This window comes from Mchenga conophoros, linkage group LG4 (genome assembly GCF_057382185.1).
Source record: "Mchenga conophoros isolate Kocher_MC1m ecotype Shallow Benthic linkage group LG4, M_conophoros_male_GT1.1, whole genome shotgun sequence".
NCBI classification, from domain to species: Eukaryota; Metazoa; Chordata; class Actinopteri; order Cichliformes; family Cichlidae; genus Mchenga; species Mchenga conophoros.
The window spans coordinates 24,163,078-24,234,128 of NC_140529.1; the positions used below are offsets into that span (position 1 = coordinate 24,163,078).

General features: G+C 42.3%; 2 protein-coding genes across 2 annotated transcripts; one reads left to right on the forward strand and one right to left on the reverse strand.

The window, feature by feature from the left end:
* Positions 1–17,531: 17,531 nt before the first annotated feature.
* Positions 17,532–38,487, reverse strand: gpr139 (G protein-coupled receptor 139). Its single transcript, XM_085272627.1, has 2 exons — positions 37,993–38,487; positions 17,532–20,280 (listed from the first exon to the last, which is right to left on the reverse strand). Exons 1-2 carry the CDS (start codon positions 38,135–38,137, stop codon positions 19,268–19,270), a joined length of 1,158 nt encoding a protein of 385 aa, XP_085128753.1. The 5' UTR covers positions 38,138–38,487; the 3' UTR covers positions 17,532–19,267.
* Positions 38,488–47,476: 8,989 nt separating this feature from the next.
* Positions 47,477–54,078, forward strand: proza (protein Z, vitamin K-dependent plasma glycoprotein a). The gene is made up of 9 exons (XM_085271161.1): positions 47,477–47,636; positions 48,806–48,940; positions 49,239–49,378; positions 49,498–49,522; positions 49,605–49,718; positions 49,812–49,943; positions 51,404–51,519; positions 51,630–51,747; positions 53,121–54,078. The coding sequence occupies exons 2-9, from the start codon at positions 48,862–48,864 to the stop codon at positions 53,651–53,653; spliced, it is 1,257 nt and encodes a 418-aa protein (XP_085127287.1). The 5' UTR covers positions 47,477–47,636; positions 48,806–48,861; the 3' UTR covers positions 53,654–54,078.
* Positions 54,079–71,051: the final 16,973 nt, after the last annotated feature.

A 71,051-nucleotide genomic window follows, 5' to 3' on the forward strand; every position in this document is an offset into this window, starting at 1 on the left:
AGCTTTACTGTCAGTGACTGGACTCGCTCATTAAACCTAACTTGATTGTTTTGAAGCAAAGGGAGGGATTTGTGCATCAGTGAAGGATTTGGACAGGAAAAAGAGATGATTTTCTCCTGTGTTTTTTTTGGAGGTTATAGCAGTGCTCCACATGGTGGAACATCCTCTAATCAAACTGCAGGGCAGTGGTCTGTCAGTGTTTAAACAGATCCTTTATGATGCAAACAAATTTGTCAGGTGCATGTGCATAATATCTCGCTTGCACAAATGCGCAGAGAAAAAAACGACAACGCGCGTCTGCTGTAAGTGTCAACTTCACAGGTGACCTTTTGTTTCTGTTAGCTGTTTGGACTTGCAGGTTGTTTGATGCTCTAAACCACCCTGAATTAAGCACTACTCCAACATCAAGGTGGCGTGGTTAGCTAGATGAAAGCAAAGGGCTTGCACGGTGGGTAATACATTCAACAGGCGCATATTCACAGCTAGAAGTGAAGCAGCTGGGGAGAAGGAGTAGGCACGATGAAAGTGGATTAGCATGGATTCATCATTCTCTATCACAGAAAAGGCATGAGTGCTTCATGAATCTACTCTGTATTTCCTCGCAGAAGGGCTCAGCAGTTTATTGGTTGCTATAAACACAAAGGAGCATAAAAGTGTCCAATTACTTGTCTTAGCATTTAATGGTAAACATTTTTATACCGCCTTGAAATTTAAATGCATTAAATGCATTGGTTTAAATGCATTTAATTGATTATTTATTCTGACTCACTTCATTAAAAAAAAACAGAAGCTGGTTGGCATGTGTGGAACTGATCTGTAAGTCTTTGGTGAACCCCACCTCCCATTTTTCTGGTTTAAGTAAGTAGATTAAAACCACTGAGAGCTTTATGTGTCATGGCCTGGGTCTACGGACCCAGGACTCATGTATTTTAGTTATGTTCGTGTGGTGTTTTGGCTTTCTCTCCTTTTTTCCTCCTGGTGTCTCCGTGTGAGCTTCCAGACGTTTTGGTTCGCTGTGGAGACTGCAAACCCGGAAGTGTTCCTGCACTAGAGACAGCCACACCTGCCGCTCGTCCTCCTCTGCCAGCTACAACGGATTACGCCCGTCAAGGGAGCAGTATTTAAGACTGTAGCTGAGCTGAGGCTGACGCTGGATCCTTGAGTCAGAACTCGTCAGTACAGCCGTGGACTTGATATAAACCTTCGAGAAAGTAGATTCCCTGCTAACCTGTTTGTGTTACCAGGAATCTGGAGCGGTGCGTGTTTTGGAAGTCACGGTATGGGTGTTTTTGGAGTCGCCACTGTTTCACCTTTCACGAACATCTGCACTGTGTGGGATTCAGGGAGAATCGCCACGGGACCACAGTGCCGGGATTTTGTATATAGTTGTGTGTTTTCCACCCCTGTCAATAAATCCACTGTCCTTCACTAAGAGTCTCGCGTTTGGGCCCTAATTTCTCTGCAACTCCACGGTCTGCCATCGCAGCCCGTGACAGAATGTGGCTTTAGGGCACATTTCTCCAAAGAATTAAATATTCATGACTAAATTAACAACAGTGAAAGTTAACTTTAGGGAAACAAAACTTCTTTAAAGGCCCCCTGTGGAGTTTTTTTTAATAGCAGTAACTCTATAGACTGGTGATGTTCTGCTGACTTGGTCTCATTAAAAAAAGGCAGCATTTTAAAATTTCTAAATAGTGAAGAACTCCCACGGCCACTATTTTCTGATTCATAGGACACACAAAAAGAAATCACAACATTTTGCTGCAAAAGAGCGTCAAATTTCATTTAAAAAAAAAAACCTCACTGAACTGGCTTTAGATATGATTTTGAAAATAAAACATTTAATCCAGTGAATTCACTGAAAAGTCTTTTTTCATAACTACAGGCATAACTGACAATAACTTTGGAGAAGTCTTACTGTCCCACCTACTACTGTTTGTTACCGTGTCTTCTAAAGTCTCTCTCAACTGTGTCTCCATGCTCACGAAGTGTAAAGTATTGAAGCCACAATAGCACTACAACATTATACATCTATAGAGTCTATGTGAGCATCATGTTCTGTATGCCCGTGCAGAGATTAGCTGCCCACACACCCAGTGTTGTGTGTTGCCAGGTTGTGTCATAGATGGTTCTAAATTATATAGTGTTGATTGCGCTTCATAGTCATAGTTCAAGCACAAAGAACAAGGATTTATTTATATTTGTCAGGCTGCTGGAAACTTGATCCAACATTTAGAGTTTAGTTTGCATTCATGATTCCTTTTGCTGCATTTTGAAGATGCTTAAAGTTCAAGTTTTTATTCCTGTTTATGTCTCTGAGTTTATTTGTAATTTCTGGTTTATGTTCTCTTGTTTATTGGGTTCCCTTTGTGCCTTTGCCTTCGTCTATCTGTCCCTCGCTCCTTCTCTGTTCGCTTGCTCCCTCGCTCTCCGGGTCCTAGTCACGTCCTTGTGTTTTGTCTCCCTATTCTGTTCCTCTCCTTGTCTTTCATTCCATGTCTCCCCTGTCTGTCATATGCATCCATGTCGGTTTCTTCCCCGAACCCCAGTGTGAAGCCCGTTTGTCTCTGTCTGCATCTCATTGTGTTTCCTGTTTTATTTTGACAGTCTCTTGTCCTGTATTCAGTTTTGCTTCCCCTGTCTCGTTATATCTATTCGTCTCAGCTGTGTCTCTATTTTGACCCTTGTGTACGTATATATTGTGTCAGTTATCCATTATGCCTTGTCAGGTCGTCTGTTAATCCTCCTTTGTGTCTTCAAGTTGTTCCAGGTTACTGTTCAAGAGTTAGTTTTCCCAGTTTATGATTCATGATTAGTGTCACGGCTGCCGAGGCGAGCCGTGTGGAGTTGGAAAAAGGACCCAAGAGCAAGCAGTGTATGAAAAGATTAGTGGAGTTTATTTACAAGGTGTCAGTGGCAGGAACAGAAAACGAATAATGAGACAAACTAACGGAAACCTAAACTGGGAAAACTAAAGAGCAACTAGAAATCCACAGGACACGGGGTGAAAGGCAGAGAGACGCAGACTGACGGAGGATACAAAAACGCAGAGAGACACAGATGAATGCAGAAAAGCGCGGACTTACATGGAGTAATACAGACGAACAGGCAGGAGAACACACAGGGCTTAAATACACACACCAGTAATCAGGGGATAAGAGACAGGAGGGCAACACAGCTGGGAGAAATCAGAGCTGACGGGACAGGGGAAATGTAAACTGAACACACTCACATCAGACATGAACCTTCAGAATAAAACAGGAAATTAACAGACAGAGAACCAGACAGGACACTGAACTTGACAGGCAGACTCATGAGCAGACACAATAACACCATGGACAGACAGAGGGAACACAGAGAAGTGGGAGCAGGCAGGCAAAGAACAGAAACCTAACAAATGGCAAAATAACAACAGAATACACACTCGGAATGAACAAAAGCATAAGGAAACACAAAACACTGAGTCCTCAGACTCAGGACCATGACAATTAGTTTTTGGTCTAGTTGGTTTTCTCATTCGTTTACATTTTTGTAAAATTATTTTTCTTTGTCAGCTAATGGTAAATATTTGGACGATAATACTGATTATGATAACGTTTTGAATTCTTCAACCAGGAGGGAGTAGAGAAAAGGATATGAAAGAATAAAAGCCAGCACACAGTCATGAAAAGGTTTGTTTTAATCGGGTCCAGTTTGTCTCGTTAAACGCTCTTTTTATTTTTGTTCCTGGTCTCTGCTTGCCTTTCTATAAAAGTTCCCACTAGTACAGAGCACACCTTATCGTGACTGTGTGGGTGTGTTTTGATCAGATTTGTTTGACCTGGAAGTGTATTTGTCAAAACACGGAGATTCAAATGCTGCAAAATCCAGATTACCAGATGAGCACAGCTGGATCGGCACAAACGTGCATAAATTTCTCACGTGAAACAGCTACAGCTGATAAGTTTTGCGTTCAGGCGTCTCATAAGATGACTGATGCAAAAAAAATGTTTTTTAGGGCCTTTCAGGTTGGAAAAATTACCTTATTTCCTCCAGTCTGTACCATATATTCTGTAACACCTTCTTCAATACATTTCCCGGAACAATTCAGCTGATTTGCTCCAGTCACTTTGTTCTCTGAATACAAACCTTTTTAAAGCTTCATCATCCCACTATATAATTTTACCACAATCAAGACATGATTTGCCACCTCCTGCAGTCAAAAAGACTCACAGGTGTGTGACACTCCTGTGACTGTAAACTACTACTGATGTCCCTAATCGTGCTCATCTGTGTGACGAACCTCGTCAGATGAGTCACAAGACGGAGTGCTGTTGTTTGTCTTTGTGTTTCATTTAACTCTGTGCGAAGGCAGGTCCAAACACACACTTACAGCAGTTATTGCTCAGTAAGGAGGATGAGTTGAGTATTTTAGAGAGCGCCTGGAGCAGTGACAGACGCCTACATCACAGACAGATATAATAACAATATAATGCAATCCAATTTGATGTCCCTCTGAAGAAAATATCAGAAACACCCACGTTTGTGCTGTAACACCTGTGTGTTAGGAGGAAATGCAATGCAGCCCTGTACAACGTTATTAAAACCTCAACACTGAGTTTGTTTAGTACTGGTTTTTGCAAGGATGACTGTGCTGAACTGTTACTGCTGTTATGCAGACTCCTCCGCTGACCTCTCTAAATACACCTTATATTACCATAAAGGTTTGATTTAAACCTTTAAAAAGCTTTTCATGGTGCGTACTGCCTAAGTGATCATGCTTAGAGCGTTAATAGGCACTGAAAAGCTTATCTGAAGAAGCACAAACTGAAGAGGGCTTCATCAGGGTGATATGGAAAAGTACAATGTGGCACGAACTCAAAAATATTTTGCTCAGCAAATAAATGATATTCGCAAATTTTATTTGTATTATTAAATTAGGTTAGAGAGCTTATTAGTGATTGCTTTCTGCTCTGAATTTACATTGTAAAAGTTCCCTTTAAATGTTGTAGTGTGTAGATTTTTCACTCTAATGTGAAACGATTTCTCTAACTCTGGAGGGTTTGAGGCCATTTAGAAAATTTAAGCAGGTAAAATGCTGACTGCACTCACCGGCCAACTGCTTGTTAATGTAGATATCTAATGAGCCAATCAGAAGGCAGCAACTCATGGCATTTAGGCATGTAGACGCGGTCAAGATGACCGGCAAAAGGTCAAACTGAGCATTAGAATGGGGAAGAAAAGGGATTCAACTGACTTTGAATGTGGTGCCAGAAATTAATGCCAGTGGAGCTGGTTGGAGTATTGTTTGAAACTGCTGATCTACTGAGATTTTCGGTTTACAGAGAACGGTCCAGAAAAGAGAAGATATCCAGTGAGCAGCATTCTCTGGATGAAAATGCCTTGGTGATGCCAGAGGTCAAACTTTTTTGATAGGAAGGCAACAGTAACTCAAATGGCCACTTGTTACATCAAAGCTGTGCAGAAGAACATCTCTGAATACACAGGACACCAGATCTTGAAGCAAATGAGCTTCAGCAGCAGAAGACCACATCGGGTGCCGCTCCTGTCACCTAAGAACAAGAAACCGTGACTAGAATACACACAAAAGCAACAAAACTGGAAAATACAAGATTGGAAAAACATCGTCTGGTTTGATAAAACTTGATTTTTGCTGCAACATTCGGATGGTAGCATCAGAATTTGGCGTCAGAGTGGTATGTAGCAGCTTTTCTGCGTCTTGCTTAGTACAAACTGAGCATTGCTGAGACACCACAGCCTACCTGAGTATTGTTGCTGACCATGTCATAGAGCTGAAAACACCCCAAACTGCTTTCTTAAACATGGCAGTGAGTTCACTGTACTTGAATGGCCTCCACAGTCACCACATGTGAATCTAGGAGAACCCGTTTGGGCTGTTTTGGAACAGGAGATTCACATAATAGATGTGAAGCTGACAAATCTGCAGCAACTGTGATGCTGTCATTTCATTATGGAGCAAAATCTTAGAGGAATGTTTCCAGGACCTTCTTTAATCTGTGCAATGAAGAATTAAGGCAACCCTGAAAGCAAAAGAAGGGGTAACCCAGTGTACCTACTGTAGCACAGTGTAGCTGTTAACCAGATAGGTGTATTATATATATAGCACAGTGTGTAATGGACACAGTATACCAAATTAAAATAAATAAATTAAAAAGGTAATTAATTACAAAAGAGATTTTATTCTAATATAAAAACAAAACAAATCTATGACTATAAACACTTTTACTGCCGTGACATTCATGGTCTATTTCCTTATACTGTTTAGAGGCATTTGCAATAGATTTTCCACATAGGTAAAATACAGTAAAAGTAGAATTTCCCGAAAAGCAAGTTTCAAGTGAAATAATCATGAACACAGTTGAAGATTTGCCCACCATTACTCTGCTTTGAAGTACACTTGAGTGCACTAAGATTTTAATATGGGATATATTTTCACTGGGTTAAAAGTCAAGCCTCTGAAGCATCAGTGCAGCATTTACTTTTTAAATGCTGCAAAAACATAACCTATGATCAACAGCATATATGGTTTTCCATCAAACATTTGAACAGGCGCTTTAAATTATGTTTTTACAGCTGCCGGCTTGGGTCTGCACTCCATCTTCATCCTCCTTGATCTCAGAGCTTCGTGTGGCACCATCAATCACATCCAATTACATTTAAAGTCTCACAGATTTTCAGGAAGCCTCGCTCCTAAGTGGTCCTATGTCTCACATCTATGCCGTGAGCTTTACGTCAATGTGGGCGGCTTAAGAAAAACAATTGGATTTCTTGAAATCTCAAACCTCTGTAAATCAAAGTTCCCCCTAACTACAGCCCAGAAACATCATCTCTGTAAAATCAAAACAGATCAAAGAATTTTCATCCTATATTTACAAGATATTTCTTTTAATGACTGAAATGTTTCTTTGAAGCCTGAACTTTTCATTGCTGACTAATATCATTAACACTGCTCTACTCTGTTCACATGTCCCAGAGAGCCAGCACGCACAAAACCCGTTGACTGACTGAAGCAGCTAAGTGGAATTTAGCCATCAAACTGTAAATGATAAAATTAGAAGTTTGACAGCCCCTGATTACAAGTATTTGCTGCTTGAAATGAGAAGAAATTGCATGAAAGTTTTCACAGTATTATGTGAACTTGAATGACAGACAGACAAGGAAATTGGATAAAATAATGTGCCAGGGTTTGATTTAATTTTTCTCAATTTGTCTTCACTCAGGCTGAAATTTTGAATGAAATCCCTTCAATGTATGTGAGATGCATTCTCTGAAACAACCACAGAAACTGTTGTAATGTTAAAATCAGCCTTTCGTGTGGTTTTTGGATGATGTCTAATCTCTGTCTTGGATATATAGATGAACATATACACTTGATTAGATACAGATTGCTAATCTGGGTTGCACCAGTACTGCATTACTTTTAACAAAAGTAATGAGATTTCTTCTTTGACTGAGAATTCAATTCAATTCAATTTTATTTATATAGCGCCAAATCACAACAAAAGTCGCCTCAAGGCGCTTCATAGATACAGAGAAAAACCCAACAATCATATGACCCCCTATGAGCAAGCACTTTGGCGACAGTGGGAAGGAAAAACTCCCTTTTAACAGGAAGAAACCTCCGGCAGAACCAGGCTCAGGGAGGGGCGGCCATCTGCTGCGACCGGTTAGGGTGAGAGAAGGAAGACAGGATAAAAGACATGCTGTGGAAGAGAGACAGAGGTTAATAACAGATATGATTCAATGCAGAGAGGTCTGTTAATACATAGTGAGTGAGAAAGGTGACTGGAAAGGAAAAACTCAATGCATCATGGGAATCCCCCGGCAGCCTAAGTCTATTGCAGCATAACTAAGGGAGGATTCAGGGTCACCTGGTCCAGCCCTAACTATATGCTTTAGCAAAAAGGAAAGTTTTAAGCCTAATCTTGAAAGTAGAGATAGTGTCTGTCTCCCGAATCCAAACTGGAAGCTGGTTCCACAGAAGAGGGGCCTGAAAACTGAAGGCTCTCCCTCCCATTCTACTTTTAAATACTCTAGGAACAACAAGTAGGCCTGCAGAGCGAGAGCGAAGTGCTCTAATAGGGTGATATGGTACTACAAGGTCATTAAGATAAGATGGGGCCTGATTATTTAAGGCACATTATTTATTTATGTGAGGAGCAGGATTTTGAATTCAATTCTGGATTTAACAGGAAGCCAATGAAGGGAAACCAAAACAGGAGAAATATGCTCTCTCTTTCTAATCTCTGTCAGTACTCTTGCTGCAGCATTTTGGATTAGCTGAAGACTTTTCGGCGAGTTTTTAGGACATTCTGATAATAATGAATTACAGTAGTCCAGCCTGGAAGTAATGAATGCATGAACTAGTTTTTCAGCGTCACTCTGAGACAGGATATTTCTAATTTTAGAGATGTTGCGCAAATGGAAGAACGCGGTCTTACATATTTGTTTAATATGTGCGTTGAAGGACATATCCTGGTCAAAAATGACTCCAAGGTTCCTCACAGCGTTACTGGAGGCCAAGGTAATGCCATCCAGAGTAAGAATCTGGTTAGATACCATTTTTCTAAGCTTTTCAGGGCCGAGTACAATAACCTCAGTTTTATCTGAATTAAGAAGCAGAAAGTTAGCGGCCATCCAGGTCTTTATGTCTTTAAGACATTCCTGCAGTTTAACTAATTGGTGTGTGTTATCTGGCTTCATGGACAGATAGAGCTGGGTGTCATCTTCATAGCAGTGAAAATGTATGCTATGTCTTCTAATGATGCTGCCTAAGGGAAGCATGTATAATGTAAACAGAATTGGTCCTAGCACTGAACCCTGTGGAACTCCATAATTAACCTCAGTGTGTGAAGAGGACTCTCCATTTACATGCACAAACTGGAGTCTATTAGATAGATATGATACAAACCACTGCAGCACAGTACCTGTAATACCTACAGCATGTTCTAATCGCTCTAATAGGATATTATTGTCGACAGCATCGAACGCTGCACTAAGGTCTAGCAGGACAAGCACAGAGATGAGTCCACTGTCAGAGGCCATAAGAAGATCATTTGTAACCTTCACTAAAGCTGTTTCTGTGCTGTGATGAGCTCTGAAACCTGACTGGAACTCTTCAAATAAACCATTCCTCTGCAGATGATCTGTTAGCTGTTTGACAACTACTCTTTCAAGGATTTTTGATATGAAAGGAAGGTTGGAGATTGGCCTATAATTAGCTAAGACTGCTGGGTCTAGAGATTGGCTTTTTGAGTAAAGGTTTAACTACAGCTAGCTTGAAGGCCTGTGGTACATAGCCAATTATTAGAGATAGGTTGATCATATTTAAGATCGAAGAATTAATTAATGGCAGGACTTCTTTGAGCAGTTTTGTAGGAATGGGGTCTAAAAGACACGTTGATGGCTTGGAGGAAGTAATTATTGAAGTTAACTCAGAAAGATCAATTGGACAAAAAGAGTCTAACTTAACATCGATGGTACTAAGAGTAGCTGTAGATAATGTTACATCTGTGGGATGATTATTGGTAATTTTTTCTCTAATGATAAAAATTTTATTTGTGAAGAAGTTCATGACGTCATTACTAGTTAACGTTAAAGGGATTGTTGGCTTAAAAGAGCTCTGACTTTTTGTCACCCTGGCTACAGAGCTGAAGAGAAACCTGGGGTTGTTCTTATTTTCTTCAATCAGTGATGAATAGTAAGATGTTCTGGCTTTGCGGAGGGCTTTCTTATAAAGCAGCAAACTATTTCTCCAGGCTAAATGATGATCCTCTAAATTTGTGACATGCCATTTCCTCTCCAGATTACGAGTCATCTGCTTTAGGGTACGTGTTTAAAAATTATACCACGGAGTCAATGTGTGCACAAATACAAGCTTCAAATAAATAGGGACAAGATGTCGTTCATTTCTAATGATTGTTGCTTACAGCGTTCACAAAATGCGATTTGATGCACTGGACATGATTTTAATTCATTATCAAGGAAAATGAGAAAGAGCAAAAATAGCAACTTCATAATTATTTGTCATTCAATGGATATTAGCCTCATATTAATGTATTCTTTTTTAATATTATTGTTGTTGTTAATACCAAGGATACAACTGAATGCCCACGTGAGCACACGCAGCCACAATCGGCAGCATCCGACAGGCTCATCCATCCCATGTGAATACACAGACTCTGTGTTTTTTCCTCGTCCTTCCATGTTTCCCTCCTTATTTCCTCATTTTTGAAGCATAAGCTTCACATGGGTAAGAGTGGACAGCACATTTATCAAAAAGACAGACTTTATCTTAGTGTGCAGATGAAAAGCGCAGTCCCCTCAGATCGTAAAATTCAATCCCGTGTGGATTTATTGAGAGACCACTCGCAGGTTGTTTCCATGAAACAAACGCGCCGTTTCTTTTGTGCAACTGCTTTTAATGTGACTGTTATGCAGGGAATGTGAAATGTGAGCATTATTTTTCTAATTGGCTTTTCGTGAGCTCTGTGAATTGATGATTGGTAGACTGTGAATATGAGCAAGTCAGAGATTGGTTTACTGCCTGTGGATCGAACCAGGGGGAGTTTGGAAGATGACACAATTGTGTTGCTTTGTCTTCAGTCAGAGGTGATTATGGTCTGATAAAATAACATCTTCTCCTGCTCCGTTTCTCACTTATACTGACGCTGACAGGAACAAAGTGTTGGATGACTCAGGGCAGCTGTCAGAAGACTTTAATTGGGCACGCACACACTCACACTCACTCACACAGCATCATCATCACTCCAGAGGGCATGACACTGACTCACAATCACTGTCTAGAGGTTTACACCCTTAGAATGTACTGATTTACATTATGAGGACTGGCTTTCCATTCCATCAATAACATATATCTGCACACGCACACACACACGCACACACACACAAATCCCTCCTCTCGCTGTATGAGCTTGTGAGCAACCCCCTGGACTGCTTCCGATGAGCTTCTGCTTTGTTAGTGCACTGTAAGTAGCAACATGATAACATCTACCCAGCTCTGCAGTATTTTCTAAATGCTTTAAACCACACTGATTGTAGTTCCCATAATTTTAATGGTACACAGCTGGATTTGAAACTCTAGATTTATGCACCGTTGCACAAACCGGGGAGAAATGCTGTCCTGAATCAGTGTTACACGCTGGCTCTACCACCACAGTAAGTGATAAATGGGCTAAAATAAGCAGTGCAAAGTGTTTCATATGGAAATGGGAAAAATGTGAACTGCTGTTTTAAACGTCAGTAACTTCTGTTCATCTGTTGCAGCAGAAATCGAGACTCATCAGCCCAGACAACTTTTTTGTAGCCTCAGTTTCTTCAGCACCATGGACCTCATCTGCTTCAAGGTTTGACATGTTGTGTGACCACCTCTGCCATCAACAAGGCATTTTCACCTCTGCCTCCGGCCATTCTTTGTAAGCCCTAGAGATGGTTCTGTGGGAAAATCCCATTAGAGCAGCAATTTCTGGTACTCAGTGCAGCCCACCTGGTACCAACCAATTGAACAGCTGTACCTAATAAAGTAATAAGTAAGTAATAAACCAATGGGTGTACATTCTAGCAACTATTTAAAAAGAATAGCTCTACTTAAAAGGTACTTATTTTGCTTTCCTTATTTCCTCATATATTCTCTTACACTGGCCTCAGCAACCCAGTAGGCAACAAAATGGCCAAAATCTGAAATATTAACCTCAAAATTTGTATTACTAGTTGCTGTGCAGTAAGTCAGACTCTAGAGTGCTCTAAAGGCTTCAGACAGTTTTTATAGTCTGGATCTTTATGATGCCTATTAGTTTAAAACATTTCCCTAGTTTTGCATGTTCAGCTAGAACGACTAAAAAGTCTATTAGAAAGTCAGCGTTAGTCATATTAGATATTTTGTTCTGATAAATCACTAAAAAGACTAAAAACACATATCCAGAAGAAGTATTTTATTAACACAGTTTCTTAACTGTATTTATTTTGAGTATCTTAATTTAGAGTTTTAATTTGAATAGTAATGATAGTAATGGATCCTTTTTGGGTTTCAGCTTAAAATTAGTAAAAAATAACATGATTATGTGATTACCTAAAAAAATAATAATGGGCATTTATCAATAAAAAAAACATCTGATCTTTCAAGACTTCTACAGTTTCTGCATTAGTGCAGTTAAGCCTTTTGTGTTTCTGTTATGGATGTACATCTGTGTAGTAACATCCTTGGTGTTAACTAATGTATGATTTTATTAGTAGACAAAAAAAAAGACACACTTCACCTTCAGCTCTGTGTCTCAACACTTAGACATACTGCTCTTTATTTATTTAATCAAAAATATGTGCCAATACTTTTCTGCATACTTTCTCACAGCACAGTAATACATAGTCCTTATACAGTCAATACATTCATTAAGAGGAGGAAAAAAGTGGATTTATGCAAGCCTATAATCACTCCAATACAATCAAAAAACACTGATTTGAAATACTGCCACGGAGGAGGGTAAAAGACTGCTCGAAAAAGTCATTGTGTAGAAAATCGCTATCAGAAAAATACCAACAAAAAATGCCAGAAGCGTCATGAGTACATTAATACATCATTAGAATAGTGTGCTGCATTTAATGACTGAGTATAAATACATATTCGATCTTATACATTACAAGTCCTATGGCACAAACACTTTTAAAGCTCCTTTCTGTCTAATATAAACTTTATTTACACACACATTTGTGCACACACAATTGTGCAAACACACACGCGCGCACACGCACACACACACACGCTGCAGAGCTGAGCAGGTAGAGAGAGACAGAGAGGAAATGGAGCAGAGAAAGATGCGTGAAAGAGAAAATACAATTTTCCCCTCTGATTGATTTATGTTTAGTTATCTTTTTAATATCTGGCTGCAGAAAATATAGATCCCGGGCACTTTCTTTTTTCTCCCCCTCATAATAGGGAATATTTCTTGGCACTGACCACCCTCACACACCAACACCTTCTCCCAGCAGCCTCACGTGGGGGAATATGGGACACCTGCATGTGACGCCCCCCCCCCCCCCCCCAACAAACACACACACACATCCATCCCTCCGTTTTGATTTCGCAGCATGTCTGCCTCTCTCCCTGGAGGCCGTGACAATGAGCCGCTGGTTGTCGCATAAAATGTCACATTAACATTGGCGAAACACTGAATGGGGTTAACACGCCAAATGAATGTCATGGCAACACTGATCTGGGTTGAGCTCCGTACACTGATGCTGAGGCAAATTTTTTGAAATTGCACTTTCCTAGTGATCGCATGTTGGCCATTAGGCAACGCTGATTAGAACCGAGGCACATATTTCATGGCGTTTACATTCGATCAAGTCTGACATCCTGCTGCTGAGCGTGGCTTTCAGTATCCACTGGTTTCGGCTCAAGGCCCCTAAATTTCCTGGTGAAAAAGATGGAGCGATACGCTGTGCACGAGGCATAAAAGGCTCCAAGGTAATCAGTTAACAATTAATGAGGACACCTGAGAAATTAACTTTGAGCAAGTCCTTTTGCAAGCAAAGAGGGATGAGTAGGAGGAGTAAAGGAGGTGAGGAGCAGATGGCTACTCGCTCATTTGTTTGTTTTTCTGTTTGTTTGCATTCAGGGGGAAAAAAATCAATTTGTGTGGGAAAAAAAGAAATTGGAAACGAGAATGGACGGGCAATGTACCGAGAAGGCGGGAGGGTTGGAAGTTGGGAAATTGGGTTTACTCTGGTAAAAGAAATCTTTGATGACAAAAGAAATTGGAAAGACTTGTATTGTATAAGCCCATAGCTGGAATTTGTACAACTGCAGCACTTGAAAATGTTTTTAGCACAAAAGAAATGGAGGTTTTGGACACAGTTTTATCTCTCTGTGAGGAGTTCAGCCAGTTCACTGGTGGAATGAGGATTTCTTAATAAATGAGTTGGACTAAACTCATTATCTCTCATTTCCTCATCACCTATAGACACTCCAGGGCCCTATGATAGTTCAGAAATTTGATTTGGTTTATCTGTGACATCATCAATTCTTGTGAAAACATACCCTCCCTTTCATGTAAAATGTAACCAAATGCATACCAAAGCCCAGTTTGGTGCCACCTGGGGTAAGTGGGCCCAGCAGATGTGCAAGTTAATATTCGTCAGCTATAAATGGGTGGATATGCTCATTTTAACATAATATGTACTGTTATATTGTGTTGGAAATGTGTAAGCTTATTTGACTATCAAAAAACAAATGTTACATTACTTCAAAGTCTATTTGCCAGAATGATGGTAAGTTTTATTTGATGGGAAAATATCCTCTTATGCCACTTTTATTGTCTCACCAAAGAAAGTTCAAGACTGATTTAATCATAAATGCACTATAAATGCACATTTTTTAAAATAATTTTCAGAATGGGCATAGGAAAATTATATAAAAAACATTTATATATTTTTTTTAATGTTTACAAGTGCACTCCAACACCAGCTATAACACAACATTTAAAAACTATTTAATTCCCAACTCATTGCATAGTAATACTTGGCCATCATCACTTTTTTTAGTATCATTTCCAACATGCATGGAACAGCTAAGGAATACCGTGTTGTATTAATGAAGATGGTAAATAGACTGGTTCACATGTGGCACTCTTATACTTCACAAGTAGAGTAGCTCTTCTTTTTTTCTATGTCTAAGTGCTTTTGTCTAACATTCACACTAAGATGAACACATCAGGGACGAATTGGAGTGCAAAGATACATTGGCATGCAGACTGGAGCATGGCTTGCCCCACTAAACTTCTTGATTAGTAAATGACCTGCTCTGAATCTTGAGTTACCCAGATGAAAGAGTCTGTGTTAAGATTTACAATGGGTGGTAGGTGGCATAATTTAGTTAGGTGGTCCATAAGGCCTCAGTGACACCTAGAGATCCTCTGGCAACCTTTGGCTGCTAGGGAAAAACATGCGTTCCCTGAATGGTTGGTAAGCGGTTGCTGGCCTTTGCAAGGTGAAATCGGTTATCAAAAGGATGATGCACCAAACACCTCTTTGTGATTCCTTTGGTCAATAGCAGGTTGCTGCAGCTGTCTGAAGTTTGCATGGAAGATGCAAACACTTGCTAACTACTAGCCGAACTTTAGTGAAACTTGGAAAAAATGCAACTCAAACTGAATTTCACCACTGCTGGGATAGCAGCAGTTAGCCAGCAGTTGGTGTCATCCATAGCTAGCTAACTACAGGCAACTGTAGGGTGACCAACTGTCCTCTTTTCCACGGACATGTACCCTTTTCATGTTCTGTCCGGTGCGTCCGGGGGGATTTTCGAGATGGATGAAAATGCCTGGGTTTTCCTATTGGCCTACAGAGGACGCATATGTGTGACGTCATCCCCGAGCTGCTGCTTTGTGAGTGATTGTTCTGGGCTTACAGATGGGACAGATGATGTTTAAAAGATGTCAAAGCGAAAATGAATCCTTTCAGACGAACTGCAAAAGAAATTTTCCTCATCCCGGTACTGGTAATTTTTCTTATACAGACGAGGCATCATTACTGTAGCATTATTTAATTCCAGAGGTTTTTAAGTTATTTTTTTTGCACTTGTTGGCTTCTAAAAGCCATAACACAGAGAAGGCATCATTTAAATATGTTAAATATGTTTCTTTAAGCAAACAGTATTATTAAAGTTCTTCATGACTGGGCCAAGTGTCCTCTTTTTTGGAAATCAAAATATGGTCACCCTAAGCAATTGAAACAATCTGTTAGCGACCAAAGCAATCTTATATACCTCTCTGTGACCAGTTTCACCTAGCGACTGCCAGCAACCACTGGTTAACTATGGAATACACATTTTTCCCTAGTAACTCACTGACTCATCCCTAGGGCTGTCTGACAGGGGTTTAGCTATTGATTTCACAGACTTTTTTCTGGCGACTAGTAGTTGCTGGGGGGAGGGGGTCACAGATTAGTCTCAAACTCTTCTTCTGCATCATTCAAAATACCAGCAGAGCAAATTTGCCTGCTGTCTCTCTGTGTCAGTTTCAGTCATTTAGGAGCCTATTGACGATCATAAGACATCCCAGCACGTATGCAAATCATGACACCTAGGAGTCTGGGCAAAACATTTGTATGTAATGAGTTGGGAATGAAAACAGGCTGTTTAAACATTTGCCTTATTTATGTCAATTATCAGGGTACAAAGAAGAAGGGAAAATGATCTGCAATACATATATATATATATATACATATATATATATATATACATATATATATACATATATAACATATATATATTAGGGGTGCAACGATACTCGTATCAATATTGAACCGTTCGATACAGTGCTTTCGGTTCGGTACGCATATGTATCGAACAATACAAAATTTTTAATTTATTTTATCAACTTTTCTTCTGACGATGCTGTCTGTGTTGAGAGCTCACTGGATCTGCGTTCGACTACTCCGCCTAGGCTGCACTGTCAAGCGCAGATCCACTGAGCGCAGCGCAAGCTAGCAAGACAGAAGCTAAGCTCGTTGCAACATGGCAAATTGAACCTCCCCCATCCTCATTCAGATCTGGCCTTTGGAACTATTTTGGTCTTCATGTGACGTATGACCCTGAAGGTAAGCTCGTCATGGACAAAAGTAAAACAGTATGTCGGATGTGCCAAGCAATGCTCAATTACATTGGTGGGAACTAGTGCGTTAGCGCAGTTTGCTCGTTAACGTGTTGACGCCGTCCAGCCCCACGCAAGGGGCGATCCGCGGTAGCTCGTTAACGGAGATTTGCCGTGTTGTGGCGTCAATGTCAATGTCAGCTTGCGTGCTTGTTGTTTTTGTCTGCTTCCACTTGTCTTTGCACTAGGGTGATGTTGGTGTAAATGTGCAGTCATATTTGTTGTGTTCCCACTAGTGCTGTAAGCGTTAATCTGAAATGACATTAACGCCATAACGCGGCAAATCTCCGTTAATGAGTTACCGTGGATCGCCCCGTGCGTGGGGCTGGACGGCGTCAACACGTTAACGAGCAAACTGCGCTGACGCACTAGTTCCCACCAATGTAATTGAGCATTGCTTAGCACATCCGACATACTGTTTTACTTTTGTCCATGGCGCTTACCATCAGGGTCATGCTTCACATGAAAACCAAGATAGTTCCAAACGCCAGATCTGAATGAGGGCAGGGGAGGTTCAATTTCGGGTAGCGTTGAGGCAGCTGCCATGTTGCAACGAGCTTAGCTTCTGTCTTGCGCTGCGCTCAGTGGATCTGCACTCGACAGTGCAGCCTAGGCGGAGTAGTCGAACGCAGATTCACTGAGCGCTCAACACAGACAGCATCATCAGAAGAAAAGTTGATAAAATAAATAAAAAATTTTGTATTGTTCGATACATATGCATACCGAACCGAAAGCACTGTATCGAACGGTTCAATATCGATACGAGTATTGTTGCACTCCTAATATATATATATATATATATATATATATATATATATATATACACTTAATCACTGTGTTTTAGGATTGTTAGTCAGTTTTTGCTCTCATGGCTTCTAAAGTGCAAGCAAAGAAACGACATGCAGGCAGTCACGCCCTCAAGTGTCTCAGACAGTGTCGAACAAGAGTTTGGAGGGCACGACTTTATCAGCTATGACAGACACACCTCACATTCATCAGATTTAAAGCCTTACAGAAAGAAAGACGTGAGGTGTGTCATCCCAGGTATTAACAGAAATCTGCCCTTTGGCACAGCTCCATTCTCACTAGATTGATGAACACTTCTAATGCCCCAAGGTGTCTGCAGAATGGATGTGCATTGATCTCAGTGCACTCTGTCTGTGGGCAATACAGTACAGGGTTTGTGTGTGTGTGTGTGTGTGTATATGTGTGTGTGTTCTCATTTATGGTTTGTTACCAGGCAATACTGAGACAGAGTTGATGTACGTGACTATATTTCTGTATAAAATGTTACAGAAGTGCCATTGCCCAGCAGCAGAAAGAGCAGAGCAGAGCTGTGTCACCTTGGGCTTGAGACCAAATTCACTGCTGCATCATGGGAGCAAAAAAACAAAAAAACTTTGGACGGAGGGCAAAACCCCCCCAAACAAACAAATGGAGCAGCTTTTTCTGTCCTCTCTATCTTTCTCTCTTTCTCAGTCTCTTACAAAGATAAAGGGTTAAAGAGATGTTCAGCTACATTCATTATATTCTTCCGGTTAATGGCTAACAGTAAGTCACCAAGGACCATTAATAGTTAAAGAGGACTATCTACTTACAGCAGAAATTTCCTCATCCTAATACTGGAGAAGGGATTACTACATAAAATGACACCTTGGCACCACACCAACTCCAAGTCATATTTTTTTTAATCTTTTTTTTTGTTTTTTTTGCAAAGCTACAATAACAGTCATATCTACCATCACATAAATAGTTTACCAACAATAAGCAGAGTGCCTATTCAGCCTACAGCAGTCTGCAAGCTTGGACGTTGGATGACTCGATCTTCCACAGCGAGTGTCGACTTGGAGGTGACCTGCACTGCTAGGGTGAACTCAGCACACGCAAGGAAAAGTCTGGGAGGGCTGCTCGTTTTATGAAAGCCCTACTTAACATGCCGTGGAGACTCTTCTGCGTGTTAAACTGGAAATGACAGCGCTGTTTTACATTGCTTGAGAAAGAGCGTGAGGATCATGTGGCAGTGGGCACACTGTCAGTGGCTCTGCCTGAGTGAATCACCCCTTGAGGTGAGATGTTTAGTGCCCACACTCTTACTGAAACTTTGCCTTTTGGAAATGACTCCCAGCAGCAAAAGACACAGCTGTTCGAAGCTCTTCATCGGCAGCGTGCAGCACGGCCCGCAGTAACTTTGATGCCCCACAGAGGACTTGTTTTTATAGTTTTGTCAGTTTATATGTTACAAATGGTGGCTCATACTGAGTGCTAGATGGTCGTGATGTCTTTTTATCAGTCTACAGCCATCAGTTACTTACAGTAGATTTATTTTTTTGCATGAAGGAAACCATCAACACCTATTCAGTGCTGGTCGCTGCTTTGTGAATACTTTTTTGAACATCAGAAGCCTTGCTGGTTGTTTTTCCACCTTGCTTTGCTCAAAGGTAGTTGAACCATTTGCTCAATAGGTGTTTTGACATTTTCAAGCCTTAAAAGATACAGGCAAAGCTGGTCACCATCGAGACAAGCCTGAATACACCCGCTGCCCCACCCCTCCAGTGATTGAGGGTAGGGGAGCTAAGAGCTCAAGACGAAATGCAGATGGGCTTCCCATTTTTGTCATACTGGTACACCAGCATCTTGATGCAGTGGGAGTTGGCTGGTGAGATCCAGGGACTGCTTGTGATGGAGAAGTTGTGGCTGGCGTAGAATGGCGGCGGCTGCTTCCGGCAGTGGACCAAGGCTCGCAGCACATTGGCCGCCATGCTCCGGAAACGCTTGCTGATGAAGCAGTAGAGGAAGAAGTTGATCCCGGTGTTGAGCAGTGCTAGCATGTTTGCCAGATCCGTGAGTACATGGAGCAGACGGCTGGCAGTTTGTGATGCCGGGGGAGACGAGTAGAAGTGGTAGAGGATCACGAGGGTGCGCGGTGCCCACAGAACAGCAAAAATGGAGGTGATGGCGAGGAGGATGGCGGTGGTCTTGCCGGTTGAATAACCACGCAGACGGAAACAGCTACGGCGTCTGCGCAGCTTACGCACAATGACGGCATTAAGGGAAAAGAAGACCGTGCAGGGTAGGAGGTACACGGTGGCACAGTGGGCCCACACAAGGACGTGCTGGGCCACCGTTCTTTTGTCGCCCTCTTCTCCTCCTCCTTCTCCTTCTCTTCCGCCCCCTCCTCGATCACTACTACCCAGTCCAGGAAGGCTGTGCCAAAACTCAGGCCACCAGTAGTAGGGAGCTGCAGAGACCAAGCATCCAACGTAGACGGCGAATATCACTCTGCGTGTGCGGGCTGGGTAGGAGACCGTGTGGTAGCGCAGAGGGTGACAAACAGCGATGTAACGATCAATGGTAAGAGGCACGGTGATCCAGATGGAGGTGTGGATGGAGGAAAACTCCAGCACCTGAACTGCGTTATTTAATGACGGAGGCAGCGGCGCTGCCAAAATAAAATCCTCCAATATAAAGTCAACAAAAACAATGAGGAACAGAACGAGGATGTCGGCGGCTGCCAGAGCCAGGAGATAATTGTAGGAGGACTTCTGACGACGCAGCACCAGCTGGGACAGGATTACCACAGTCAGGATGTTAGCTAGGAGGAGGTGGGAGGGGGATGCGGACAGGTGATTGAAAGAAGATAGAGGAAATAGGGAAATGATGAGGAAGGAAAAAGTATGATGAGATCGGGAAAAGGTATGGGCATGGATTAGGGCAGGGAGAAAACAGAGAAATTGAGTGTTAGTGAGCAGATAATTGAAAGCGCTAGCAATAAACAAGACAGCAACAGAGAGGGAGTTGATAGTGATATGTCGGTCGCGAATGAAATGGCTCTTAGAGCCAGATCTTTGACGTGAACAACACGAGACCTGGCTCCTTATCGCGAGCCGTGGTTTTTTTTTCTTTCTCGCACCCTCTCTCGCACTTTTTTCCGCTTTGTGCTTTGCACTGGGAAGAGGGGGGAGGGGCGATAGTTACACTCGCAGTAGCACAGCAACAGAGCGGGAGGGAGAGACAGAGAAAGACAGCCAGGGACAACATCACATTAGAATGGTATAGTAATCATCCACAACTATTTTCAGTTCCAGATGATAAAGGATTCAGAAAGTTTATTCATGCAGGTCCATATGACAGAGATTATGCATGTTCTTTTTGTTTTCATATTTTAATTTATTTAATTGTGTTGTGGTTTGCAGTGTTTTGTGTGGTTTCACTTTAAATTGGTTTAAAAGGAAAAAGCTGAAAATTTAAATAGTTAAAAGTTAAAATGTGAATAATCGGGTTTGTATTATATGATTTATTTATTACATTTTATGTGGAGTGAATAAATAAAAGTATATTTACGGTGACCCCTAGAGACAAAGCACGTACAAACTTCAAAACACGTAAAAACTCCAAAACACGTACAAAAGACAACAGAAGTGCTCCAGGATGCTAGGCGCAGTGTTGAGCTTTTGTTACCTAGTGAATATATATGAGTGCTTGTGTATAAATACACAAACAATACACATATGCTTTCAGTTGTGTAATTTAAGTGATCTAGGTAGCTCTGTTTTGGAAGTTCAGTTAAAGCTAGAAATGTGTTTTGGAGTTTGTACGTGCTTTGTCTCTAGGGGCCACCGCATATATTTACATATAAACATATATAAATAAAACCACTTTTCGGAGCCGAAAGAGCCGGCTCTTTTTAGTGAGCCGAGCCGAAAGAGTCGGTTCTCTAAAAAGAGCTGGAAATCCCATCACTAGGAGTTGATAGCAATAGAGATACTGCAGACAGGTAGGTGCTAACACAAGCTCAACACAAAAAGCAGACACCAAAATTAGGAGGCTAGAAAATTTAAACTGAGCAAAAAAGAAAGCACATCAACAGCACCACCTAAAAGCAGGTGTAAAAGCATGCCGAGTGAACTCTGTGCCCTGTGACATTTTCTTGCAGTTTCAGTCCACAGTATACAAAAATATTCAATTCTGTCATTATTCCCAGACAGTGTTTTCCATGTTCAAACAGCTCCTATTCTGTAAACCTTCTCTAGTTTATTGATCCCCTTCATCTACACCTGCTGTGTGATTCCAGCAGCACCTGCCTGTGCCTTTGGCCAAATTGTTATCTGCAATAAAGAGCGAACCCACAACAAAAACAGGAGGGCAGCGTGCAGCATCGCAGCCTTGGCAATTTGCTGAGTTCACTACTATGTGCCATCCTGCTGCCGGCAATTTCGGTCCTAAAACAAAGCACAAGGGCACCCCATCTCTCCATTTGCCTCTGTTTTCGATTTTTATTCCATGTGCCCAGCAAGCTCCATAATAACTTCTCATCCAGCCTGCCAAGTTTCTCTCCCAGCTGATTTATTACGCATTTGTTTTACAGGTAAATACCCAAGATGGAGTGCAAAAAGGCCTGAATGTGATTTAGCTCACGACTGCATTTAGTCTGACTGCTGTGCATCTGAGAGGCACCAGCACAGCTTTCTGGCTCTCACGTGGACCTGCACATCCCATTTCTCCAATCAGTGCAAATTGCACATTGCTCCCAAGATAGTCCCATCACGTCAGCAAGGTTTATAGGCCTCACTCAAACCCTTCCCAAACTTCGAGGGCACAGCACACAAAATGCATGCTTGGCTTACTCTGTAATATGAATGGAAGTAAAGACTGAGACAAAGACTAAAATCAGTGAAATGAATCATCAGCATTGCTGGTACATTTTAAAATTGAAAACATTTCATCACCGCGAGTGCGAGGAAGGAGGGTACTTAATTTGACAGTTCAGTACACATCGTTTAATTGATTAACTGCTCATTCCTGTTTGTCTAATAAAATCTAATTGGGGACCTATGCTTCCACTTATTTTTTGTTACTTCTGTGAGGTGGCCTCCATGTGCTGGTGTAGCGGGTGCAGTGCCTAGCCTCAAAGGTATTGATCAAAGCTGAATTCAAATGAGACCTTCTGGGATGCTACGTGTCTGTAGATCTGACATGGTCCCTGGGTCTTGGAGGAGTATTCTTGGATCCTTTTGTTTTGAGCATAATTCATACTCAGATTTTATCCTGTGTTACTTTTGAAAATTAGGCTTTCTGTGTTGTTTATATCTGTATTTTATGTCTTACTAACAAAAAACCTGCCCTACGGATGGTTTTTGGCAAGTCTGTGGAACTTTTTCACGTCATTTATATATGAAAAGACATGTTGTTCTTGAATGAATAATCTTTGCAAGCTATATCTTCACTGTATAAGAAAAAGCAATTACAATTACAGGCCCTATTAGCATTACTGTTTGATAAACATTTACAGATATGAATGAGAACACATGATACTTGACTAAAAATTGCTTAGCAAATTGTACAACATGCATGTAATGTAGATGTAATGGCACAGCTCATTTTGAGATCAGCTACTACACGTAATCATACGTCTATAATTAATCTCTTCATCCTGGTATTCTATGGCAAATGCCAATGGGGCTCCATGGCAGTGAGTACAGGGCCCTCAGCCCACTCATGTAGTCGGTTTCTGATTGCTTGGTTAGCCTACTGGTGTGGTGGGAGACACAGCAAACCTGGCAACGGAATTTATTGATGTGCCGTCCTGGTGGAGTTGGACTACCTGCATAAGCTCTGTAGGGACCAGGTATCGCCTCATGCAACCAGCAGTGACACTAACCCTAGCCAAATGCAAAACTATTGAAAGAACAGTCAGAAAAGATGACAAGGGAGAAAAAATGGGAGCAGCCTCCGCTTATTTGTGTTTTTTCATTCCTGTTGTTTCATTGTTGCCCCTCTACTGCACCCGTTGGTAATTTAATTAGCACCAACGCATCTGAAACGAATCCACTCTGCTAGTTGACTGACTAGGCAGATATTACAGAAGGTTAACAGAATTGATGCTATACTGTGATTTAAGTGTCCCTTAATTTTTTTGTGCAGTGTATTTCACCATCAACACAGCCTATTATGACACTGATCAATAGTGCCACAGATTAGATACAGGACTGGGAGGAGATCCCCCTAAGACCCAACCCAGCATCACCTCAGAGACATGCCCAGATGTTGTGCATATAGATAGATGGGTGGCTAATCCAACCCTCAAAGGGATGAGGATTATGACTTTCACTGTTACGCCTACACAATGTATGTCAGTAAAAAGTTTTAGCTTGAATACTTTGTTCATCACGATACAATGTGAGCTTTAGGTTTTCTCTTGCTTTTTCTTTTAGGCATCAAATAGTGTAATTTTTTGTGATCTGTAGACTTACTTCAACAAATCTGACTTAAACTCAATGCAAAACAAATTTGTGATATTCTTGAGGTCTTCTCAACTGGCTCAATGCATTTCTCTTGAAATATTTACTGTTTATTTCTACACATTTTTCAGTATTAGTTTGCTAACAGTTATCTTCTGCTTGCTTAATTGGTGCATTGCTACCTGTGGTTGTTGTTGTTTTTAAATACACCAGTGCCACCAACTACACACTAGAAGAATAGATTGCAAGCATCAGTAGGGCTGCTTATCAACTAAATGGGTTTCTAAGTGAAAAATGGACTTTCTCCTAAAAACTGTGCTGCATAATGCTCAGGATACCTTTAATGGACTCTGGCTATCAACTTTCATAACCAAGGTTATCTATCTTCCTGAAACGCTGATGCTGACATTTTGAAAATAAACGTTATTTTTCCCTGAAAGCGATGATCCGTGAATTCTGTTTGCTACCACTTTATTTGAAGGTGTGTCACCCTGAGCCATGGGATGAGTCTTTTTTGATGTTTATGGTCGATGTCAGTGAGTGTTTTTAGGTCATTTATGTTATTTTAAACTAATACCAAAATGGTTTGAGACATCAATGTTATGATAACATGACATTACCAAAGATTAGGTTACTGTACAACCGGGGTTTCATGCCTTGTTCAACCTGCACCGCTGTAGCTGAGGTCAAAGAAAACATTCAAGGCACTTCAAGTAAAGTCTTACCTTCTGTTCTGATAATATTCAGTGAAGGCAGCCATTTATTTAATGCATTTGAACCTTTTTTTGTCCTCACAGGAACGTAAGTGCAGTGTGAAATTCAGAGACACGTTTTGAGTCACTTGTTTCCAGTTTATCCAGAGATTTCTATTTCATGCTCTATTAGTTCAATAACCTAACTAACGATAAAATACACACAACATTGCATGTGTGCTTTGCTGTTGCTGCATAACCCTCTTTAAGTCAAACCTGCCGGAGACACGTAAACATTACACTTTACACAACAGCTTCACAGACATCAAAGCACTCAGTGGCAGTCACAGTCCACACAGTGTGTCTGTGTGTGTGTATGTTCTGTGATCCTTGTGCCTCCCTCTGCAGTAAAAGATCTGGGATTGGATTAAATATGGCAGCTTGAAGTCTGGTACATCACACTTCACAGCCTCTGCCACTGTCAACTGATTAGAAATTACAAAGCCAGCTCTGGATAACGACTAAAGTTGTGCGGAGGATGTGCAGCAGACGACACAAACGCACATAGAAATGCATGTGCGGCTCCACAAATGTGCATAAAAAACACACAGATCGTTAGGGAAGCACCAATTCATTAACGATCTATCAATAACCACAAATGAGACGTCAAAGCTGCTCACAACACCCAACAACTTAACAAATATCAGTCACATCACAATTGCACAGCTCACTATCCTCTCCATAGCTGAGTTGCTTTCGTCTTAAATCTTGTCTGACTGTGTCATCGATTCTTTGAGTTTAAAGCTGCTTGTTGTTGTTTTTGATTTTAATTTTGGTAGATTACAGATTACACAACTCAAATCAAACAGTAAGAGATGTGGTACTTAATCGTTTGTGCTATGAGGTGTATAATAACCCCAAATGAGAGACAGTATAGCGATTTTGTGTCATGTGAAGGTGTTTTAATCTTTTCCCTTTGATTTGACAAAACTTTAATAACAAAAAAACCCTTGATTTTCTTTTTATTTGACTGTTGGCAGTTGATTTGGGTAACAGGGGTCAAGTTTGGTTGGTTGCTCCCAGTTACTGAGCACATTGTCGTTGCTGTTTGCAGGACATTAAGTCAAAGTCAGCGCATTGATTTTTAGACCAAAAAAACATTTGGATCTTGGTAATCGGCTAACTGAGTTACTGTCTGAAGGAAAAATGTCATGTCCTTCTTCTGGCTTCTTAAACGTATGGCTTTGCTATATTTTTTTGTCATTCATAGCATTTTGAATACATGTGGGTTGGGATTATTGATCAGATAAATTTTACTTTAGGTTAACAAGCCAACAATGCTCAGGGTCTAGGAGATGTCACTGGGGTCATACTGACATAAAAGTATACTTAGTGACACCATGATTTTATTTATATGTAGGCTAATTGCTTTTTGTTTTGCTTCCTTACTCAGTGTATCATTGTCTTTTGTACTTGTCTAGTCACATGACTCTTAAGTACTTTTACTTTATTATTACGGTCATCACATCATCTTTTTTCCAACTCAGAAATGGCTTTATTTGGATGAGAGGACATTAGTAATCTGCATCCATAACTGTATGAGGACTCAAAATTTCACTCACTGGGCTGTACTATACAGCAAGCTATACCTCAACTGACAACAGCTAACGGCTTAAGATGACCGCATTGGTAGCACTGTTAACCATCGCTGTGAGTCCATCGCCATTACAGTGGTTCTGAGGGCTTGCCAGACAGTATTTTCCTTAGTGATAAGCCTCATGACTCAGACAAAACCTCCATATCTGAGCTGATATAGGAATTGAAAACATGGGAATTGGAAGCAAAGAAATCATTGAGTTGTTTTCAAAGTTTTCACCAGAAATTAATTATTTTTCAAGCTATATAATCTGGTAATTTCTGAGCTTTTGCGCTAATACAGTATAATAATGGATTGGATTTATATAGCGCTTTTCAAGGCACCCAAAGCGCTTTACAATACCACTATTCATTCACTCTCACATTCATACACTGGTGGAGGCAGCTACAGTTGTAGCCACAGCTGCCCTGGGGCAGACTGACAGAAGGGAGGCTGCCATATCGCGCCATCGGCCCCTCTGGCCAACACCAGCAGGGTAAAGTGTCTTGCCCAGGGACACAACGACCAGGACAGAGAGCCCAGGGATCGAACCGGCGACCTTCCGGTTACAGATGCGATTCCCAACCCCCTGAGCCACGGTCGCCCAGGGGGCAGAAAAAATCCACTCCTGTCTTCAACCTACCACTACTGCAAGGTTACAAAAATTGAGAGTTGCATGACCCTGAAAAAACAACACTGAAGTCTGGCTTGTGCTCTTGTGCTGCCATTCGTGAAGGTGACAACAGTGTGAATAATGAACTCTTTAGTCACAGCCCCCTGTCACTCCAAACAGCCACACCTGTAGTAATGTATAATGTTAATCCTGCAATTTAACCAGACAGCAGCTGGTGAGTGTTTTTAATCAGTGTGTTCCATGCAAACTATGGGGAACATCAGGAATCTGCTACCGAGCAAAGCAATCACAAGGATGTTTTCATGAAGCAGTCAAGGAATGCACGATTTTTCCTTAGCGACTGGTGGTTGCCAGGGAGTCACTGACCAATCTGTAGACCTGTGTAACTGGGGCTTAAGCAATCCATTTCCTGGGTACTGTCATCAGTCACTGGGAAATGATTGGTCTTTTTTTCCCACTTGTTGCTATCAGACCTAGAGGAAATGTGGACCAGCAGCAAGTGGCACACAGGCTAGAGAGCACTGCGTAGCTAATTATAAAAAACTGGATTAATAGAGAGGACACCAAAGTTAGCGTCTTGCTCATTTATTTCTGGGCTACCATTCATTCACTCAACCTATACACACAGTACAAGTCACATTAAACCAAGCATTCTTCAAATAGTTACAGAATGCAAACTTTAAAAAGCAAAAAACGCAATAATTCAAAATAATTTTACTTATTCAAATACTCATAACTCAAAAAAAACACAAAACCCGGCTGAAGGATAACTTACAGCATAACTCAAATAGCTCATTTAATGTTCACACAACATTCCCACAACATTCGCGCCATATACGCTATTACTCTTGAACGTATTGTTACCAGAGCGTAAATACAACATGGCGGCAGACGACTGCGAATGCCATGCTCATCAAATCACAGGCTTTCCCCTTAACTCATGTACTCCCTACTGTCTGGTTAACACTAGAACAAACTCTACAACACATTTTCTGAATTTGCAGATTGCTTCTATCACAACGCACACCTGTATGACTGGGGCCTTATCTACCTGACCATATACCGTCACCATGATTGTCATGCAATCAAATAAATGAATGAGATAGCATGATGTGGTTAGCGATCATGTGTCTGTAAAACCTCTATAGACACCAAAACAGTTTTTTTCTTTTACTGTGAAACCTTGGAGTCATTTTTGACCAGGACATGTCCTTCAACGCACATATTAAACAAATATGTAAGACTGCTTTCTTCCATTTGTGCAACATCTCTAAAATTAGAAATATCCTGTCTCAGAGTGACGCTGAAAAACTAGTTCATGCATTCATTACTTCCAGGCTGGACTACTGTAATTCATTATTATCAGGATGTCCTAAAAACTCGCTGAAAAGTCTTCAGCTAATCCAAAATGCTGCAGCAAGAGTACTGACAGGGACTAGAAAGAGAGAGCATATTTCTCCTGTTTTGGCTTCCCTTCATTGGCTTCCTGTTAAATCCAGAATTGAATTCAAAATCCTGCTCCTCACATACAAGGTCTTAAATAATCAGGCCCCATCTTATCTTAATGACCTTGTAGTACCATATCACCCTATTAGAGCACTTCGCTCTCCCACTGCAGGCCTACTTGTTGTTCCTAGAGTATTTAAAAGTAGAATGGGAGGGAGAGCCTTCAGTTTTCAGGCCCCTCTTCTGTGGAACCAGCTTCCAGTTTGGATTCGGGAGACAGACACTATCTCTACTTTTAAGATTAGGCTTAAAACTTTCCTTTTTGCTAAAGCATATAGTTAGGGCTGGACCAGGTGACCTTGAATCCTCCCTTAGTTATGTTGCAATAGACGTAGGCTGCCGGGGATTCCCATGATCAATCAATCAATCAAAGCTTTATTCGTCACATGCAGGTTGCCCTGCAGTGAAATGGGACCCCCCCCCCCGACCTTACACATATAGCACAAACATTACATGGGGATACAGGTCGGAGATTGGTAGAATCAGAGAAAAAAAACATTGAAATGTACACTACAGTGGGGAAAGTACAAGAGGAAAAAAAGAGACCCCTACTCATGCTGTGCTTCCATGGTAGGACAGCATGAGAACAGGAAACACAAAAAACTCCTCTGCACAAAGAGCACATAAATGTCCACAGCACAACATTATGAAGACATGACAAGCTACAGGGGTGGGTGGGGGGTGAGGAGTAATCCGAAGCGAACACAGCATTGATGCTGGTTGTACTGATGCATTGAGTTTTTCCTTTCCAGTCACCTTTCTCACTCACTATGTGTTAATAGACCTCTCTGCATTGAATCATATCTGTTATTAACCTCTGTCTCTCTTCCACAGCATGTCTTTTATCCTGTTTTCCTTCTCTCACCCCAACCGGTCGCAGGAGATGGCCCCGCCCCTCCCTGAGCCTGGTTCTGCCGGAGGTTTCTTCCTGTTAAAAGGGAGTTTGTCTTTCCCACTGTCGCCAAAGTGCTTGCTCATAGGGGGTCATATGATTGTTGGGTTTTCTCTGTATCTACTGTACTATATAAAGCGCCTTGAGGCGACTTTTGTTGTGATTTGGCGCTATATAAATAAAATTGAATTGAAATTGAATTGAAATATAAATACTCTATTTTCACTTCGGTGAAGCTGGACATTTTGATTGGTGTTTATGGGGACTGGTTCGCTCTTAGAGCCTCAAGCGGTGATTTAAGGAACTGCAGTTTTTGGTACATGCAGCTTTCTTCATTTTTCAACACTATAGCCTCTTTTCTACTACTCGACTTGACTTGATGGGTATTTTAGGGTATTATACAGGTATTTTGGTAAACATAGCTTCTATTCTACGTGTTTGGGGAACATGAACAGCATTTTGGATCACTGAAAACTAAGTTTTTGAAAGAATTCCAGCCATGGTAATAATTTACATGCGTTTATATGTGAACAGGGAAAACCGAGATTTTGTTCTGCAACGTCTAAAGTGTCACACTGTGTGCCATACTATTGTTTGCGGCTTTCGATTGGCCGATATTTCTTCACAGTTTGGGTTCTATGTTTCTGTTGACAGCACCAGAGATATTGTAAATAAATTTTAAAAATCCCTATTTTATAAATAAATAAATATATGCTCATTTCACATTATTATTTTTTTAAACTAATTTGGGATTTTCTTTTATTATTGTAGGGTCTCACAAAATAAAGCACCTTAAGGCAACTGTTGTGATTTGGCCCTATATAAATGGACAGTGTTGGGGGAGTAACAGAATATATGTATTTAAAAAACTAATTATGAGTAACTGTATCCATCACAGTTACTGTTTAAATAGGTGATAATTAGAATACAGTTACTTTGTTGAAATAAATGGATTACACGGCGGTCTTTTCCTGTTTCATATGTCTCTCTCTAATTTTGGTAATTCCACGCTGGTGGAAACCCAAACAAAACACACAATAAGAGGCTTTAATGTAAGCGTCCTGTTGGTGGCGTCAGTTACACAATAGACCTGAAGCCACCACAACAGAGCCAGCAGTGCACGGGCAGGAATGCATTTCTTACTTGGAAATTCTGACACCACTTCACATTTAAAGAAGAAAAGGATGGGCGAAATCTGACTGTGCAATGCAAACTCTGTTGCCGCAACTAAGCTGCTCTCAGCATCAAAAGACTCCACCTCCAACCTAAAGAAGCATCTGCTTGTAAGTTCTTTAAAAAAAAACAAAAAAAACTAACGTTAGCCTACTGCAACTAACTTGTTTTAGTTGTGGTAGCTACCTGGGTTATGTGCCACTTCAGTATCTCGATGTACTATTGCTGTGTGATTTATTACTATTACTGAAGGCTACTCGCCACCAACCTAACATTGTTAGCTGGTGCTAGCTGGGGTTAGTTCATAGACAGCAGACTGTTAGACTTGATGGATAGCATTAACAACGTGCTAGCTGCAGATAATCATGTGCACTTCTGAAAGCAGACAGAAAGAAAACATATTACTGATACAGAATTAGTTTTCTATACGAGATCACTGCAAAAAGTGCAGCCTTACCGAATGTCCACCCTACTCTTACTCATTTTATATTGAGATTTAAAAATCTAGTTGGTATTGGTATGGCGAGTAAGCTTCAGTCATAGTAATAAATCACACAGCAATTGTACATTCATGTAGTTGTAAAAAGCGTGACAATATATTAAGTAATCCAAAGTATTCAGAATACTTTGCTCACATTAAGTAACTTAACAGAATACGTTACAAGTATTCTGTACTCTGTAGTGGAATAGATTTTAAAAGTAACCTTCCCAACACTGTAAATAGATTTGAGTAGAATAGTGGGGTTAGTTTAAGTGTGAATATGAGTGTCATTGGTTGTCTGTCTGTGATAAGGAAAAGCAGAAGAGGATGGATGAATTAGTTTGTCTTATCACTGCATTTTTATGGGAAAAGTTTATTGCTAACTTTGTGCTGTCTTCCAGATGGAGATCCATTACAAATCAAACACATAATAGACGTCACCTTCAATCCATTGCCTCACGTTCTCTATTGTACCTCTGCCCATCCGTTTTCCTCTCTGTGTACATACTGCTGAACAGAGGGGGAGTGACATAAAATGGAAACAGTGAGGTGTTGACTGTCACAGGCTGGGTATTATTCTGTTTGGGCTCCCCAGCGAGGCAGGGCACTCTACAAACAAACAAAGGGGATCTGTTGAGAGCTTGACATTTCCATTTAGCCTGAGCCGCCCTGCACTGGGTTGCCTATTCATTTCAATTGACTCCTGCTCTTTCCGTCGTCTCTGGAGCGGGGGTAGATCTGCTCGGCATTCAGGTGGTATGGGGTGGCACATGCGGGGCTCGTCTCAGCAGGAACAGGGGAAGCCGAGGTGCAGAGAGGTACGCCGTGCGCGCACAGAAAGGCACATGCGACAGAAAAACATTCACCATCCTTTCCTTTTTTTTTCTTTGTGGGAGAAAAAAATAAGCATCTCCATCCAAGAGGAAATTAGAATAACCTGTTGGACGGATAATCGGCTGTTCTGTGTCTGTCTACTTTTGATTGTGTGTGTTTGCACGGGTGATTACTTTGGTGATCTGTGTGCCTTTATGCATGTCTCAGCTCCCCCCGCTGTGCCCCTAATATAACGAGGGACAGGGCCATTGACGTTATTTAGCGGGAAAAGGGAAGGCAGAGTGTGCTCCCTGAGGTGTGTAACGAGGCTGACTCATCCCACCACTAAAGGGACGTGTTCAGCCGGGCTGTCGACAAATGACACAGCACAGTTTAACCCCTCACAACAGCAAGTATAACATAGAGACAGAGAGACTGACATGTTCTTATACAACTGTCATCAAGTTTTCTCACGGGCCCCATGTAAAGCAGAAACAATATTGTAAAACGGAAATTATGATCTAAAAAAAGAGAAGCATTGCATCATTGCAATTAGGGAATTTTTCTCCCCTTTATAATCTTGGAGGAAATCAAGGTCAAGCTTTAATGGCTTTTCCGGAGGCTAATAAGAATAGGGTGAAGTGTGATCTGAGGAAGGTGGCAGGTGAGTGAGCAGGGACAGAGACAGACAGACAGAGAGGTATCGAGGACGGGCGGCAGGAGGAAAGGAAGCGAGGCGAGAGACGGAGAGTGGGTGAATATCAAAAGCTTGCTTCAAAGGTCACAGCACTTTGTTCCTGATGACCAGCATTTCCCTTTTGTCTATCTCTAAGTGTCAGACTGGACATGAAGGGTGGCGATTCCTTAATTTCTCCAAACCAAAAAACAGGGGTGCGTCCCCACTACAAAGCAGTGAAAAGCAAACAGGGAAGATAAAAAATGATGGTTTTCTTTTTTACAAAGCATTCATTTGCATTCAGTATGGGACTTAAATGCAGTGACAGTCAACCTGATTCCTGATGTGTGAGGTGAGTGCTAACAGAGGATTTCAGAAGAAGCCCAAAGGAGAAATAAATTCAATAACATAAAGCTAACAATGAGAAAAATCAGAGAAGGGGAGACGGAGATGTGTACGGAAACTGAATATTTAAGTTTAATGGGCATATTAAGAGAAAATAAGCCCTCTCCCTATGTGCTGCTAATGGTATTGATGTGATTGCAGTGCTTTGCTGCCTGCTCACCTTAACAGCCATTCATTTTACAGACAGGCCACAGTGAGTCAAGGTTTGGGCACGACTGTCCTCACATCAAAGCTAAGGCTGCCGCCGGTGATAAGGTGCAGGTATTGTGCACTGAATGACAAAGACCTGCTATTAATTTTTTAAGGATTAGTCAACTAAATCAGCAATTGTAATGTTCACCTAAGGAAAATGTAGCACGTGTAATTGAGTGTGATGTGTGAAAAGAAAGAAAAGGAGCACATTTGATAATAGATGTGAGGAGGGAAGAAGGGGAAACAGATAGAAGATCAGGAATGTTAATCATTAAAAGTCATCTAATTAGCCATAGATTTATATGTTACTGCTGTCCAAAGAATCCAAACGACTTACACATACCGAGTTTGCTGTATTCTCTGCAGCCGTGACAGCATTTTGCTGCCTACTGGTCAAATAAAGTCAGTTCTTGTCACAGCACATCTCTGATTTATTGCCTCAAGCAACACCTCCCTCCTCTCTAGCCTCCTCTGTTCTCCCGTGCCATCTCTGGCCCATCTCTCCCATAACAAGCTCTCACTCTCCCCCTATCTTTCTCTGCTTTCGTAAATCAGTACTTGAAATCTGCTCATGCTTCAGGATATACCCTCACATCCATTTCCTTTGCATGCCCCACCTATTTTAAAAAAACATCTTTAGAGTGATTGGATTTTTATCAACAAGTTACCAACCCACTACAGACGTCCCGCTGCTGGTGCATATTGACAGATCAATAGCTCAAACTGAAAATCGATGGGGGTCCGTCTCTTCATTATCCTAAACAGCGGCTGACACTGGCCCCGTACACTGCAACATGGAGGCAGGGGTTGTTAGTGCTGAACCTTCCCAACCTTTCCCCCCCTGCGTGGATGCAAGAGTGTGAGTGGGAGGAGACACCTGAACACAGTCACACTTGTGAGGAGCTTTGAGGAGCGGCGAGGTACCATGCAGAAATGTGAGCACACATATGTTTGTGCACAGGGAGTCAGGGAGGAATCCCATGGGAGCTTTACAGCAAGCGACTGAAAACAACACATGTGATTCTCTTTTCCCACAATGTTGAAAGTAAAGCATCAAAAAGAGCATCATTTTCTGGTCTCCCACTGAAACGGCTGAAGTGCTTTTTCTTTTTACTGAGATAACAGTCTCAGTCTTCCCAAGGTCAAAAATGTGCTACATTCTTTGACAGTGTGCAGACTTGGAGTTGAATTGCTCTACCAGAACATTTATTCAGCTACTGAACATCACAACCATTTTAAGATGCTTTACTCAAGCGTGCAAAGGAGACCTGCTGTGCTAATTTCCAACTCTATATTTTTAAGTGGCATGGCGCAAGTCGCAATTCAGAATAATCTTTACATGTCTTGTGCAGACACTTTGTTCTTATCCTGACTTTCTTCTAATTCCTTCTTACTGTAGGATTCATGCTTCAGCAGGAAATCTATGGCATAGCTCCATGGTGACTGCAAACCTCTCTGAAACCTTATGCTGTAACCTATGGCATAACCTTATGACCACCTCCTGTGCATTTACTTTTTCACTGCAGTTTTTTAAAATGTATCCGTTAGAGAATAACAATCACCATCTCCATATAAGGAATAATAATCTAATATAATGAGCATAAGGGCTCAAAAATGTCAGCACATACCTGGAGAGAGATTTCTGTCAAAACCCAAGACGAAAAAAAAAAAAGCCTCAGTAATTTATTTGCTTCTGTCGGCGATGACCACACAGTAATAAATACATAATGCACCAGAACAAACATAAATGCTGGCAACGATATCGGCCACTTGTTAAAAGTTGGTGCTGGTATTGGATTGATACTTTGGTTTTGTTTTCTAATTTCAGTATTCAGCCCGATGAACTTAAATAAAAATATATTGTAAATGAAAATGGGGGGGGGGGGGGGGGATATGATTTTTGCGTCATGTCTCTTACTTTTATAGCTTAAAGCACATTTAAATAACAGAAGTTGGCCTAGAGTGCTTTATAGACAGGCACGTTTATATTCTGACACTCCCAAAAAATAGATTCAAAATACATGAAAAGCTGTGTTTTGTTGTGTTAACTATACACTGTATAAAGTAAAGATCATAGTGATTTAGTGTTTTTTTTAAACGTGTGTTCAATTTGCAAACTGCAAATAATGATTCATCTCATAAGTCGGGACACACTGATCTGCCTGATCTGCTATTACGGATACTGATATCAGTAATGGTATCAGCAATACTGTCCCTGTTTTTACTTGGTATCTGCTCGATACCAAAACTTGCACAGCACTAAGACTTACATAGGTTACATCGTAGGCTCTGCACCGATTCGCCGGAGAAGTCTAAATCAGGCCTTATTGGCTACCAAAATATTTGAAAACCAAGAACACTTACTGTTACATAGATACGCAGATGCTGTGCTGTGTTGTAGACTGTCTTGTATGGAGTATAATGGGCCGATGTGTAGAATAGCTTTATCTCAACGGGGACAGTGTATCATGAGTTCACTGGATTGTGCGTTACTCCATTATTCAAGCCCAAACACTGTGCTTGTTTTGGTAAAATTATCTTTTATGACTAATTAAATGAAGTTTTAATTGTTAATTATTGGAGGCAATAGAGTTTAATTTAATCTCCTTAGCGGCTTTGTGCCCTGCTGCATTATCTCGGGGCGCAGACATTTCATTAACGCGTTTTGCGTGTTTAATTCAGATGCAGAAGTCTTCAGGCTACGCAAAATGGCTTCTGTTTGCAGAAAGGGCTGATGAATCACCAGGGGAAGTAGGATTTAAAATGTGTAGGTACAGGTCAGTAAACAGCTCCATAAACAACAAATTGTGTTTGAGAAATGTTGGACTGTGTTGGCCCAGACATTAGGGGGACCCTCTCTCGAGGACCCGCTTGTCACACAGCATTGTTCATTAGCTGATGGCTTCCCACTCCACAATTTTTGTCTCACCGGCGAACGCTCTGAGACATGCTGTACTTCACCTCTATAATTCCATCATGTCAAAGGAAGAGCCAGAGAAACGATGCCTTCATTGTACTGCTTGCTATGCCACCACACGTCTGCTCTGTCTCAAGCAGTGTGCTGTAGTGAGTGGAGAACGAAAGAGAGCGGGTTAGCGATTAATTAAAAATGTGGCAATTCGTTTCAGCTCTGTCGTCTGTAGCACCCCGAGTCGGGGCTCAGAGGTGCTACTTCAGCCAGCTCGGCTGTTATTAATCTCTCCCTCTCTATTAGTGCTCTGATCTTTCTCTCCTAACTCCACTTTTCTTCTTCTTCTGGGTGTCCGCATCTTCCATTTTTTTGACTCGCTCCCAATTCATCTCCTTTTCTTATCGCCTTCTTCCCGCCTTGCTGTGACCCCTGTCTGCCCGCCGCACTGCAGGTCAAAGTCTGTCTGCACGGATGCGATGCTGCCTCGCTAAAACCTCATTTCAGTTAACTAATGAATCACTGGCTGACGATCAAATTAACAGCCTCCTTTCCTTCCTATGTGTCTAATATGTGTGGTTCTGCGGGTCACGCTGCTACTACTCACACATGCTGCGCTCATGAAACATTCATGATTCAGCTTGAGTGGAACGAGCTGTGTCATAATGATTGAATAAGTCGAACCTGCTGCCGCAAAGTATCAGCCCGCTGCACTCAACTCAGCCATTAATTCAGACGACTATTGTAGGATTGCCTTACACTCTCAGGTTATTGTTACTCAGTGATTAAACAACCAGCTTCAATCCAATTTGTAAAGACGACTCAGCAGCAGAATCAAATACAATTTCGGCAGAAAACGACAGCTAAGTAAATTGCTTGCTCTGCCATCCAGGGGAAACAATTAAGCGAGGTTTGATCAGAAAGAACGACTTTTACTTTTACAAGACAGCAAATCTCTGGAGCGACTGCAGTCTTGGCACGCGAGAGCTTTTCACTTTGCAATGCAGATCTGTTTTGAACCAGCACAGCTTAGCTTGTTGATAACATCTCACTCCCTTTATCAAGGAAAGAGGTTCGGCGATAAAGAAGATGTGTTAATCGCGAGGATTAGCATGAATAAGGCATCAGAAGTCAGTGCTGCTGTTCACCAAAGTGAGTCCACGTCATGTCAGAACTCCCAATAAATCAGATCATAAAATTGAGGTTAATTAGTGTAACCTCCAAATTATGTTTTACACTCTTTAATCCCAGATTGAGTTCAGTTTTTGGGTAAAAGCAGACAGTCCACTGGGTCTTCACCTAATCTCTTATTAGGCTTCAGCACTTTTCCTCTTTCATCTGACCTCCAGGTTTTCTGTCTGTGTCTCAGGCTGTCTCTGTTACACACACACACACCTCACTTTGCCTCCCTGTGTGAGACTAGGTCAGTGCTCATAGATCACGCATTGGGATGGAGACAGTAAATGGGTCTGACAGTGTCTGTGAATGGACTAATCATTCAATGGTATAGACACGACAAGGCAGTGTCATTAATTCAGGTCATAGAGAAGAGACATGTAACACACACATACACACTCATCCCAGAGGTTAACCCATGAGTCCCACAATTTGTCATGCAAACATACATATGCCAGCTCCAGATTAATAAAAAAGATGTCATCTCTTAGTTTGAGATCAAATGTCTGGGAAATATTGGAAGAGAGTAATTTCACTTATCAGTATGTCGCTCCCTATTATCCCTGAATCTTTCCAAGTAAGAGGCAAAAGCATAAGAAACTCCAAATGGACACAAGCACAGACACATACATGCTTAGTGCATGTGCACCCACAAGTGTTGGCCACAAGGTCAGGCTGATGAATCAACAGTATGTGTGCATGAAGTGACACTCGGGAGCAGCTGTGCACGACACACTCACTTAGTCCTGCAGGTAAGTGCACAACAAATCAAGATGCAACACTGCACGCCACCAAAGCCAGACTGTCATCAAAAAACGTGAGCAAATTAACACAGAATAAGGCATGCAGGTGAAAGAATACACTCATGTGCACGTCTCTTACCTGGTAGGCCAAGACAGAGCAGGACACTATAATAGATGACGGGTAGTGGTCCGAGAGGGCATCCCTGGGCAGCTTCAGAGGGATTCTGCCCTGTGCTCCAGGTGCTCCCGTTTGGGGGAAAAACAGGGAAGTGGCTGTGCTCCATGGCCTCTTCCTGGTCCTCTTCCTCAGCTGAGCTCAGTGTCAAGAAGCGTGCTGGCCACGAGATCGAACCGCCTGGAAGCCGGTTTTGGGGAGAGGGTGCTCTGTCCTTGGGTGCCAATCAGCATGGGTGTGTGTACGTGTGCGTTTGGCAAGACCGCAAGGTTGAGTGAGTGAGTGAGAAGGAGGGAGGAATGGGAAGAGATGGAGGAGAGCGAGATAGGCAGCAGACGGGGGAGATGCGAGGGATGATATGTGTTAGTAGGTGACGGAAAAAGGAAGGTGGCGAGAGGAGCTGAGAGGGAGGCGTGAAGAGGTGAGTGTGAAGGTAGAAGTGGAGAGGGGAGGATGCTGCCTGAGTGTGTGAGCGAGGGGAATGAGAGCGAGTCGGGAGCGCAGCGGGGAGGAGGAGAGAGGGAGGGCAAAGAAGAGGGAAAGAGAAAGGGCAGAAAGAGAGGGAGGGAGAGACGGAGACTGAGAGTGGAGGCAGCAAGCGGGATGAGGATGAGGGGAGGATGCTTAAGGAGAGAAATAGGGGTTTGAGGGCAGAGAACATAAAGAGATCATAAAACTGATGGGGAGCCAGATGTGATAGACGAGAAAAGATAAATGGGGGGTTAAGTCAACTGTGGAAAAGGACATAGTGCATTTGCCCTTGTCATTGTGTTTGTTTTCTGTCAGTGTGTCTCTTCATTGCTTGGTGGCTTTCTGATTGCATATCGAGTTAGGGGACAGATCACAAGCTGGGTCCATTAGTCTTTAAAATGTCTTTACATCCACAAGCCAATTTGCACATCCTGGATGTCACACAGAGTATAATTACATATGACCAGACTTGTGTGTGCATGTAGGTGTGTGTGTGTGGTGGGAAATGGGGGTTGGGATTGGCTGCACAGTCTAATTCTAATGCAGTGTGAACAGTTTGAATCTCCAGCTAAAATGTGCTAATGAACTCTAGGCTGACTCTTAAAAACTCAAGTATTCCACCTTAAGACAGATTCCAATTTCTGGTTCATCAGTTGGTGTGACAGCAGGTCTGCAGCTGCCTGTTATTTTCATTTTCTATTAATCTGTCAGTTATTACAAATGATCCTCTGGTTGTTTGGTGTGTAAAATGATGTGTTTATTCCTCAGACTTCTCAGATATAGTAGACTGTTTTCTCCATCCCACTGATTGCGATGTAGCTGAAACTCTTTGCTACAATATTACAGATAAGTGTTGGACCATTTAATAAATTGCTCTTGAGTTTCAGAAAGAGAGCAGTAATGAGTAATTTCATGTAAGCTGTTCTAGGCTTAAAAAAAAGAAAAGAAACCACTGTAACGACCTGTAACTATTTTTCAAATGTTGCCAAGCATGGCAGAATCACGAAAGAGGAGCCTTTGAAATGCTGAGATTAAAAAGACACGGGATTGTTGTGCTCTGTTTTTGACACATCAAATTTGTCAGAGTTGAGAATTTCAGGAGGTTAAAAAGCTGGGTTGTTAGTTTACCCTCTGATCTGCCACGCTGAAAAGGCAGAAGTAATTTTCTAAGTTATTATCAATAGTTGTTGGAGTTTTTCTAATTGCACCAGTACAAAAAGATTTGTTTAAAATTTTTAAAGCGTCTCTCATTTCCATTCAGTCCGCATTCTGCCGTTCTGCAACCGTTATTGACTTACGTTTTATTCAGGTGGAAATTTTAAACAATAGCCTCGATCTTAGGAACGCTAAAGTTCTTCGTTTAATAAAAGAAAAGAAAAAAAGACTCACAATGACCCATAATCATTCTAATGGAACAGAAAGGAGAAAACAAACAGCTCTTTAGATTCAGTGAACAATATCAGCAAATATATATTTAATTTTTTCTTCTATCAACACTTGTTAACAGAAAGCCCAGTGACTAATTTTTTCACTTTAATTTTTAACATGTACTCTACTTAGGTACGAGTTTGAGGCCATTTACGGTACATTTCTATGATAGATTTATTTGCAGATCAAGATTTTCATACAAAATTCACTCATTAGTTGTGTCTTGCTAGTAGCAGCTTTGACCCTACTTTGCCTTTAGGACTGCTTTAAGTCTTCATAACATAGATTCAGCGAGGTGCTGGAATCATTCCTCAGCGATTTTAGCCCATGTTCACATGATAGGATCACACAGTTGCTACAGTTTTGTCAGGACCACATCCACCACATCCCAAAAGGTGCTTTGTTGGACTGAGATCCGGTGACTGTGGAGCTCATTTGAATATAGTGGACTCATTATTTTGTTCAAGAAATGTGAAATTTGAGATCATTGGGGCTTATTACATGGTATGCTCTGTTGGTGGGAGTAGCCATGAGAAGATGGGTGCAGCGACCGTGTGGCGACCGTGGCTCAGGGGGTTGGGAATCGCATCTGTAACCGGAAGGTCGCCGGTTCGATCCCTGGGCTCTCTGTCCTGGTCGTTGTGTCCCTGGGCAAGACACTTTACCCTACTTGCCTACTGGTGTTGGCCAGAGGGGCCGATGGCGCGATATGGCAGCCTCGCTTCTGTCAGTCTGCCCCAGGGCATCTGTGGCTACAACTGTAGCTTGCCTCCACCAGTGTATGAATGTGAGAGTGAATGAATAGTGGTATTGTAAAGTGCTTTGGGTGCCTTGAAAAGCGCTATATAAATCCAATCCATTATTAGTGTGGCCATAAAGGGAGGGACATGGTCAGCAGCAATACTCAGGTAGGCTGTGGGGTTTAAATGATTCCCAGTTGGTACTAAGAGGCCCAAAGTGCACCAAGAAAACATCCCCAACACCATTGCACCACCAGCAAAATGAACTGTTGATACACAGCAGGATGGGTCCATGATTTCATGTCGTTTCTGCCGCGTACAGCAGGAATGAAGACTCATCAGACCAGACTCATCAGACCAGGCAACATTTTCTAATCTTCAGTCGTCCAGTTTTGTTTAGCTAACAGGAGTGACACCCTTTGTGGTCATCTGCTGCTGTAGCTGATCAGCCACATCAGAGATGCTCTTCTGCACACCTTAGTTAGAATGAGTTTAGTTTGAGCCACTGTTGGGTTCATTGAACAGTATAATCATTCTCCTCTGACCTGTGACATAAACTAAGCATTTTTTACCCTGAGAACTGTGGCTCACCAGATACAGTATGTTCTCTTTCGCTGACTATTCTCTGTAAACCCTAGAGATGGCTGTGTGGGAAAATCCCAGTAGATCAGCAGTTTCTGTCTGGCAACAACAAGCGTGCTACATTCAAAGTCATTTAAATCACCTTTTTCCACCTTTGTGATGCTCACTTTGAACTTCAGCAGAACATGATTGAGAGAATATGATTAGCTTTCCAGTGAAGCAGCCTAACACTTTATTCCAATATCACAACAAAGTTCTCCTCCAAAATGAGAATGTATTTGAATTAACACCTCTGTAAAGCAGCTTGAACAAAAACTAAACATTCTAACTTTTATTAGACTGGGTTGTGACTCCTTATGAATAAGGGAAGAGCTGAGAGAAGTCGCTTTTTTATTAGTTTTACCCAGATGTTCCTAATAAACTGCCAACTGAGTGCAAGCAGAAGATTTACAATTACACCCGAGGGTCTTTTTTCCCCTCAGATCTCACCACCCACTGCTATATCTATCATTTCTGTGTCATTTGCCACGTTATTTCTCAGTGCATGAACCATACAAAACGTGAGCTATGAGATGGTGTCAGTGTAGCGATTACATAGCATACAGATGCATACGTATTATGATTACACTACAGGCTTTTTTAGGCTTTCAAGAGAAGCTACACGTGCAGAAAGCAGGCATCAAAAAGGTTTTGGCATGATTACAGTGAAACATCATGTCCATTTAGGGAGCTGTCAGTTGTGCCTCTGCTCTTTCTGCCCATCTTCAGCTCAATCTGGGCCTACGCTGCCTCTTTCTCAGTTCTGAAGCCAGAGAGCCGCATCCTGCTCATCTCTGCTGTCTGAGCACCATACTTTAGATCATTTATAAAGTAGGACATGCGTCTGCAATAAGAAGGTGAGGGCAGATTAGATTACACAGTCTCACACAAAGAAAGAGAAGAAGAGAGAGATTTTTGTGGCAGAAAATGAACCACTTGTCGAAGGGAAGGAATCACAGCATCATCTTTATACCCGCTAGGAGCTTCATTTATGGCATTATGAGCATTTTCTACCCAGATGGGCACTAGTGTAAAGGAAAGCAAGAATTGAGCGCTAAAGTGTCCAGTAATGGCTCACCCGTATTTGCTAAAAGCCACTTGAAAAGTGGAACAAAGGTGAGCGAGAGTAGAAGAGAAAAGAAAGGAATAATCATGTGCTTTTAATTATTTTCTGCAACACGTGAACAAATGAGCTGCAAGGGATGCAGGGAGGGGAGCTCCACGATTGAGTGTTAAATAAAATATAGCCAGATGACGTGAATTAATCACAGAGAGATGTGGGGGGAAACGGAAGATATCCTTCAAGAGTAGGTAGCATAGCTGTGAAAAACCCCCACAGGGTTAGAGCTGGCCTGCTTTCCAGTACTTAATACAACATCATCATTGGTCCTTGTCACGCAAACTCGATTACATGTAATCTTGTGGTGCTTTGATCCAGGCGGGATTGTGTTGTGCATGTGGGTTGTTGTTTGCAGTTAGATTTAATATAGGACATCAGATACTGTCCTGTGTACGTGTGAGGGTATTTTTTGATGTGTAATGCAGTGATATTTTTCAAAACCAAACCAGGACAGACGACGGCTGTTATACACGTTAGTTATGGAACGCGGTTGAACTTCAGCCCGACCCCATTATGCCCTGCGGTGACGCATGTGGATGAGTTCAGTGGTAGGATAGGTTTGTGCAGGTCGTTACAGGGCACGTGTGTTATTAACTCATTACATCATCATTACACGCAGTGTTTCAGGACCCCATGCTGCCAGGTCATCACCGAAACGAGCACCGGATGCACAAAAGAAAAAAAACAAACGCAGGTTGTTGCTAAAGAAATGGTTGGTGATTTGTGTTCAGTGCAAACGCCACAGAAATAAAAATACTAATTCAAGTGCTGTGCTGATGTTAACAGCTATCTTATTTGTTTTATTCTTTGCAACAAGCCTAAATTTTCAGAAAAGGTGCCAATGATCCGGCTCAGAGGCTTAAAGAGTGTCTACTGGTTTATAAATGGTGTGAGGCCAGGCCAGTTCAGGTGTGCCTTTTGGTTTTCTGTTAACAATACATGAAATACCAGATACTTAAATGTGCAACTGCAAAGAAAGTATCGTGCAGTATTATTGGCATTTGATTGCTTTTTCTGTGGAGCATCTGTCATCTGTTGTGAGAAGCTGGCTAATGTTAAGTACAGTGCCAAACAAGCTAAGAAAACATCCCTACAGAGACAGTTTTGTCCTACTTCAAAAGAGCACCAGCTCTGAACCAGAAGCTCTAAGACTGTGTGTCTCATAGTGATATGCTGACATACACTATATGGTGCATAAATGGTGAATAAGACCAATCATTCATCCATGGGAACAAGCTTCCATACCATTGCAAATATTTAAGGAAGAATATGTAATTTGTTGTGCTCATCTCAGGTTGCATTTACCTAATTTTAAGATCTAGATATTTTTCATTATGTCCTGATATGTAAACACTTAGAAATGACAGAGGGTGTACTTTCATTTTACCATGACTGTACATTATAGAGACAAAAGTATTGGGCCACGCCATTTAATATTGGAATTCAGGTGTTTTCAGTCCCGTTATGTGTGTAAAATCATGCACCTAGCCGTGCAGTCTGCCTTTATAAACGTGTGTGAAAGAAGGGGTCGGTCTAAGACCTCACTGAATTTGAAGGTGATACTGAAATGAGATGCTACCATTTCCTCAAGTCAGTTTGTTTAATTTCTTCCCTGCAGGTATTCCACCATCGGTGGTAAGTGGTGTTATTGCAAAGTGGAAATGTTTAAGAGTCCCAGCAACTCCGCCACAAAGTGCCTGATCACATAAAGTTACAGAGCGGGGTCGTGCAGTTCGTATACGTCACCAGCCATCAACTGAGAGCTCCAAACCTCCTCTGACATTAACAAAATCTGAGCATGGGGAGCTACATGGCATTAGTTCCTATGGCTGAGCAGCTCCTGTAGCTGTAATGTGTAGGTGTCCCAATGCTTTTTTCTGAATATCACCCATCTACAGCTGTTTGTATAATACGTATGTATAAATGACATGAAAAATAATAATTTGCCATCTTGGGCTAAATGGAAATATTCAAGGCTACATGCAGACTTTGTGAGGCTAAACTTTAACTTATCCAGTGCTAAATCTGCATGCTATTGTACCCGATGCTTATTAGCAGGCACTGCTTAAAGTTAAAATCTGACATGTATGGTTGGACAGACTGAAAGAAAAGTCTGAGGATCGATAAATTCAGAAGCATCCTTTCTCTGGTCTAACGAACTGACGAGGGAGGAGATCCAGGTTTTAGTGTTACTTTTTTAATATTGTAAACAACCATGCTTTGTAACCAGGTTTGAACAGCAGGTGTAAACATGTCTGGGGAAGCCTATTTAGAATAATATGTTAAGTCATTTGAGTCTGGATCAAAGTGGTGGAACAGCAGGCAAATCGACATGTTGCTAGCACAGCTTTAAAGCAAAGAAGGGAAGCCAGAAAGCGAGAGAGGGAGAGACTCCAGACAGGGAGTCCGGTGGACTTAACAACCAGGCTGTTAAATTCATCACAAAGTTGTCAAGTATCAGGTGACATTAATTATAGATGCCTTGTGCGATGAGCCGTTTGTTTAGTGTGCCTGTAAAATTGGGCCATAGATGTGAAGAGGAGTGGGTCAGCGAGGTTACACGTGAGCGCTGTGCCACCCTTTCTTTCCTGCTACCCTCCAATTTAGAGTCAGCACTCAAAAATAATAAGAGGAGTGGGAAAGAATTGGGAGCAAGAGCGAAAGAGAGTGGGAGGGTGAGAGACAACACAAGAGTGGGGATGCTGAATAAAACATAACAGAAGGAAAGAGATGGATGGATGACTGAGCAAGTTTTCCTCTACTCCTCTTTCTAAGCCAGCGCATACAGCACTGAGCACACCTGCATGCTCGCACGTAACACACCAGTAACACATCTGGTGTACGCTGCACATCCCATGTGCGCTCATACAGTGTGTATACTATGCATGCGTGTCTTTAGCAATTTCACCGGACACCGGACACCAGACACGCCAGGGAAATTATCAGAATCATTTGCACATCTAGCTGCAGCTCGGCACGCCCGAGCAGGCTCTGCGTTCGCTCTCGCCACCCCTGGGTGAGTCTCCCTGGTCTAAGTGGTCCAGCTTCTGCCCCTGCCCAGCACCAGGGACCAGCTGGTCTGACCAGGCTCTTATAATACTTCTGTTATTAGACTTGGGAAATGGAGACATTTAACACTGCTGCAGCTGAGACTAAAGCCCCACGGCCCTGTCTGTAAATTACACTGCTCTCACAAACAATTGCATTGAAATAAGGCCACTGAGGAAGGATTTTGGCTCTGTAAAATGTAGCCTTGATGACCTAGTTTCAGCAACTACCACCACTGCCTGTGTGCGTGAGTGTGTTTGATCATCTTCACCAACTATCGCTAATCACAAAGTTTACCATTAAATATGCAACAGCTCTAAACGCAGGCTCATAACTCTTCGTGAATTAAAGGAATGCCTTTCAAGTCATTCTGCCGTTGTAATTTGCTGCAGCGATGAAGCATAAAAGATTGGGTTTAATTGTGTGCTTTACCTAAAAAAATATTCTCAGCCTCTTTGAAATCGGCTCCTCAACAGTTTCTGTCTGATCCTCCTGATCAGACCCTTCTGTAGCGCCCCAATCTCGACCAGGGCTGTTTGATGTTGTCTGAGCTGATGTGTGTTTGTTTGCAGTTGGACTTCTCCTATTGATCACAGCAGATTGGACCCAGTTATGTTTGCTCAAGTGTGCAGACATTAGAGGACCTCCTCATTCTGATCACACCGCTGAGAGAAATATGGGCCGTAACAGCAGTAATGATGGGAAAACTCTCCCTTTTGTTTTTAGTCAGTATCAAAGGGATTCTGCAATAGCTCTCAGGTTTCCTTTATACTTTCCGTTTAGCATGGATATAAGCTGACAGCAGTTCAATCAAAGAAACATCACAGAACAAAGACTTACATATCTACAAATTCCTATAAATAATTCAGTAACACATATGTTTTAATTAGTTATATGTATTAGAAATACTAAACTCCTCTATTCTATCACTTTGGTTTGAAGCAAGTGATTTACTTTTTTGCTTCACATCCTGCTGAGGAGTCAATCAGGAAAAGGCGTGCACAAGGCATCCTTTTCAGACGTCTGAAACACCTCAACTTGCTGCTTTCAATATGGAGGAGCAGCGGCTGTACCCCGAGTCCCTCTCGATCAGCTGACCTCCTCCTATCTCTAAGGGAGAACCCAGCCACCCTTCAAAGGAAACTCATCTTGGCCACATATATCCACAACCTCATTCTATCGGTCACTACCCAGAGCTCGTGTCTATAGAAGAGGGTCATAGGAATGTAGCTTGACTACAACAGATCTGCCCCAATCCACCTGTCAATCTTACCCCTCACACTCACTTATTAAATAATATTCCCAAAATATCAGCCAAGCACAAAAAAGAAAGAGCAAATCTGTCTTGTTATTTAGCTTCTGGTATCAGTCACTCAAAAAGCAAACAAAAAAAGAAAAACATCCATTGTGTGGTTCTTTTGATTGACAGATGGCCCTGCTAGGCTTCAGCTCCACTACTTTGAGTCATTCAAAATGGACCTCATCAGAGTGTGTATGTGTGCTGCTGTTGGTGTCTTCTCAAGCATTTCTATTGGATCCTTTGATTACTATCATTGCCTGATGTCAGGTGGAGACTGTCTAAGACACAGACGCTCCACTTCACTTTTGCAGTTCTTTGTTGTCTTAACTTCACCACTCGACGTTGCTGTTTAGGTAGTCGAGGCCCAAAGATTATGTCACTCATAATATCTTGATGGCAGTGAAACGTGTCTGAAATAAAGCCTTTAAAGAAAAATTCTTGGTATTTCTTATATTCTGTTCAGTATCTCATTTATTAACAGGCTTTTAAGTTCATCGGCACTATTCACTCTCACTTTGTCTTTCTTCTCCTTTATTTTATTTTATTTTTTTTAAACTTCAGGCCTGTATTGTCATCTTAGTCGCCTGTGCTTCTGGTGTAGTTTTTGATGGTTTTATTCTTCAACTTCATTGCTATCTATCCGCACACCCAGGCTCTGTCTTGTCTCACAGCACCCTCTGGTGGTTGTTTTCAGTCATCGGACTCGGTACAAGCTGTAAACAGTGAGGGAGTCAGGGAAGGAGTGGGCAGGCGCGGATGTAATCAGGACTCGTTATTTTGGATCGACAGGCCCGATCCGTCTGCGAGGCCGCTGCGTGTCTCAGAACAACCGAGGCGAAGGAGCATCAGCCGGGCCGGCTCCTCCATTCAGTCCGGGGCGGTAAGTACGGAGCAGCACTGCTGCTGTGGTTGTTGTTAATGTTCGTAGAATTTCTCCTTCAGGCCTGCTGAGACACCCCGCCATGAAAACAGTGACTCTGCTACAGTGTAGCATCATGTAGGTGCCCAGCATCCTGTTTACTAAAAGGCGTGGATGCTGCTTTATATCGGTATTTGTTGCAATACCAACCATGTACCTCTAGAAAGAAGCATAAAAAGCCAAGACTGTACTAATAGAGCCATTAACGTGCTACCGAAAGCATATTGTTGTTTATGTTGGGCAGAGGCAGATGTTTGTTTATAAGTGCATTTTATGGGTTGGGCCCACGTTTGTCTCCAGAGCTGCTTTTTCTTCGTGTCATAGATTCAACATGTTGACATGATAGCATCACGCATTTGCTGCACATTTGTCAAATGCACATACATGATGTGAGTCGCCTCTTCCACCACATCCCAAAGGTGCTCTATTGGATTGAGATTATTGTGGAGGCCATCAGAGTACAGTGAGTACGTACTCATTGTCATGTTCAAGAAACCAGTTTGAGGTGATCAGAGCTTCGTGACGTGGTTTGTTATCCTGCTGGAAGCAGCCATCAGTAGATGGGCACCCCGTGCCATCTACCCCGTGGACATAAAGGGATGAGAAGCAACAATACTTAAGTAGACTGTGGTGTTTAAATGATGCTGGGTTTGTACTTGTGGGCCCAAGGTATGCCTATAAAATATTTCTAACACCATGGCACGACCAGCAGTAGCTGTAAGCTTTGATACAAAGCAGGAGGGATCCATGCTTTCATGTTGTTTCTGGCAAATTCTCACACAACCGTCTAAATGTCGCAGAAGAATCCAGACTCAACATCTCTAACCAGTTTCTCTAGCAGGTTGGTAGTGCTGTTGTATGCTCGCTTCAGAGAGCTCCCCAAATGAAGTGCTTAACTTTATAAAGAACCAGTGAGCCAGCTGCGGCCACTACTGCGCAATAACTGAGTGAACTACAGCTTCATAACACCCAGGCAGCGATTTTCATTCTTTCTAACTGACTGCGGCCTTCTAAAACATTAAACAGTGCCTACTTCTTTCTCTTCTGCATGTCCTTCTACTGCTTAATGTCTTTTCCCAGAAATCCTCATGCATCAAAAACTCTGCTTGTCTCTGTGTCTTTCTGTACAGCGGTCCCTGCATCACTGACACATTGCCTCAGAGCTGGGATACACTTCAGTGACACCATGCACTTCGTGACCACACCTGCTGCGGTGCTGTGTCTGCTGGCTGGGGCATCGGTGGCCATTCACGCCCCTGAGACAGGTAAGGAGGGCAGCATGGAGCCAGGGGACTCCACAGGGCTCAACAGCGGTCAGTTGTAATAAAAAGCAAAGATTTAAAGGTCAGGTTTGTGAGAGCAGACAGCAAATAACATGTCAGAGGGATTCAGTGCTAAGAAAGTCAGGTCAGTCGTTTTATGGAGCAGACGTCTTGGCGCTGGGTCAGTGAGATGCTGCTTATTTGGCTTATATTAAGTTAATGGTTAATGATCTGTTTAGTACTTCTAAGCTATATTGAGTCTTTGATGCTATGATATCTGAGACCTTATGTGTCCCCTCAGTTTTTTTGGACAAGGAGCAGGCAACCTCCTTAATCTCCCGTCAGAAGAGAAATACACCTTCCACTCTGGAGCAGGCTTGCATGGAGAAGGTGTGCAGCTACGAGGAGGCCAGAAAGTTCTTCCAAGACACATACCGCACGGTGAGCCCACTGTTAATCCCCTCCTCATTTCCTCAAACCTCCTTTGCGCCTCTGTTTGTAAAGAGAAAGCCACTGTGCAGCTCCAGATGTTTACTTGTGCCGTGTTATTTCTTCTCCAGGATATCTTCTGGTCAGTCTACGTTGGTAAGTGCATTATTAAAAGGATTGTCCATTACTGCCTATGCATTAGCACTGCATTACAGCTTATTAACTTCTCCGTGTTCAGATGGAGATCAGTGCGCAGAGAAGCCCTGCAAGAATGGAGCCATGTGTTCAGACAGCGTTGGAGGCTTTGATTGTGTCTGTAAGTCGGGTTTCACTGGAGCCCTCTGCGAGAAAGGTGAGAAGGAGACGGCAGGATTTCGCACGTGAACATCATTTTTGATTTGCTTTTCAAGTTCTGCAAGCTTTCCACTTTGTTTTCACAATGCAGACGAGACTCTGTGCACTCTGGAAAAGGACCAGGGCTGCTCTCAGTTCTGTAAACCAGGCTACATATCCTACGAATGCTCCTGCGCCCGTGGGTGGAAGCTCAACACAGACAAGAAACAGTGTGTGCCTCAAGGTACGTCTGTCATGTATTGAAATTACTTTTTTCTGCATGTTCTTTGTTCGAGTTTGAAAAAAAAAATCCGTGTTTTATGCCTGTGTCTATTATTTACTGAATAACATGGCAGATTACTAGTTGCCAGTGATTGTGGGTGGTGGAAAACCTTTGGCAGTACATCAAAACAATACATAAAGGTTATCCATCCATCTTCTGCCACTTATGTGGGTCTGCAATAAAAGCAGTCTAAGCATAAATGCACAGACCCACTCAGTGAGCCACCTCCTCCAGCTCTTCAAAGATCACTAAGGCCAGCTGAGATATATATAATAGCACCACAGTAGATATACTAAGGACTCCTCGATGTGGAGTGGTAGTGGCTCCACTCTGTGGCCCTCCTGAATGACAGAGCTCCTCTTGCTGTCTCTAAGGGAGAACCCAGCCACCCTGCCGAGGAATCTCTTTTCCATTCTTTGCATCCAAAATCTCATTCTTTCTGTGACTACAAAGATTTTGTGGCCGTGTGTGAGGGCGAGAATGTAAATCAATCAACACTTAACTGTGACACTTGGCTCTCTCTTCAGATATACTCATTTTACTTTCACTGCTGAAACTGCACCAATGCATCTGTCAGTCTCCCCGCTCCACCCTTATGAACAAGACCCTGACATATTTGAACTCCCTCTCTCAGGTACCAGTTTTTCCCTGACCTGAAGTGGGAATCGTGGCCTCAGACTAGGAGGTGCTATCTGTCATTTTTGCTGCTTCACACTTGGCTGCTAACTGCCCCAGTGTGAGATGCATGTCACCTACTAATGAAGCCAGAAGAGAGGTGATGCTGAGGCCACCAAAGGGCAAGTGGTGGAGGCCACCCTCCACCACTTGGCTGTGTTTAGAAATTCTGTGACCATTTTTACACTGCATAAAAATGAGGTCACACCAGGGTACCGCAGTCGATTTAGCATCTCTGCTTAATCTGACAATCTGTCTTTGGGTTGTGGGAAGAGGCTGGAATACTGGGGAAAACCCACAGGGACAGTGAAAATATGCCAGCTTCACACAGCCTCCAACCAACCAGCATTGTTGCCTCAAAGCAAAATTGCTGTTATTAGGTACTATGGAGGACCCCTACACCTCCATAGTGCCTCATGAAGAGCTGAATTTATTACAGCACAAGGGTTTGAAGTGAAAATGGCGTTTAGAGCAGGAAAAAACAGTTTTCTCTTAGAGGGCATAGACAAGAGACCCATCTGTCCATGTTTGTTTACTTTTTCAGTCATTTTTCTAACATTGTATCGCTTACATGATGCTGTCAAAGATATAATCAAGACACCCATCCAGCCAGCTCAGATGAAAAGAGGATTTCTGATATTTCCCCACAGACTGCTTTTGACTACAAAAACTATTGCTAGATATGCCCGTCGTACTTCAAAAATAATGTAGTCAAAGAAATAATCATAATCATCTCCTTCTGTCAGTCGAGTACCCCTGCGGTAAGGCGGTCCGTCTACAACAGTTGCAAGGCAAATTGTCCAGAATCAGCACCAGCAACCCTGAAGGAATTGCCTGTTTGTCATCAGAATGTCCGTGGCAGGTAGGAGGACACTTGTTAACATAAAGACACAATGATTTCAGTGTGTGGGTGTGCGTTTCTCAAAGGTATGAAAAAGAGATGCAGGGTCTTAACTGTCGTGCTGTTTGCAGGCTGTTCTGGTGAGTTCAGAGTCTGCAGGTTTCTGTAGCGGAGTCATACTGAAGGAGAACTTTGTCCTGACTACAGCTCAGTGTGCCAAAAAATACTCATCCTTCCAGGTGGTTGTTGGTGAGTAAACAAAGATTATACAAACACTGCAAGTAGGTAGTGATTGATATGTATTGTACATTTTATAATACACAATTAGTTTTCCATTGCCCCCCAAAAATGTAATCTAAAATAATAATAAAAAATGTACATAATATGTATACAAAATGTTTAAGTATAGATTCAAAAGGGGGGTGTTTGCATTTGTAATGATTTCCATCCTGTATGAAGGAAATCCATAACATATCCTCCTGAGAACCAGCCAATTAGTTTATGTCCTCTGTAATGGACATTTGTTTTCTGTCTTTATATCTTCAGACTCATTTAAGCTATCCTACTAAATCCTGATGTGATCTTATCTTATCTTATCTTATCTTATCTTATCTTATCTTATCTTATCTTATCTTATCTTATCTTATCTTATCTGATGTGTTAAATAGAGGACATCTTGGGCTTTCCATTGATATCTAATGTGTTTGGGTGACCTCTTTCAGCTCCAAAGAGGAAGGACATCACAAAAAAATTAAATCCAACGATTAATTTTCCCCTCGGTTCTCAGGAGGATAAATAATAACAGTACCATAGATGTTACTGTGTGTGGAGGGACCTATCCAAGCTTTCCTTTCAGATTCAGAACAAATTTGTCTCTTTTTTGGTTTATGTTACATGTCCACCTGTGATGATATATTATAATTTTTTAATGGCATGAAAACACATACATGTCAGCACATTGTATAGAAGCCAGCATGTGCCTTAAAATATAAATATTTAAGTGAAAAGTCTTTTCAGTCAGCAGACGCAGCACAGTTTAGGTTTATAACTGAAGAAAGCACAAGACTTCTGGAAACAGACTAATAAGATAAAGGTGGAGATAACTGGCCAGAATGCACAGCATTGTGTTTGGTGAAAACCAAACACAGCATATCAGCACAAACACTCACAGTAAAAACTGTAAAAACTGTTTTATTATCAAAGACCGACATTTATTTAGCTCACATTGTCTTCTCAGAACAAATAGCATTTACCTAAATAAACACAAATCCACAAATTGAAAAATTCTACCATTTTATAATCGTTGTTAAATAAAATTACAGAATAAATCGATCAAAAAAAGAAGTTTCCAAAATTGTCATTTTATAAATCATGAATATTACATCAGCAAATTAGTGTTTATTTAAATATGGTTTCTTTTGCTGTTTTAAAATGTAATAAAATAATTATAATCTAATAATTATAATAATAATAATAATAATAATAATCAAGCTATTAATATAATTATTGCAACAGCTCTGCACTGAACTCGAGCACAGAAGTGCAGTAAATCTTGTGCTGCATGCCGGTTTTTCGATTTTTAGAACTTTTAACATCATCGCCCTTCCTTATCTCCTGCACAGGTAAAGACAGCAGCAGTAATACTGACCAACAGACGCTGTATGTTAAAGTGATTCATGTCCACCCGCGCTATGTGGAAGGTCGCCCTGAAAACGACCTGGCTGTGATTGAGCTCCGCGACCGCATCATCTTTAAAAGACACATGATTGCTGCCTGTCTGCCAGAACGAGACTTTGCTGAGAGCGTTTTGATGGCAGGTGACTACACAACGGTGGTCACTGGCTGGAAGGAACCACAGCAGGGGTCTGCTTTCCAGGGCTCGCTCACTCTTAACACCCTGGTGTACAACAAGCTTCCCATGTGTCTGGAAACTCACGGAAACTTGATGACCAACAAGATGGGCTGCACTGCACCTCGTGAGAACGCCGGCTGCACCATGAGCTCCGGCAGCCCCCTGCTCACCCTGTACAGGGACGTGTTCTTCCTCACTGGTGTGGTGAGTCAGCCAACAGGGGCCGACTGCAGCAAAGGATACATCTTCCAGAAGGTGTCGCGCCACCTCGGCTGGCTGCGGCAAAGAATAGGTTCACGTTAGGAGCGGTAGTCAGAGAGCACACTGAGGTTATTGATCATGGAATAGGATAATACAGGTTAATAAATAATAAAACAGGGAAACTGAATATTTTCCTCCTTCTAACTTAGTCTCTTCTTTATCCTTGTCCTTGTGTATTTAAAAAATTTTAATAACTAACATAACATATATGCTGTCATCTCCGTTCCTCTTTGGTGTGTCTCGTTTATCCACAAGGTGGCTCTCTGGTTACATAAAGACAGAAGCTTTCATTACATGTATCCTACAACTACAGCAGAAACGGTGAGAGATGTGTGAATTATTCAGCATGTGTTTTGTGATGTGGACGTACCGTTTTAATAACCTCTGAGCGCTGTACTCGTTGACATGCACCTTATAAGACTATTACTCATCACTGTTGTATGAATGTAATAAAGTGTAACACCACACCTACTGTCAGCGTTGTCATTGTGGTTATAAGAGGTTATAATTATTTCAGAACTTTACATATAAAGCTTGAGATGTGTCATAGTTTGTGGGAGATCATCAAACACAAGAACGTGGGCATTACTATTAATGTCAAATGAATATACACGACTGTGCAAAAGTCTTGGGCTGATCCCTGTTTCTTTATTATTCTTCAGCACAGTCTGAACTCTCTTAGGCTGTTTCTTCTAATTTCTTTAAGGAGTGTTCAGGAATAGGTCTCCAGGTTTCTTGAAGAACATTCAAAGCTCTTCTTTGGATGTTTGATTCCTTTTGTTCCTCTATCTGTCAAGAAGATAGCAGTAATGTTGAGGTCCAGGTTCTGTGGAAGCCAATCCATGACTGATAGTGTTTCAGTGTATGTTTTTTCCATCCAGTTATGCTTTTTACAGCATTGGCAGTGTATTTGGGGTCATTGTCATGTTTAAAAAGGAAATTGTTCCCAATCAGATACGTTCCAGATGGATGCATGATCGTACTTTTCTGTGTTCATACCGGTAATTCCATCAATTTTGACAAAATCTCCAACAAATGCAGTTCCAAACTATGACAAAGTCTCCGATGTTTTACAGATGGCTGTAGATACTCACTGTTCTATCTCTGTCCTGACTTTCTCTGTACAAATTGACCAAAAATGTCTAATTTGGATTAATCACACCATAAGACTTGTTGCCACTCATTTACAGTCCAGTTCTCCCCACTTCCCTTTCCTAAGTATCGCTGCTGGAGAGCCATCCTTGCATTGAGACCAACTGAAGGGCCAGATCCATCTCTCAGGTCCTGTTCATGCTTGGACAACTCCTAGGTCAGTGTTAAGAAACACTCCTCTGAAAATTATCAGGTACAACAAGTGTACTGAAAATCTGTAAAAAAGCAGCCAATGTCCAAAGAAAAACTTTGGAAGACCTTCAGAAAGCCTGGAGGATTGTTGCTCTGGCTCCTTGGAAGTAAAATATAAAGAAATGACGGGTGGCTCAAGACTTTTGCCCATTACTCTGTAATACATCAACAACAGCAAAGAATCTAAAATTACGAACTAATACTTAAAATATAATTCTGCCACACCAACCACATTTCCACCACGTTTCATATTGAAGCTCTGTGATGCTGTGCTTTGAACACATCTTTAAATCGGCATGCTAACACGGTAACAGCATGCTGTTTATCATGTAGAACCAAGACTGACATGTTAATTCAGCATATTAGCATAGTATTTGCTCATTAGCACTACCCACTCTGGCTGATGGGGGTATCATTAGTTTTGTGGCCATTTGGTTAGAAGCCAAAGTGTCATCAGGGTCATCGTCTTCATGGTCTGATGAAGAGCAGGTGTGCAAGTGGCTTCTTGCGGTATGCGAGCTTTCAGCCCAACACCTTTTCTGTTTTTTAAACATTAAAGTTGGCAATACAGAAACGCTCAAAATAACAACCACTGCAGCCTGAATTACTTTACTTTGATCAGTGATCAGCACACTATCTCAGAAAACTACTTGACTACATTTATGACGTCAGATCAAGACTTTTAGTTTCGTTATGAGGGATGATTTACACATTCGCTCGACAACCAAAAGGTCTCTGGATCGAATCCAGCTGGAGATGCAAATCTCTGTTGGGGTTACATCATGAAGGGGATCTGGTGTAAAAACTCATGTTGACCTAGGAGACAAGAGGAGAGCTGAAAGTATCTCATTCTTATAAAGAGGAATCATTACCTGTCTGTGTTTGTAGCAGGGGAAAACAAGGCGCACATGTGGTCAGGTTGCTTGTCCATCACAGGCTGACAGACAACCACAGAGCTGTGTGTATGGTTGTCTGTCAGCCTGTGATGGACTAGCATTGCTGGCTGGTGGACCACAGCCCGTTCAGAATCAGCTTGCCTTTGGACTTTAGTTAGGAAGCCAAAGTCCCTGGAGAGAAACCAAGCATGGGAAGGGCACAAAAACATGCATGCTCTGCAAACAACATACAAACAACCAGATTAGCTATTTAATGCACTACTGTGCCATCCTCAGGGCAGAAGCTCCTCGGGAAGGGAGGAGTGAAGTGCAACATATTATACTGCTAAAACAGCTCCCAGTCCACACACAGAGTCACCATCTTCCACCATCCGCCATCTGCAAATAAATAAAAAATGCACAAGTCACATTAACTGTATGAAAAACAACCTGACAAGCAAAACCAAAATCAAAAGCTCAGAAAGTAGTGAGATTTCAAGACGTGATCTTCCCACAAAATAGCAGGATGTTTAGAAAATTAATTTCTCTAAGGTAAAATATTTAATGGGACCGTGAGGCAAAATTAAAAGTATGTTTGAGAACAAGTACAAAGTCTTGAAGCTGACAGACTTGAGGGAATCAGGGCAGTTATTTTACAGGCATGTTGGTTTGTGTTTAAATATGACGCTCTGTGGTGTGAGTTAAAGCGTTAAATTTGCAGTTTGCATAATTTACATACCACAGTAGCGGACTATTGACAATCTGACAATCTAAACGTCTAATATACCCCTTTCCCCCCACTTAGACAATATTAGCTTACCCTCGCTGTCACATACCCCTGTGTTGTCTGGCAACATTTTCCCACAGAGCCTCTCCCTCTACAGTCTTCTCACAGCCTCCCTGGTGAACAAGGCCAGGCCCATGTCACAGAGGCAGAGAAAAGGAGAGGCAGAAGAATGGCCAAGAGAGAGGGTAGGAGACGCCACATAACAACAAAAACCTGGCCTGCCACTTTTGATTGGAAGCTTGAAAAGGACAGCTCGGAAAGCTGGGGCCCACGTTGGCTGTTGCTATGGCACTCACCTAGGAGATGGCTCCTTGCTCCCAAAAATGGCAGCGCTCCTTTTGCTGGGCCGTCCAGCGGAGATTCATGTGAGCAGAGCTCCTTCCTTCCTGAGTCTGGTCCCGCTCTCTCGTTCTGACAGTTCCGTTTATGTGATCGAGCTCACAGAGCCGTTCAAAAACACACACCGAGCAAGGTGTAGGCTAAGGAGTGCAGCTCTCCTCTGAGCTGCAGAACTGTGAAATGTATCAGTTACATATCAAACAGTCTCTGCATCTTACCCCGAGAATAAAACCTCAAATCTGAGAAAATGGGGAGACGAGGACGTGATGGGAATGCTGAGAGGGAGGAAGATGTTTGAGAAGTAAAGTGCTGAGGTGCAGAAATGGAGAAGGACGCAAAGATGAAGAGCAGCAGATGAAGAGATTTGCTGTGTTGATACAGAAGAGATGACTGCTATTGTGCTGATGGATTGATGGACTTAAAGTATATTAGATATGAATGAAACATTAACAGGGTTGTTATTACTTAGGGAAGCTTTTACTCTACACAAATCAAATGTTACTTTTATTGGACAGGTTTGCTGTGCACTGTTATTCAGACTACACTGTGTCAGTGGTGTGTGTTTGCATCTGGCCAGGGTACTAAATCAGTAACACCCCCAAACCCAAAGAGCATTTGCATGCTGTGACCCCAAATCCTTGCTAGTGTGTGCAAGAACATGCATGTAAGTATGCATAACACATGGATGCCTTTCTTGGGGATGGGGGGTCGACATCAAATGACAGACTTTAGGAAGGATTATCTGTCTGTGTGGTGTCTGATCCACACATGGGGGGTTAGCATTATGTCTGCACACTGAAAGCAGATTGACTGTGTTAAAATCTGATGGGCTTTGCATGCAATCTGTAAAGGCATCCCTGTGATCTCGTCCAATAATCCCCCACCCCAAAATCCATGTCCCCAATCTTTTCTCACTTCAGGACTTCACACATATGGAGAACTCTCCAGTCAGATTGGGTGAAAAAAAGGAAAAGAAAAACAAAAGCTTTCCCCCTCCACCCAACCCCGCCCCTAACCTACCCCTATGCAAACTCATCCGCACGCCAAACACAGTAGCTTCTACTTCATTGGGTAATTGTGCAGAAGAGTGGAGGTAACGTGAGACCTCGAGAGGTTACAGCAAGGGCTGAAAGAAGTGTTTGAAAGAGAAAATATGAGACAGGCTGTAGACTTTTATATAACTCTGCAGCAGTCTCCCTGATATCAGCTCAGCTGTTTGTGTACAGCCACGCTAGTGCTTCTGTGAGGCTGTTTGTGCTAAATACATCAGCGTGTTCACAGTGACTATAATGAGGGTATAATGCTTACTATGTTTACCATCATGCTCGCATGCTAACATAAGAAATGCTACAATTATATAGTTACTAGGGGTGCAACAATACTCGTATCGATATTGAACTGTTCGATACAGTGCTTTCGGTTCGGTACGCATATGTATCGAACAACACAAAATTTGTAATTTATTTTATCAACTTTCCTTCTGACGATGCTGTCTGTGTTGAGCGCTCAGTGAATCTGCGTTCGACTACTAGGCCTAGGCTGCACTGTCGAGCGCAGATCCACTGAGCGTTCAACACAGACAGCATCGTCAGAAGGAAGAGCGCAGGGCAAGCTAGCAAGACAGAAGTTAAGCTCTCCTTGCAACATGGCAAATTGAACCTCCCCCACCCTCATTCAGATCTGGCGTTTGGAATTATTTTGGTTTTCATGTGACATATGACCCTGAAGGTAAGCGCGTCATGGACTAAAGTAAAACAGTATGTTGGATGTGCCACGCAATGCTCAATTACATGGGTGGGAACTAGTGTGTTAGCGCAGTTAGCTCATAAACGTGTTGGCTGTCTAGCCCCACGCAGGGGTAGCTCGTTAACGGAGATTTGCCGTGTTGTGGCGTTAACTTCATTTCAACAAGATTAACGCTGACAGCACTAGTGGGAACACAACCAATATGACTGCACATTTACGCCGACATCATCCTAGTGCAAAGACAAAAACAACAAGCATGCATACTACAAACTTTACCCGAGTCATTTAGACAGCCGTTAGCACATGATTCTCCTTATGGGAACCTGATATGTTTAATATTGTGGCGAGCTCAGACAAGGAGGAGACGGAGGTGTTGTTTGGTCTTGCTTCCCGTGAGCTAGCCAGGGAGCACAGCCGTTTATTGACATCTGCAGAAAAACACTGCCGCTAGCTAACTGCTCAGCGCAACCGCACAGCAACAACAACACACAGAACGCCCTCTGACCCCGGAAGGACACACCGTCGCAGCGAGAAGGCGTCACCCGTCACTATGGCAACATAAACAAAACATAACTGTACAAACAGAACCCCGAACAGCCCTGACCCGCTACATAGCCCCCACCTAAGGGGTCAGTCGTCCCCGACGACCCCATTACGCCACACAAAGTCCTGCAAATGTCCAGGTGCCTTCTTTTGGCGCACCGGCCGGTCACGACCGGCGGGGGAAAAGTCACTCGGGTCAGAACATGGGGTGCCACCATCTTCCCACTTCTGACACCAATGTGGCGAGCTCAGACAACGAGGAGATGGAGGTGTCGTTTGGTCTTGCTTCCCGTAAGCTAGCCAGGGAGCACAGCCGTTTATTGACATCTGCAGAAGAACACTGCCGCTAGCTAACTGCTCAGCGCGGCAACCGCACAGCAACAACAACAACAACACACAGGGCGCCCTCTGACCCCGGAAGGACACACCGTCGCAGCGAGAGGGCGTCACCCGTCACTATGGCAACATAAACAAAACATAACTGTACAAACAGAACCCCGAACAGCCCTGGCCCGCTACAATATGCTGCTGAGAATATAGCCCAGAAGAAGCGTATAGTATAGCTTTTATTTTGGAAAGAGCCATTTCTCTGTAATAAACTCTTTTCCAAAGATGAGTGATTCCTCAATCAGATGCAGGTGTTACCGCGCCAGATCCGCGGCCCCGAACCGTAGTAAGGAAACCTCTGGCAGTTACTTGAAGGTTCCGTAACTGACTCGTAGCCGGCAACAGCTTACTATACAGGTCAACTCCGCAAGCAAAAAGATCGAAGGAGGCGTAGGAAACTGCTTCACCGAACTTTATTTCTTCTCTAAGGCACGAACACCGCGTACAGTGGGCTGAAACAGTTTACTCACAGCGAGCATCGCCGACACAACTCTGGCTGTCGAGGGAGTTATTATATTCCTTTTATTTATTTTCTTTTCGTCTCTTCTGTAGCTAACCGTTACTTTTTCCCCTTCTCCGCTCTCTCTCTTCACACACACACCAGGCAGTCCCGCTACACACATCCCGAATACATTTTCCATCAGGTTTCATCCTTAAAGGGCCATGCCTGTAACACAGGGCTTGCAAAATCGCTAGCCCGACGTCCCGGGGCTAGCGATTTTTCCAGTCGGGCTACCAAAATCTATCTCTGCCCTGCCCGTCGGGCTATTGTAGGAAGAAAAATATATGTCAATGCTTTTGCATTCTTTCGGAAATGTAGCTGGGTAATTATGTCATTGCATCGGTGAGCCACTGTCAATATGTGACATATTGAAATCGCGTTTGAATTTGCGCTTGTTTTTTGCTTTCACTTTGCAAATGTCCAGGTGCCTTCTTTTGGCGCACCGGCCGGTCACGACCGGCGGGGGAAAAGTCACTCGGGTCAGAACATGGGGTGCCACCATCATCCCACTTCTGACACCAATGTGGCGAGCTCAGACAACGAGGAGATGGAGGTGTCGTTTGGTCTTGCTTCCCGTGAGCTAGCCAGGGAGCACAGCCGTTTATTGACATCTGCAGAAGAACACTGCCGCTAGCTAACTGCTCAGCGTGGCAACAGCACAGCAACAACAACAACAACACACAGGGCGCCCTCTGACCCCGGAAGGACACACTGTCGCAGCGAGAGGGCGTCACTCGTCACTATGGCAACATAAACAAAACATAACTGTACAAACAGAACCCCGAACAGCCCTGACCCGCTACATAGCCCCCCACCTAAGGGGTCAGTCGTCCCCGACGACCCCATTGCCCCACACAAAGTCCTGCAAATGTCCAGGTGCCTTCTTTTGGCGCACCGGCCGGTCACGACCCGCGGGGGAAAAGTCACTCGGGTCAGAACATGGGGTGCCACCATCATCCCACTTCTGACACCAATGTGGCGAGTTCAGACAAGGAGGAGACGGAGGTGTCGTTTGGTCTTGCTTCCCGTGAGCTAGCCAGGGAGCACAGCCGTTTATTGACATCTGCAGAAGAACACTGCCGCTAGCTAACTGCTCAGCGCGGCAACAGCACAGCAACAACAACAACAACACACAGAACGCCCTCTGACCCCGGAAGGACACACCGTCGCAGCGAGAGGGCGTCACTCGTCACTATGGCAACATAAACAAAACATAACTGTACAAACAGAACCCTGAACAGCCCTGACCCGCTACAATATGCTGCTGAGAATATAGCCCAGAAGAAGCGTATAGTATAGCTTTTATGGGAAAGTGCCAAAAACTGGAATTCCTGCAATGGCCACACGAGGCTGGATCCAAAACTAAAGAATCATGTTAAAAATGGTCATATTTACAACAGAAATTAACATATCCAGGCACCCATCCATTTTTGTTAACTTCTTATCCAATCCATGTTAATCAGTTTAACTTCAGCGGCACACTAAATGATTCTGGTCACTAGAACTAATTATCCCAGTCACAACATTTGAATTATGGTTACATTTTAACATTTTGGAGCTGCTACAAGTTTATCTAGGCTTGTAGATATGCCTAGTTAAGGATGTGATTGCCTTGATTGACAAGTGGGTGTGATTTTATTTTGTTGACTATATTCGGTTGCACTAAAAACATTCAAGAGGTCTGCTGTTCAGCTTTTTCCTGTAAGTGTTTTATTTTTTTTTATATTTTTTGTTCTTTTTTTCCCAGCTGTCTGAAGGCTTCAACATAGAGTAATGCCATAATGACAATATCCATTGTTTATATACAGTCTCTAGATAAACTGTAAACTACCATAAACTAAATAGAAACACTAAGAGTCAATTAACAAACTTTTCCGTTCTTATCATTTTGCTAACATTGTCAGATATGTGGGATAAACATGGAGCACAGCTGGGGAGGATGGCAGCATTGCAAGTTTTGTATTGTTTTCATTGTTTTCAGACTGCATGGGTCAACATGCCAAACAAGCACACTCATTTATAGAATACCTCATTCAGCAGCCATTTCCATTGTACCACATATCACACACATACATTACAATATGAATTATTTTTAACATATAAGAGGTAAAAATGTTCAATTCTGTAAACTACTCACAACATCAGACCACCATCCTTTAGTCCCTGTGTGCAGCAAATTCATTGACAGCACTGATCAAAGTCCTGGCAGTTTTCTCCTCCTGCTATATTCTCTCCTTCCTCTTTTGAGCACTACTTTATTTTTTTCTACTTTTTTACTACTCTGTGTTATTTCTGATAATAAAAGATCATCAACTTTAGGACACACCTACAAAAAACCAAACAAATTAAGACAAGATCTTAATGAATTTGACAGCACCGGCAACGTTTCTATATTTGCTTTTCTTTTGTCTACTCCCGTGGGCTTCCTGTAGTTGCAGGTCTTCTGAAACCAGACCCAGTCCTTGAAACAGGCTTTAAAAACAATATGTCACTTTCAGCATGTGGGCGCAGTGACTGTGGATGATAGAGGAGGAAAGGTAAATCCTGGAGCTGCCTTTATTCCCCTGACCTCACCCTGACCTTGCAAAGGTTAAACCATAAAGCCACTGAGAAACCCGAGGAGCTGAAAGAAAGATCTCCAAAGCTCACTGGGTGAAAACGAGCACACAAAAGTCCCTGTTGTGGTCTTTGAAGAGGTCAGATAAGAAGAGGTGTGTGTGTGTCTTTGTTCAGAGTATCCTGATATACTGTATTGTTTTAAGATGACATGACTAGTTGACATATAGATGATCTTTGCCATTAATCCTCTTTCTTCGGGGCAAGGTTACCTCAGAAGGCCATGACCTCTCAGGTTTAAGGAGGGTTTATGTCAATGTGGTGGACAGATAGGTCTGGATTATGTGCAGAATGTACAACCTTTGGTGATGTAGTTTGCAATTTGCTTAAAGTTAAGGCTATGATGAGAGCAGTATTTAAAAAATAAATAAATAAAGGAGGGGCTGAGATATCTTAATATTTATTCCAAAGTATTGGTTGAATATGAGTGATGTAATCCAACTGTTAAAAACCTGTCTTTACAAGGTGCAAAAACCACCCTTCTACAGCAGGCATTCTGTTGAACGTACACATTACAGGAACACTTTTTAATCAGAGTATAGCATCAAGCCAGCTAATCTTCTGGGATATTGATCTGGTTAGTTAAGAAGCAGAGGGGGTTGTTAATCAGTTTCAGCTGCTTTGGGGTTAATGAAATTAGCAACAGGTGCACTAGAGGAGCAACAATGACACGACGCCCAAATCAAGAATGGTTTTACAGGTGGAGGCCACTGATATTTTCTCACTGCTCGTGCTTTCTGGCTGTTTCTTCACTAGTATTGCATTTGGAGGTTGTACAGATAGTCCAACTCTTCCACCATGCTGCATTGATTAAGTGCCATTGTCAGAAGGTTTGCTGTGTTTCCCGGCACAGTCTCGAGAGCGTGGAGCTAGGAAACATTGTGTTGCCTGTAACATCAGTTTTGTGGTTGGTCGGTGATGGTCTGGGAGGCTTATTCATGTCATGATGCACAGACTGCAACAGGCATACTGCAACAGGCATTTGAAGGATGAAGTCCTTGGACCCGGTGTGCAGTGGGTCCTGGGTTCCTCGTGGCGCATAATAACACCCGGTCTCATGCTGCAATAAAAGTTTGGCAAAACAGACTAGCCTGCCTCATCCAGCAAGGTTTTTTTTCCTACTAAGGTCCGATGTGTTTTCAGGGTGTTCCTTTAATGTTTTTGAGTATATTTTTTGTTAGAAGCATTCAAGGCCAACTCCAAGGATTGGGTGTAGTTATACAGATAAACCAGAGGAGCAAAACTGTAACAAAACGACACAATATAGATCAACTTCAACATTTCACCTTCTGTTTAGAAGTTGTAGCTGTCGCATTGAAATGTAATTATTATGTGATTGCAATGTTGAAAAATTTGGTGTTTAATCTGGATTCATGTTGTGTTGTCGCCACCTACAGGTGGGCCTGAGTGTGGCGCTTTGTGGTGCGCATGCTTTGGGGTGAGGCTCAATTAAGAGCACGTGTCACCAGAGACTGAAGGCTCAAGCCACAAAGAGAATGCTGGCCTGTGTAAAGGGTGGAAATATAGAAAATATGGACTACAATTGCTCATGAATGTTCAGTAGAAAGGCGCACACGGTATGTTGGTGCATTTACTTTGTGTTTATGTTTTATTTGAGTTGTAATTTTTGTTCTGCTGATGTAATATCCGTGTTTTTCATTGATCATTTCACCATAGTTTTTCACGGTGTTTGCTGGTGAAAAGAAGATTAAAATACTGGCTGAACATCAGTTGGAGCATGGCCCTTTATTCTACTTCGAACATGAAAAACCTTCAGGAGCAGTTACAGTGAAAAACGTGGCCTGTTATGGAGCAAGCAGCCAGAGCCCTGCACGCCATTCTTCCAAGACGGCAGCCCACGTGGAAGAGTAGACTGTGAGTTCTTACATCAGCGAAACGTTTGAACTGCATAAAGAGATCTAAGAAAAGGCCAAAAAGAAAATTGTATGGTGTAGATATTGTACATTTGTTCATTTATTGAAAGTTTATTACTGTGCTGTTTGATATTTAAGGTAGTGTACTCTGGGTAAGTTTCCTTTTATTGTTCTAAGTTGTTGGTTCAAAACATTGTAATGGAGCAGAGTACACAAGAAACTCATATCCTTGAGCAAATACTTATAGCCTTAGAAGATGAAAAGGCACAGTTAGAAAAGAAATTAGAAACTGAACTTGAAGATGCAGAAAGAGAAGAAGTTGAAGCACGCATAGGAGAAATTTATGGAGACCTTGAAATACACAAAATAGGGCTGCCTCAGCCATCATCTAAACCTGACGCAGAGGTGAGACGGACAGACCGTCAAAGGCAACTAACAGAAAAAATGCGTGAGTTTAAACAGACAGAGATAACAAGCAAAGAAAGAAAGTTTATGTCAACATATTTAAACTTTAAGGCAGAAATTCAGCTCACTAGGTCCAAACTTAAAGAAGAATGTTCTAAAGCAGAATTAGCTGAAATGATCAAGTCAGTAGAAAAATGTGAGTTAGACCTACAGCAAGATTATGTGGCTTTACGTGCACTGACTACACCATCTCAAGATATGAGAAGAAAGATGGATAGCTGTACTTCAGTTTCTGCTGAGATGATGATACTTCTGAAAAGGCGTTATGCAGATGTTGACAAAGAGTTTGATGCAGGAGCTGTAAAAGAATCACTCCTTCAGTTACTCCAAAGAGAAGGTGCAGAATCAATTTATGGCTCAACTGTGTCTAGAGCTGGAAGAAATAGCCAGCACAGCCATAGTCAGCAAGGAAGTCATGTATCTGCAAGGAAAGCAGAGGCAGCAGCACGACTGGCATCAAAGCAAGCTGAAATAAACAGAGAAATGGAAATATCTGCCCGGAGAAAGGAGATATTAGCTCAACAAGAGCAATTGAAAATGTTGGAAAATCAAAGAGATCTTGAGGTCATTCAGGCAGAATACAATGTATATGCTGAAGAGGAATCAAAAATGAATGCTGAAATAAGAAATTGTGAAGTAAGGAGTACTTTGTCTTTCAGCCAGCTTCCTAAACCACTTAGCAGTCCCCCATGCACCCAAGTTCCTCAGAGCACTGCACCTCCTCACTCTGAAGGTAAATTCATCCTGACCTCACAAAGTGTTCACGCCCCTCACTATGATACTCAAGTGGTGCCAAAAGAAAGTGAGCTCTCTCTGGTGCAGGCATTAAAAGAGTCCTTAGTAATGTCTAGACTCCCAGTGCCAGAGCCGTTTACATTTACAGGAGACCCACTTAAATTTGTTGAGTGGAGCACTTGCTTTAAGGCGCTTATCGAGACTAGCTGCACAGATTCAGCCCATAAGCTGTTCTACTTGAAGAAGTACATTGGTGGAGAAGCTCTCTGTGTTTTAGAAGGGACATTTTATCGAAGTGACGAGGAAGCTTACAAACAAGCTTGGGATGCTCTGAACAAACGCTATGGACACCCATTTGTAGTTCAAAGAGCCTTTAGGGGAAAACTAAGCAGTTGGCCAAAGATTGGTCCAAAGGAGTCACTTAAATTGAGAGAGTTTAGTGATTTCCTCATTTCTTGTAAGAATGCTATGCCTCACGTCCAAGGCCTCAAGGTTTTAGATGATTGTGAAGAAAATCAAAAAATATTGCTGAAACTTCCTGACTGGGCCACAACCCGCTGGAATCGTTATGTCACAAAATTACTGGATGAAGAAAAGGCATATCCAGGGTTTGCAGAATTTGCGGACTTTGTGGCTGAAGAGGCGCGTATAGCATGTAATCCTGTTTCTTCTCTGTTTGCCTTAAAAAACACATTTGAAAAACCTGAGAAAGAACAAAAACGTCTGAAGGCCAGTGTCCTGGTGACATCAGCAAATGGGTCTAAAGATGTGAAGAACACAACTCCAGTTCAGAGCCAAAGAAAATCAAAACCCAACCCTTCCTCAACTCAGAACAAACGGAAACTTGAATGTATCTGCTGCAAGCAAAATCATTTTATCTATAAATGTGCAAAGTTTACAGCAATGCCGCTTGAAGAAAAGAAACAGTTTATTAGGGACAACAATATGTGCTTTGCTTGTCTGCGAGTCGGCCACATTTCCAAAAACTGTCGACAGAGAGCAACATGTAATGTCTGCAGACGAAGCCACCCTTCTCCTCTCCATGAAGATCCTCCACTGGGAGATGAACCTGAACCACCATCAGAAGAGGAGAATGCAGCCACCGTATCGTGCAGTGTGAGAGTGGGCAACAATGATTGCACTTCAATGATTGTTCCAGTGTGGCTTTCTTCATCAGCGAAGAATCAAGAGACATTGGTTTATGCTCTGCTAGACACCCAAAGCAGCAACACATTTATTGACCAAGATATTTGTGAAAAGATACAGGCAAGCAGGGAACCAGTGAAGCTAAAGCTGACAACAATGACTGACAGGTGTTCGATTGTACCTAGTCAAAGAGTGGATGGACTGAGGGTAAGAGGGTACAACTCAGAAAAGTACATTGACTTGCCACCAACCTACACTCAAGAGTACATTCCATTGGAGAAACACACTATTCCAACTCGAGAGACAGCAAAGAAGTGGCCCCATCTACTTAGCATTGCAAATGAAATGCCAGATCTCTTGGACTGTCCTATAGCTCTTCTCATCGGTTACGACTGTGCAAGAGCGCTAAAGCCAAGGGAAGTCATACCAGGAAAGGATTATGATCCCTATGCAATAAAAACAGACTTAGGGTGGAGTATCGTGGGAGCCATTAAGCCATGGAAAAGTTCAATGGGAGCAGCAGGGATCTGTCATCGTGTCACAGTAAAGGAGCTGCCATCTGTCACGCCTGCTTCTGTGATTAAAGCACTTGAAAATGACTTTCTGGACACAAACCATAAAGAAGGGAGTGTATCTCAAGAGGACATTCAGTTTCTAGAGATGCTGAATGAGAACATTCACTACAATGAGGAAGGCCATTTAGAAATGCCTCTGCCTTTTAGAGAACGCCCACAGCTTCCAAATAACAAGCAGCTTGCAATGTTTCGCTTGAAACGTTTAAAAGGAAAAATGGATAAGAACCCAAAGTACAAGGAAGACTACATCAAGTTCATGAATAGTGTCTTTAAAGATGGTGATGCAGAGGAAGCAGATGGCACATCAGGTAGTAACACATGGTACATTCCGCACCATGGCGTGTATCATCCCAGGAAGCCAGAGAAAATTCGAGTTGTTTTCGACTGCTCTGCTAAACACGAAGGCATCTCTTTAAATGACCACCTACTCACAGGCCCAGACTTGATTAATGCTCTGGCAGGGGTTTTGTGCAGATTTCGAGAGCATCAAATAGCAATTATGTGTGATGTGGAAAAAATGTTTCATCGCTTCCATGTCAACCCAGAGGATCGAGACTTCTTAAGGTTTCTGTGGTGGAAGGACGGGAATACAGATACTGAGCCTAAGGAGTATCGCATGCGAGTGCACATTTTTGGAGCGGCATCATCACCGGGATGTGCTAACTATGGCATGAAGTATCTCGCCAGGGAACAAAAAAAGGACTACCCGCTGGAGTAAAGTGGAACATAGAGGCTGACGTGTTCTCATTCAGTGTAGTCCTCAAAGAAAGGCCAGCCACACGCCGAGGAATTCTAGCAACAGTTGCTAGTGTGTATGACCCGTTAGGTTTTCTCTCACCCTACATTTTGACAGGAAAACAAGTACTCCAGGAAATGTGCAAACGCGGAGTGGGATGGGATGATCCTATTCCTCCGGCACTAGAGACCAAATGGAAAGCATGGCTCGGTGACTTGGAGAATCTAAAAAGGATTGAAATACCAAGATGCCTTGTTCCTGAGAACTTTGGCAAGGTCAAAAAAATTGAGCTGCATCATTTTTCGGATGCCAGCAGCAGTGGCTATGGACAATGTTCATACATCAGGATTGTTGCTGATAAGAACGTGCATTGTGCACTGGTCATGGGTAAAGCCAGAGTGGCACCCACAAGAATAATCACTATCCCACGCCTTGAGCTCACTGCAGCTGCAGTTTCTGCAGCTGTAAGTAACTTCCTCAGGTCAGAGCTCGAGCGGAAAATTGACGAGGAGTTTTTCTGGACAGATTCTAAAGTGACGCTTGGATACATAAAAAATGATGCTCGTCGCTTTCATGTCTTTGTGGCAAATCGAGTTCAGAAAATAAGAGACTCTACTGATCCGAAGCAATGGTTTTACATTGAATCTGATCAAAATCCAGCTGATCACGTGTCTAGGGGCCTCAAGGTGGCAGATCTGCTAAGCTCGAATTGGCTCACTGGACCTAAATTCCTATGGGAAAGGGAAATTGTCACAAACCAACATTCCCCTAATCTTCTTGTTGGGGACCCAGAAGTAAAGGTCCTGAAGACAAATGCCCTTGAAGAAAACAGCTTTCTTGAGAGGTTCTCAAGATTTTCCAATTGGGATACAGCTCTTAACGTTGTGGCAAGAATTAAAAGACTTGCAAGGAGAGATAACTCAGGACCCATTAGTGTAAAAGAAAGACAAATGGCCGCTTTTGTACTCCTCCAGGCAGCACAGAGGGAAGTCTTTAAAGAAGAGCTCAAATGGACTACCAAATGGACTACCAAAAACTCATAAAATGTATCAACTTGATCCTATTTTGGCAGACAACTTGCTTAGGGTTGGAGGAAGGTTGAGAAAGTCCTCAGCATCATTTGCATTGAATCATCCAGTAATCCTTCCAAAGGAAGGCATTGTCACACAACTTGTTCTTGACCACTGTCACAAGAAAACGCAACACCAAGGCCGAGGCCAAACTCTGAACAAACTCAGGGAAAGTGGCTATTGGATCATAGGTGGCAGTAAGGTAGTGGCCAAATACATTAAAGGGTGTGTCAATTGTAGAAAAGTGCGTGGGCCAGCTGAAGAACAACGCATGGCTGACTTGCCATTTGACAGAGTGGATCCTTCGCCCCCATTCACCTACACTGGAGTTGATGTTTTCGGTCCCTTCTACACGAAACAAGGTCGAAAGGAATGGAAGAGGTATGGCCTATTGTTTACGTGTTTAAGCTCGAGAGCCGCGCACATTGAGATGTTGGAGGATCTCTCCACTGACGCATTTATAAACGCTTTAAGATGCTTCATAGCAATCAGAGGCACAGTCAGACAGATTCGTTCTGACCAAGGGACAAATTTTGTCGGAGCTAAGAACGAGTTCAAGAAGGGTCTGTTGGAATTAGACAAGGAGATGATTTCTACTTATCTAGCTAAAAACCAGTGTGACTTTCAAATGAATGTTCCTGAAGCTAGTCACAGAGGAGGCATTTGGGAACGACAGATCCGCACTGTTAGGAATGTCATGAGTTCTGTCCTAGCCCAAGCCACAGGGAGGTTGGATGACACCTCATTGAGAACTTTCTTCTATGAGGCCATGTCAATTTTGAACCATCGTCCACTCACTACTGATACAATCAACGACCCCAACAGTGCTGAGCCTTTGACGCCTAATCATTTGCTCACAATGAAAGAGTCTGTGCCACTTCCGCCTCCTGGTAGATTTGTAAGAGAAGATTTGTACGCCAGGAAGAGGTGGCGGAGGGTGCAATATTTAACAGAGTTGTTCTGGAGCAGGTGGCGCAAGGAATACCTAACCAGCATTAGTTTAAGACAACGATGGCATACTCCTAAACAAAATGTACAGGTTGGAGATGTAGTGATTTTAAAGGAGGACAATATTCCAAGAAATGAGTGGAAATTGGCAAGGGTGGTTGAAGCCAATGAAGATGATGATGGTTTAGTGCGGAAGGTTAAGATCCAAATAGGGCAAAAGGATCTGGGAAAGAAAGGTGAACGTTTGAAACAAGTCTCTTTTCTTGAGAGACCAGTTCAGAAACTAGTGGTACTAGTTAAAGGGTCTAAACTACAGTGAAGTAGTACAAGGGTTAAGAACACAAACATAATATGTGATCTATAAGTTTATTTAAGAAGTGTTTTTTTTTTGTAACATAAGTTGATGTTTGATTGTCAATTTATTAAAAATTACAGGATTTAATTTTGTTTAACACTTGTAAATAGAAATCCTTTGTAATTTTGGTGGCAGTGTAGCTGTCGCATTGAAATGTAATTATTATGTGATTGCAATGTTGAAAAATTTGGTGTTTAATCTGGATTCATGTTGTGTTGTCGCCACCTACTGGTGGGCCTGAGTGTGGCGCTTTGTGGTGCGCATGCTTTGGGGTGAGGCTCAATTAAGAGCACGTGTCACCAGAGACTGAAGGCTCGAGCCACAAAGAGAATGCTGGCCTGTGTAAAGGGTGGAAATATAGAAAATATGGACTACAATTGCTCATGAATGTTCAGTA

What these genes read in the sequence shown, in the direction of transcription:
- gpr139 (XM_085272627.1), bottom strand. Translation starts at nt 38,137, where the DNA reads ATGGAGCACAGCCACTTCCCTGTTTTTCCCCCAAACGGGAGCACCTGG. An exon ending in GCTCTGTCTTGGCCTACCAG is followed by an intron (nt 20,281 to 37,992) that starts GTAAGAGACGTG and finishes ACCTCCTCCTAG; the next exon opens with CTAACATCCTGACTGTGGTA.
- proza (XM_085271161.1), top strand. Translation starts at nt 48,862, where the DNA reads ATGCACTTCGTGACCACACCTGCTGCGGTGCTGTGTCTGCTGGCTGGG. An exon ending in CATTCACGCCCCTGAGACAG is followed by an intron (nt 48,941 to 49,238) that starts GTAAGGAGGGCA and finishes GTGTCCCCTCAG; the next exon opens with TTTTTTTGGACAAGGAGCAG. An exon ending in TGGAGCCCTCTGCGAGAAAG is followed by an intron (nt 49,719 to 49,811) that starts GTGAGAAGGAGA and finishes TTCACAATGCAG; the next exon opens with ACGAGACTCTGTGCACTCTG.